Source organism: Anser cygnoides, chromosome 5, assembly GCF_040182565.1.
Source record: "Anser cygnoides isolate HZ-2024a breed goose chromosome 5, Taihu_goose_T2T_genome, whole genome shotgun sequence".
Taxonomy (NCBI): domain Eukaryota; kingdom Metazoa; phylum Chordata; class Aves; order Anseriformes; family Anatidae; genus Anser; species Anser cygnoides.
In genome coordinates this window covers 14,052,712-14,113,659 of record NC_089877.1, presented here as the reverse complement: position 1 = coordinate 14,113,659, position 60,948 = coordinate 14,052,712, and the positions used below count along the sequence as shown (strand labels likewise).

Sequence of the window (60,948 nt, the reverse complement as noted above, 5' to 3'; positions counted from 1 at the left end):
TAGGTGCTGTAGGCACATCTCCCGGTGAGAAATGTTTCCGTCTGTTCTAAACGACTCCTGTAATACCGGTGGGAAAGTGCGGCTGCGACAGAAGTGGCACGTTTCTAATCTGCGTCCTGCCGCTATCGCTATCTGGAGTCTAAAGAGAGGCTTTTCAGCTCTTCGGTAATACTCAGGCCAGGAGCAATTTCTGATGTAAACCCATATGACCAGGATGTTACTGAAGCTGGCTTCAGGCTCTCAATAGTCAGAGCTTTGCCAACATCTGGAGAATCTGGCTCCGAGTGCTTGGGGAGGGAAGGAATTTTTCTTCTGCAAGTGAGAGGAATGGATAAGCTTGCAACAGCACCTGCATTATCTGTTTCTCTGCGAGATGGAAAACAGCCACGCTCCAGCTGAACCGAGCTGGTGCTGCCGGCCAAGCGATGGGAAGGTGAGGGACACGGGAAGGGAAGGGAAGGGAAGGGAAGGGAAGGGAAGGGAAGGGAAGGGAAGGGAAGGGAAGGGACGTGCGCTGGGAGCCCTGGGGCTCAGCCAAGCCTTCCCCTCCGTGCAGGGGGAAGCAAAACCCAAAGGGCTTTGCCCCATAGCCCCGCGTGTCCCCGTGCTGGCTGCAGGGCTGCCGGCCATCTCTGTAGGGGCAGAGGCGGCGGGCCCGTGAGCTGCCACCTGTTGTTAATCTACCCCCGGCTAATCCATTCTGCACTGTGTCAGCAGTTCAAAAGGGCACTGTTAGTATTTTTTGCCAACTTCAATTAACGTGAGATTTTGGAGGCCCCTCTGATCACATTTCATCTGTCATGAGTCAGGAACAAAACAGACAGATTCCAGTTGAGAGCGGAGAAGAGAAGGAGTTTATTGCAAACCAAAACAACAACAACAGTGTTTGTATCTCCTCAGCCAGGGGGCCTTGGAAGTGGGGGCTTTCCCAGCAATTTCACTCCTTTAAAAAAAAAAAAAAAAAGGAAAAATAAAAATTGGTGCCCAGAAATTCCAGCCCCCACCCCCCAAAAAAAAGCTGCTGCAAGTGCAATAACTTACTTTGAAAAAACAGGGAAAGGACCAAGCTGCAAGACTGTTTCTTCTTTTTTTAATATTCCACTGTAATTAACTGGTAATACATGGCTGCATAGGCATTAACATCGCATGGCACAAACCTCACAATGGCAACAGTTTTAATGATTTTTTTTATTCTTTTTTCCTGAACTTTTTCAAACTTTTTTATTTTTTTAATATGTTCTACCCCAGGCCTTTAAGCTAAAGAAAAAAAAAGTTTGCGTTTATACAAGGTTACAATATTTTACAACAAAAAAAACAATAATATTGATTGAGGTTTGTTTTCTTTCTTTCTCCCAGTCTCTCTTTCAAACACTGCACACCTAAACCGATATATTATTACACATTGAAAACTGTCCTTCAAAATCAGTAGTACAAAAGTCCTAGCTCTACCTACCTACCTAGCTATGTGGGGGAGCGGGGCGTCGCGTTACCAGCAAGGAGCTAGCAGGGTGCGAGGCTGCGCCCTGCCTCCTCCCAGGACCCTTCCCCGAGCCCAAAAGGGCTGGGGATGACTTCCAGCTCGATTCGGCCCCCGTTCCCATTTGGGTTTAATTTCTAATTTGGTCTGTTTGCTTTTTGTTGTGTCAGTCAGAGCAGCAAAATAAACACGGGTCTCTGCATCTGCCTGATTATTTTTCAACCCCTTTTTTTTTTTTTTTCCAGGAAACTACCTTTTTGGCTTTGTTTGTTTGGAGAGTGTTTTACAACGCGCTGCCGAGCCTGGGTGCGCTCTGTGAAGCAGGGAAACCGGCCTCCCCTCCCCAAAACACCCCCGCCACTGGAGGAACCCCTCGCCTCCCCCCTCCCCGTGTGCAGGGGACACCATGCGTGCAGCAGCTCTGCCACGTCGCAAGTGCTGGTGGCCTTGCCATGATACCTGTGCCTTGGGCCAGATGTGCCCCAGTACAGATGAAAGCAGCACTGGGCCGTGCTGGTGGTGGGAAATGTCCCCGGGGGGACGGCCCGGCCCCTGCCTTGCCCCACTGCTCTTGGACTCATGGTGACAGCAGCCTTTGGAGCCGGGGCGCTGCGGTACCCAGCAGCCCGCCTGGGCAGCAGGAGGTGTTTGGAGAAGCAAAGGGCTTTGTGGGGATGGGCATGGGGGTAAGGGGGAGCTATGGTAAAATCACCACTGGCTTGCAGCAGCTATTGAAGCACTAACTGCTGCTCTGGGAGCTTGGCAGCTGGCAGCACCCGGCTGGGAACCCGCGCTGCTCTCCCCGCTTGTCTGCTCCTCGTCTCCAACCCCTGGGACGTCCCTTGCATTTCTAACCCCAGGCAGCCCCCTCGCAGGGAGCCTGCTGCATGGCTGGGGCCCCTCAGAAGAGTGCTTTGCTACCTCTGTAGGGCTGGAGAGGGTGCCCAGACAGGAGCCTGGCCTGGGCTGCAGGCGCTGCACCCACAGAGGATGCCACCACGGGGCGGCCAGGGGCTCGTGGGGTGCTTTGGTGGTGGCTGGGGACAAAGCTCGCAGCTTCGAAGGCATTTAAATCCAAGCCAGGGAATTGTGGCTCCATGTATGGACAGGAGTAAAAGACTAAATAAGAAATAAATAGAGAAGAAAGTCATAAATAGAGTCAAAAGGTATTAAAATAATAATAATAATAATTAAAAAAAGGCATCATCGTGATAGCTTGAGATTGCAAGAACAGCACTGACCCTGTGACCCTTAAGAAATGCAGTAGCCGCAGGCTGGCTAGGTTAAGATACATACATATATATATATAAAAGTATATATATATATATATTTATACAGCTTTTCTTGTTAATTTAACAGCTATATTTTTTAAAAAAACTTTTAAATTAATTAAAAAATGTGTGTAAATACAGATGCGCGCAGCTCAAAAACTGCTCTAATAGCTGCTGCCCGAGGCTTTTGCTGCTCGAGCCACCCGGACTGACCCGTGGACGAGGGGGGGCTGTGCTGGCACACGGGGCAGCAGCGCTCCCCGCTCCTGGTGCACCCCGGCAGGCTCAGGGCTGGGCACGCATGGCAGTGCTCGGGATAGATGGAGGACAGCGCATGCTTTGCTCGTGGGTTTTTAAGGTAAGAAAGCAGGGGTTCTGTTAAGGCCGGTAGCGCTGCCAGGAGGCTGCCCTCTCCAAGGAGACAGCGGAGGCAGCACTCCGTCCCGTGAGCTGCTACGGGTGAAATGCTGGCCCTGTGAAACTGAGGAGGAAGAAATACCCTTAGACTTCAGCAGAGAGTGCAGCTAAGCCCTGGGATAGCCATGGGTCTCCAGCAGGGCAGCCAGCAGTACCTGTGGGTCCTGCAGCATCCATGCCCACCCAGCCTGCTGCACCCTCCTCGGCTCCACTTCTCCTCTGGGGGCTGAACACTGTGGTGGAAAACACCTTTCCCTCCGCACCACAGGAAAGGGCTCTTTTCTAACACAAGGAGGTCTGGGGTGTCCATGGATGGAAGGAAAAAGTTGGTACACAATGCAATTTTTAGATTGTAATGGTGCCAGTGCATGCAGGAAAAAAGAGGTTTGGGCAGCGATCCCATGCGATCAGCATCGTTTTTAGCACCTGAAACACTTTTTAGCCCAATTACTTAGCTGAATGTTTAGGCTGGGACATAAGTCTTGTTTGCTTCGGATGGGAAAAGCCCAGGTCATATGCGTAGTCTGCTTAACTTCATGCTGGTTCCTGATGAGTACCAAGCCAGGCATCTCTTAGCATTTTTAGATAGAAAAGAAACAGTACTACCGGTCTTTTCGTATTCCAATAAATATATGTTACATTTGATCTAGCATTGATGTATCATTTATGTGGTGTACAACAACGCCTAGGCACTGTAGAAATATTTTTATACGGCATGCAGTTAACCTGAACCCTGATATTTGGTTGTAGCCTATTTGGAGCCCTTTCCAGGACCACTAAATGTCCCTGGACACGGAGCCACGGGATCCCCCAGTACAGAGCACAGGGAGGGAGGACAAGGTGACACACATTTGTACAGGAGCAAAACCCTACAGTTCCCTCACTGATTAAGCTCAGGCTCAGTGCATAGCCGTGCGGTGTGGGTGCTGGTGCCCGGGTGACATTCAGCGAGGCAAATTATTCCTGGCACTGCGAGACCGTTGGGCAGCTTGGGAACAATTTAGCCTTGCAAAGGAGACCTTACTTAACTGGTGGGAGCACTCGGGGAGAAAACCGAGGGCGGGCGAGTGGGAGGGATGTTGTCTGGGACAAACCGGGCGAGCTGCGGTGTCTCCCCGCGGGCTGGTGCTGGGGCCCTGGGTGTGGGGGCGATGGGAAGGGCGGTTGTCACACGAGGCTGGCCCCGGGACCAGGTGGACGAGGATTTCGATGCCCTCCCTGCCCTGTGCACTGCCGCTTGAGCTGTTCCTCAGTGGGGTCTCTGGGACCTGTTGTTGCTGTCAGAGGGCAGTGATTCCTGACCCAGTAAAAGCCAGGGGAAAGGTTTTTCTGCCCCACCGTGCACCACAATGGCCACGACAATCACGGAGCAAACCCCAGGTGCCCGTGGGGGTGTCACCTTCTGCAGGGCCGCCGGCGGTGGCAGGCAGCTGTCACCTCCTGGACACTTTTCTGGCTGGGTGGCCGGAGAGCCAGCAAGGCCCTGTGGTGTGGTGGCACTGTGCCTGCTGGCAGCAGGCATCCCCTTCATGTGCCTCCGTGGCTCCTTGCTTCTCCTCTGGCTGCGGGATGGGACGCGGAGGAAGCAGGATGGCAGGAGGCGGGGTGGTGTCACCTCCTTTCTAGCCCTTGGTGTTCTCCCAGCCCTGTTTGGCTGTGGGAAGTCATGGCTCCTGCGAGGAGGACAGGAGCAGCCTGAGAAGTGTCTCTTTGCTGGTGCCAGAGTCCCCGTCCTGTCCCCTGCCCGGGGCAGATGAGATCTGAGCCTCGCTGCTGGCAGATCAGGCGGGGAAGGGGTGCGTGTGTGGGGGGTGGGATGGGGCAAGCCGCTGGGGATGCCGGCGGGCTCTTGCTCTCCAGAAAGGCAGATCTGGTGACAGAGAAAGGAGCGGGGAGAAAAGACGCCCAGGTTCCTGGGGAGGTGGCGGTGGCAGGGGACACCCCCAGACCGGGTGGCGGCGGGAGCAGTGCCCGCCTTTCCCCGGCCTGACCCTGGAGAGCCGGGAGCTGCCCGTGTCCGTGCTGGGAACACGCCACTTACGTTAACACACGTCCTTTATACACCTAGGGTAGCTAAAAGTGCTGCGTTCACATCCCCGAGGAGGCAAGGGCGGGCTGGAGTCCCGGCGGGCGGCTCTGTCCGGCTGTCCCCGCTGGCTCTCGCGGTGTCCCGAGGCGCTGGGCCGCAGCCCTGTCATGTCGCCCAGGAGATCGCGGCGCTGTGCTCCTTCGCCTTCATCCGCAGGGCAGCGATGCTGGAGGTCTTGCGGTCCGGCTCGCTGTTCAGCTCGTAGCCGTTGAGGCCGGGGCCGATGCCGGCCGTGCCGAAGAGGCCTCCCACGTGCGTCTGGCCCACGTGGCCGCCGGCGCCGGAGACGCCGAGAAAGTCGGAGACGCCGCCGGCCGTGTGGGGATGAGCGTGGGGGGACATGCAGGAGGGCACCGGCTCGCAGGGGACCACGCAGGCGGGCACGGGGGAGGCGGCGCCGTTGTTGCCGATCCAGGAGGGGTTCTGGATCTGCGGGGAGGGGGGAAAGGAGCATCAGGGCCTGGGGAGGGAGCGCCCCGTCCCCCCCCCCCAGGTGAGCGAAGCGTGACTTGGAGCAGAGCAGTGACGGACGGACAGACCAGGGCGGGACACGCACTCACCTGGGCGTAGTTCTCGGCACGGGTGAGCAGGGGCAGCTCGTAGGCGGTGGAGAAGTGGGTCCGGACCTGCTGCATCTGGCCGAACCGCTCCCGCTTGCGCCATTTCGCTCGCCGGTTCTGGAACCACACCTGGGGGCGAGAGGGGGACACGGGGCTGTGAGCAGGGGGGCACCGGGAGCTTCGCCGGTAGGGCTGGGACCGGCCTGCAGTCCAGGCTGGGAGCACCCGGGCAAAATTTGGAGCCCAGCTTTGGACACTGGGGCCTGGCTGGGGCCACCGGCAGCTCCTGCGTCCAGCAGCCGGCTTTACCCCAGGAGAAGGCAGCTTCCCCGTGCCTGGCTGCTGCCAGCAGCGCTCACGGTGCCAGCCAGTCCCAGACAAGAAGTGCAAATTCATCTGGGTGCGCTGGTGCCAGGCTGGAACTGGTGGCGCTGGGGCTTGCCCCAGGCTCAGTCCTGGCTGTGACAATGCCATCGGCTGAGAACTTGTGTTTCCCACTGGACTCTCCGTCTTCCTTCTCTTAACTTTTTTTTTTTTTTTTTTTTAAAAAAAAAAAAGGTGCAGCATCCCTTCTTTTCTTGGCTCTGGGAAATGACAAGTGAACTTCTACAGTGTTTCTTGTGCCCTGCTTTGCACCTAATTTGCTTTGTAGGGTTTGTAGCTCTCTGCTTCACAGTGCTGCTCAGATGCCTTCGAGGCAGCAGAAAGACCAAAACGCTGTTTCTGCTCTTATTTTTACTGGCTTGACATCAGTGTGGATTATTGCACTGTTGTCAGCAGCATTGCTCCTGATTTGCATCAGCATAAGAGAGATCAGAGCCTGGCCCAGTGTCTTCAAAGCCTCTTGAAGCCTGTGAGTCAGGGAAACACATCAATCACGAGCTGCTTTGAAGGCACTGAGCGATGCGTGCGATCACCAGGGGCTGGGTTGTGCAGGTCACGCCAGTGCATGAAAGGAGCGGTCCGGGAGCTTCTGCTTCGAGTTTTGCACGGTGACCGGGGGGGGGGTGTGTGTGTGTGGGGGGGGGGTGCCTGCAAGCCACAGCTCAGCGTGGTGATGCCAGTGCTCAGCCAGGGCTTCACGGGCTGCTGCAGAAATGGGAGCCCCTTCGGGATGCTCCTGTCCTCGGAGGGCAGCGGGGCAAGCCAGGCAGTGAAGCCGGGCAAGCTAGAAACTTGTCCAGGAAGAAACCAGCCCAAGGATTTGTGCTACATGAGGCTTTCAAATGGGCGCGACTTCCATCCTAAGAGGATTTCCAGAGGGTGCAATGAAACCAGCAGAAGGATCCTAGTATCATCCCACGCCATGCATGCGGAGCGTCCTACTGGAGCGGGCCGGGTGCCCCAGGCATCCGTCTGCTTTTCTTCTCCCTCCTCTTGGCACGGCCACTCCAGCCCAGCTGCAGGCCAGTCCCAGGGCTGGCCGGGCTCACACCGCTTTGATCTGCAGATTCAAAGCCCGTGGTGGTGACCCGGCTCCTCGCGGGGCGGCAGAGGCCCCGCTGTGCTCAGAGGGGCGCGGAGCAGGTAGGGAGCTGCTGGGCACAGTGCCGGGGCACACATATGCCGGGCACATGCCGCCGTCCCCGCCTGGCGAGCCGCTCACCTGCACTGCCCTGCATCCCCCCCTCACCTGCGTGGCCCGAGCATTCCCCAGGCCCCTGCCTTTTTGCCTTGGGTGTTCTGGTGGCGACAGAGCAAAGTGGCCTAAACTGGCAGTCCCGAACTGCAGGCTCGTGGCAGAGCATCTTCGGTGGCTGTGGCGCTGGGAGGTGGCGCTTCGAGGGAAGCAGGGTGGGCAGGGCAGTGGGTGATGCACAGACATCCACTGAGACACGGCTACGTGTTCCTGGCTCCCTCGCTCTCGGAAGACACCTGCTTTTTAAAAGGACATCTAAAGGAGCAACAAGCATGCATTTTCTGTTACCTTCAGCCAAGGTGCCGCCTGTGCGGGACATGCCCACTGGGGCTGTGGCATTGTGTCCATGTGGGGGCTGCGGGCTGTGCCCCATTGTTAACGATTAGGGCGGGAGCGCAGGCGAATGGTGTGGACCTGACTCCTGCAGACAGGGCTTTGATAAGCACCGATGTACCAAATCAGCCCTATAAAAATCTACAGAACCGAGAACGTTTCATGTCTCCATAAACATGCGGCCATATGCTGGTGCCTAAATCCATATGCACGCGCCGCTGACGTGCCGCGGGGGGCGGCGGGGCTGGGGAGGGCGTGAAACAAATTGCACAGCTCCTGCCCCCCGCTCCCTCTGCTGTCCCCCACCGCCCCGCTGGCAGGGCGCAGGTGGGGGTGCTGAGGCCTCAGCACCCCTGGCCATCGCTGGGGACCACTCAGGGGCTGCACCGTCACTTTGGTCCTTCCCCAGGATGAAAGCAAGCTCCCCTCCCTCCTGGCTGCTCGCCCCCTTGCAGCGCCATCTCTCCCCATCCCTGCCTCCTCCTCCCTCCGCTCGGTCTGTCTGTCTGTCTGTCTCCAGGACCGTCCCCCTGCTGACGGCCAGGCTGTCTCCCCTCTTCCTGGAGATGACCACCAGCCCTTTGCAAGAACAGAGCCAGAATTCATCCTTGAGCGCTGAAACTGGACACCATTTTATCAGTGGCCTGGAATGGGAAATTGGAGCCTGGGATGAGAGAATTGAATAACTTGAGCTTGTTTTCATTTCATGTTTAATTTCCTGCAGGCTTAGCTCAGTCTTTCCGCTCCTTCCACCAGCCTCCCAGGGTTTTATGGGGGAAAAGGGATCAAGATATATTACTTCTTGCTTTGCTTTGCTTTTTTTCTTTTCTTTTCTTTTTTTTTTTTTTTCCAAGGCGGTGATTTCACTACAGCCAAGTTTGACATTTCCCTCTCACTTTCAAGCCCCCGCCGCATCACAGGGGCACCGCTGACAAGATTTCATTAAGAGCCCCAGCAATCATAAGGCCGTCTCTGAAGGGGGCTGGATGAGGCATTGTGTTCCCTGGCTGTGAAGCCCCCTGCCATGCCATGCCATCCCATCCCATTCCATCCCTCCCCTGCCCAGGGCTCTGAAGCTGATGCTGCTGGTGAGGGACAGTGCTGCCTGGACACAGAAGGAAGCCCGCAAGGCTTCCTCATGCCTTCCCCCTTCCTTTGCCAGCCTCAGTCTTCCTTGTCTCCCTGCCCTGGCTTAACCACCACCAAGGGAAGCTGTGGCAGCCCTGGCTGGGCTCGAGAAGCTCATGCAGTTGCTGGTGCCAAGCAGGAGCCCCTATTGGGTCTCTGCAGCCCAAAACATTGAAGAGGAGGAGAAAGGCACAGGATAAGCGCACTGTGCGGGAGCTACATGAAAGCAATGCCCACTGCACACCTCTGCAGGTTGGTTTCTGTGTCCTAGCAGCAGCATGCAGAGAAGGGGTCTGTCCTGGGGTCAGAGGGGGCAGGCAGGATGCCACCACCCCATTCACACATGGCATGGCCATGCTGTGCCTGCTGCTGGCACACACACTGCTCCGGGCATCGCCAGCTGCTATTTCACCACTTGTGATGGATAAACCCAGAGCTGCCACTTTCCTGCCTGGGCTCTGTGCCTGATCTTGCCCATAACTCCTGAGGGAGACCAGGCTGGCCAGGGAGGACAGCCTGCTCTGGCTCAGCTTGGTCCTTACATCAGGAGTTAAAGTCGGTATCCCGTGCTGCTGCCCCATGCCCACCAGCACTTGTGATGTGTCCCTGGGAAATGCAGAGCTGCACCCAGCAGCCGAAGTAAATAGCTGGCTGCATCCCCGTTACCTGCACTCGAGCCTCGGTGAGGTCTGTCCTCATGGCTAGCTGCTCCCTGGCATAGACGTCCGGGTAGTGGGTCTTCTGGAAGACCTTCTCCAGCTCCTCCAGCTGGTAGCTGGTGAAGGTGGTGCGGTTCCTCCGCTTTTTGCCCTTGTTGCTCTCTGAGTCCGCCTTGTCCATGGGGCTGGGGAGGTCCGTGCTGGCCCTGTCCTGGGAGACTTTCACCCCGGCCTCCTTCACGCTGAGGTAGCTGCTGTCCATGCCCGAAGGGTCGGCGCTCGGCTGCAAGTCGGCCTCTCCCAAGCCGCTCTCTTTACCTGTTTGGGGAGGGAGAGAGAGAGAAGGAGGTGGGTGTAAATCTTATGGTCAGTTGTTTGGTTCAACCAGGAGTTTCAACAACTCGACAGGCCTTTGAGAGAGACAGACAGGTGGTGATGGTGAGGAGGAACAGGGAAAACAGGAGCCTTTTTTTTTTTTTTTTAAATTTATTTCACATTGGTCTATTTTCAAATGTTCTAAGTCCAGGATCAGTCTTTCTGAGAAACAACCCCACCATCTAATGACTGCCCGACAGGGAGCTTTCCCTTGGGAGTCTTCTGTGCTGTCATCTCCAAGGTCATTCATGCTAACCCGGACATCTTTGCCAATATCTTTGGAAATCCCCATTTTTTCCAGCACTCATCCCCAGTTACGTCATTGCTCTCCCTAATTCATTATTTACATGTAGTTTTGCTATTCGTTAACAGCTCTGTCACAGCTTTACAAAGGAGTGGATCTGAGAGGAGGTCTGCGTGCCCGTGCCCTCGCCCCATCCTCAGTCTCACAGCTGAAAGGATGCGTCAAGGCAATTTGGCAGAAAGGGGAAGGATGAAATGTGGCCGTCACTCAGGCACAAGGGCAGGAAGACACAAAGTTAAATGTGGGAGGATAAGATATGAGGGATTTGAGAAAGAAATTGCCTAGTTAGTGCAGAAGAGTCCCGGCCAGGGCTCAGACTGGCACTGGAGATGAGGGAGCTATTTGCCACTACCACTCCACTGTGCCTTCAGTAGGACATATTGCGTTTTCTAACCCTGGTCTCTCAGAGTTTTGAGGAGCTCAAGTAAGCCTTATCTCATCTATCTCAATTCTCTGCATTGGTCCCTAGGAGGATTTGTCACAATTTATGCACCCTGGGCACTGGGACCTGGGTAAGTCACCTGCTACGGCAATGAAATTTATTATTTTCCACAGCAATCATAATAAGACAGCTCCAGAAAGTCTGCAGCAACAGCCTATGAGAATCAGCAGAAATGGAGTAATAAATAAAGTATTCCATGAAATTTTCCCTGTTCTCTTTTTCCTTTCTTTCCTTTCCTTTCCTTTCCCTTTCCTTTCTTTCCTTTCCTTTCCTTTCCTTTCCTTTCCTTTCCTTTCCTTTCCTTTCCTTTCCTTTCCTTTCCTTTCCTTTCCTTTCCTTTCCTTTCCTTTCCTTTCCTTTCCTTTCCTTTCCTTTCCTTTCCTTTCCTTTCCTTTCCTTTCCTTTCCTTTCCTTTCCTTTCCTTTCCTTTCCTTTCCTTTCCTTTCCTTTCCTTTCCTTTCCTTTCCTTTCCTTTCCTTTCCTTTCCTTTCCTTTCCTTTCCTTTCCTTTCCTTTCCTTTCCTTTCCTTTCCTTTCTCTCCTCTCCTCTCCTCTCCTCTCCTCTCCTCTCCTCTCCTCTCCTCTCTCTCCTCTCCTCTCCTCTCCTCTCCTCTCCTCTCTCCTCTCCTCTCCTCTCCTCTCCTCTCCTCTCCTCTCCTCTCCTCTCCTCTCCTCTTCTCTCCTCTCCTCTCCTCTCCTCTCCTCTCCTCTCCTCTCCTCTCCTCTCCTCTCCTCTCCTCTCCTCTCCTCTCCTCTCCTCTTCTCTTCTCTTCTCTTCTCTTCTCTCTCACTTCTCTTCTCTTCTTCTTCTTCTTCTTCTTCTTCTCTTCTTTTTCCTTTTTCTTTTTCTTTTTCTTTTTCTTTTTTTTCTTTTTTCTTTTTCTTCTTTCTTCTTCTTCTTCTTCTTCTTCTTCTTCTTCTTCTTCTTCTTCTTCTTCTCTTCTTCTTCTTCTTCTTCTTCTTCTTCTTCTTCTTCTTCTTCTTCTTCTTCTTCTTCTTTCTTCTTCTTCTTCTTCTTCTTCTTCTTCTTCTTCTTCTTTTTCTTCTTTCTTCTTCTTTTTCTTTTCTTTTTTTCTACCCAGCCTCCTACCACACCATGAGGTCTGTGTGTAGAAAGTCACAGGAGGAAAATCATCTCAAAACCAGGGAAAACAAAAACAAAAACACACGGGTACGCAGATGGCCCCTGGGATATCCTGCCCAAATCCCAACCAGAGTCAGCAGACAGCAAGGCAGCACCTTGTCCTCGAGGTGGTCATGGCAGGGCTGCAAAACACCCTCCACACATGTCTGTGAGCACAGGAAAGCTCTGGGCCTGCTCTGCTCTCCCGGCCTGCCCTGCAAGAGCCGCAATCATTTTTCTCCCTGCTGCAAGCAGCACATGGTGGGCTTCCCCATCAGGGCGTCCACTGCCCGCTCAGCCCTGAGGGTCTCAGCAGGGACGTGGTCAGGCTGTCCCTGAGTGTCCTGACCCGTTGTCCGAAGGCCTCCCAGCAGAAGATGGTGCCCACAGCAGCGCCAGGATGAAGGAGGAGGCCGCGAGCATGGATGGTGGCGTAGGGCAGGGGTGGCATGCATCCACCCTCGGCTGAGCGTCCCGAGGAGTAACTCTCATTCCCCAGGAACAGGATCCCTGACCTCAAAACAGTCGTGCTAAATGCTGAAGTGAAACAAATTGCATACATCTGCATATGGATATGCCCAGACTTCCTGTAACTGGAGATGGCCTCAAAGTTTCAATGCAAAGTTTGGGGTGTCTGTTTCTAATCAAACCTGGAGAGACCTTGAGTTACATATTGTGAAGATCTCCATGACAAGGAGGTAATGCGAGCATCGTTACACCCTTACGAGCCCGACAGGGCTGCTTGGTGCCTCCTTCGCTGCTCACGGCCGCTTCCTTCTCCCTCATGGCGGTGGAAGGAGGACATTTGCTGGCTGCTCACCTCAGCTGTCTGCCGGCACTGCTGAGCCCTTCCTGAGTCACCCCACAGCAGGTGCCGATGGGCAGGGACAACTCGGGGCAGTTGGGCACGTGGGTCCCCCAGCACTGGGCTGCTCTGCCATGGCTCCTTTTTGGATCCTTGCAAGAGGGGAAACGCCTTTCTGGTGCCACCACGTCTGTGCTGGGAACCACAGGGAGGACAGCGGTGAAACCCAGACCGTGCCGATCACTTGGGTGCTGTGGTGGCCAGGTGACCCCCGAGGTGGCTGGGCAGCACCCCGCTGTCCTGCAGGGACTGGGCTTTTAACCATGTCATCACCACGTTCGGACTCAACGTGTATCTGTTTTGTTACTAGAGGGTGCTGTCTTGGGAGGGTGAGGATGTAAACACTTCTCTGCCTACAGTCTTATCCGTGAAATTTAATTTAGAGTGAATTCAGCTTGGCGCATCCACACGGCAGGAGAGAGCGGGACGTTTCAAGCACGCAGAGCAGCGTCGGGCTCAGCTTGGCACGATGTCTCTTTCGCACAGCACATGCCGTGACTCCTGCAAGCCGAGGCCGATCCCGTGCTGGCAGCCCTGTGCCTTGCGAGGATTCACGAGAGCTGCGTGGCCAGCACGAGGCCCGCGGGCACAGGGCTGCTTCCCGCTGTGCTGCCTCGGCAGCCTCTTGTTCCGTGCCTAAATACCAGCGCTGAAGCTTTCCCTAGGTATGGCTTGGACAGTGTTTGCTGCAGTTCTTACCAAGGAGGACTTGTGCCACCAGTCCTGCCGGCACACCTCCAGGACCTGGCCAGCCGCGGTAACCCTACCCAGCCCTTGGATCGTGCTTGAACACATGCTGAAGCTATTACGCTTTTCCCCCGAGTTGTCTGTTGCAGCCTTCTGCCTCCTGTCTGTCATTGCAGCCTAGAAGGCAGCGCAGGGCTATCATTTGAAAAATACATAATAAAAAATCCACATTTTGGGTTACATAGGATAAAAAAGGAGCGGCTGGATTTTAGACATAAGGAGGAATGAATCTTTAGGTTTATTCCCCCTCAGGGACTGAGCACTCTTGTGGTCTGCAGATAGAAAGAAGAGTTAAAGCTGGAGAGAAGACCCAGGACTTTGTAGCTGACTCTGGCATTGCTGATTTTATTAGCAATGATCAGATAATTAATCAAACCTTCTTGCTTGGGCCCAGGCATAACACTGAGCATCATTCAGCTCTTCAGTGCAAGAGGTGTAAGGCTATGTAAGAAACCATTGTTCTGGCAGCTGCAGCCAGCCTTGCTGCTCAGTGGAAACTGCTTGGAGCATCTCCATTTTCCCCTCTGGATGAGGATGAACACAGATCCTTGTGACCAGCCTGCCTGCAGTTCCCTCGAGCTTGCCCGAAACAGAGGTGATCCCTGTATGCGAGTCCATTTATCTCCCTGCCCAGGAGCTCATTTGGTTGATCCTGCAGAACCTGACGGGAGGCTGGAACGTACTCTGGCAGCTCTCCTGCTGGTGGCACAGCACGCGCTGGCTCCCATTGTGTCGAGGAGACCAACGGGTGAACACACACATGTGCACGGCCAACATCCATCCCCCCTGACCTGACCAAAGCTGCTGGAGCTGCTGCTCTGCTGCCTCCTGAGGCTCCACGGCTCGTGTGCATCATGACATGCTGCAGGAGGATAAAACCCGCAGATCCAAAGAGCTGTGAAACGCCTGGCCACCTCGGGGACATCGTGACAGAGACAGCAAATTGCCACAGCAAAGCCTGCTTGTAGAACGAAGGGTGGGAGAGAAGGCCGTCTCTTACTGCGATGCTCCTGACCGCAGAGCAGGAGTAACGCTAAGAGCAGAAAGACTTCTAACTCACCTCCTACTCCTGAAAGGCAGTTTTGGGACAGTGTTAAAGGCACCACACAGCTCAGATGGGTCCGCAGCCTTCTGGTGGCCGTACAGCCAGCAAGTGTCTTCAGCCCCAGGCTCTGTCTGCACCCTGCGTGCCTCAGGGATGCTTCCTTGGGAGAAAAAACTGCCTCAGCCCTGGCTGTGCTTGGGTCCCCTTGGCTGGCTGCCTGCCTGCTGCTGTGTAAATCGCTACGAGGACTTGGGGACAGACAGCTCGGTAAACATCAGTCCTCGCACTGCTGAGGAGTTTACATCTCGCCAGTCCTTGGGAACGTTTGCATGTGTTTGTGTGTGTTATTTGTTTGTGGAAGTTGCTGTTCCTTTTGCCTTTTTTTTTTTTTTTTTTTTTTTTATTTCCCCCTACAAACATCTGTTTTTGAGGGCGTGCATTGCTTTATTCCCTGATTAGCTGAATTCACACACCCTGTGGCGACTTGGGGAGAGCTCAGCATCAACTATAAATGCACCGTGCACTGCTCGCTCCCCTTTCATGCTATTTAAAGGACACTAACAAAACTGGCTTTTATATAAACAAATCAATTCTGCAAGCTCTGAATAGAAGTTGTGGCGAGAGCAAAAAGGCACAGTTTATGCCTCAAATCCTTCTTCATGTGGCACGCTCATCTGAACACCAGGAAAGAGCTGACCAGCAAATTCTGAAGGCACAAAAAATGTTTCTGCCGTAACTGCAGCTCACCTCCTGGCTACCAGAATACAGCAGGGGAAAAGAACAAGAGCAGGAAAACGCACAGCTGTCACCTCCGCCGCGAGCAAAAGAAGCTGCTGGGTTGTGTGCCACGGCTCCTCACCACTGAAGGTGAGCGGAGATTATTGCTTATGCCAAGTATTGTAGAGCTGGAGGTCTCGCCTCTCCCTGATGGACCCGTGAATTTCGTAGTGACCTGGTGCTCTCCTCTCTGACACCTGAAGGTCCTCAGCAGCTGCAGTGGTAACGCAGTGCCCTGGGGATGTGCTCTGCCGTGCCAGGACCAGCCACAGGATGGCTTTTCAAGCGGCAGCGGAGGGAGGTGACAGTCATCCCTGTGTGGCTCGGTGGAAACCAGACCCCAGTAGGTCCCACAGAGGTAACTCCATGCTTAGGATGGAGATGGTTTTCATTGTGCCAGGCCATGTGCAAAGTCCTGCCTGAAGGTCTCACAGCCAAAGTGGGTCAGCTATTGCATTTCAAAGCGTATTTTTAAATTTTTAAAACTCTTATTGCTCACTGTGGGCACATCACGAACGTCTGGGAAATAATCTGTGCATTTGTTCTACATCCTACTTGCATCTCCAACCAAAAACTGTGCGTGTGTACAAAAGCCACCTAGCCACTCTGAAGCAACGTATCACCAGTGCCTGCCTGCCCAGGAAGGTGGATGAGGCAGGCAAGAATCAGTAGGTGGACGGGAAGGACTTTCAGCTTGTTTTTGGCTCTGAATTTGATACCTTTTGAACAAGTGGTCTCCTCCTTCCAACGCAATCCTGTATCATCTCAGTCACAGCCTCACACATACACCTGCCAGTAGCTATTTATTGGGAATGCCCCATCCCTCTTCCTGCTTTATTTCAGTTGTAGGAGCATCCAGGGTTGTGCTTCCTTCAGAAAACCTGGATGCAGCAAGGTTGCTCCTCCCCTGCTTGGAAGTAACTCGGGCAGAGTTACATGAGGACAGTGCTTAGGGCAGACAAGACAAGGTTGTTTCCCTGCGTGTTGCCTTCCCTGTTACCGGCAGGGTAAGCGAGGCACCGCCAGCTGATCTGTGTGGTGGCAGGCACCAGGGAGCCGCCTGGTTCGGGGAGGGATGGGGACGGCTGCTGAGGGAGGCTGGGGAGGCACAGCCTCCCGAGGGAGCAGAGCCTGCCTCTTGGGTCTGGCTATGGCACGGTTTAAGGTGATTCGCCCCATCGGATGTGCCTGTGCCTGCCGGGACAGCGCTCACGCCATCGGCCACTCCGTCAGTCTGTGCCTCTGTGTCCTTCTGTCTCCCTGCTTCGTGAAAGTGACCCCGCAGCGGTGGCAGCCATGCACTGCTGAAGCTCAGCTGCCTCCCAGAGGTGGCCTCCAGTCGCCTGTTTGGTGCTGCTGTGACCGACACCAAGCAGCAGAGCACAGGGGCAGGAGGGAGGAGATGAGCTCCTCTCTGTCACGAGCTGAGCAAGAGCTGAGCTGCCTCTGCACCAGGGAGCCCCGGTTCAGGACGGACTCCAGGGGTTTTCAGGCACCCTCTGGAGAGGCTGCTCTTCCTCGTGCTCCCCTTTTGTGCCCCCGAGCACCCCGCTGGGGATGAGCTGAGGCCCCTGAGCCTGGGCAAGATGCTGGGACAGGACAGCCGTGGCTCCCCCTGAGCAAGGTGTGTCACAGGGGGACTCGGGTGTTGCTGCTTTCGCTTGGAAATTGGGAAGCAGGAGTGATGGGAAAGCTGAAATCAAAACAGAAAACACCCAGTGCTGGCTGAACCTCACCAAACCGCAGAAAGGGTTGAGCTTAGACCTTGGGCCAAAGTGTGGGCCAGGTTCTTTAGCAAAACAGTTCTGCTGTTCTTCAGCTTTATACAGCTGATTAGTAAAGAAAGGCGCAGACGAGGGAAGAAAAACATTCAGCCTTTACCAAGTGTGCCTGTTCTTGGAAGCACGGCCACGACTTATTTCCATTCTGACTGCACATCGCAAAACTCGGGGCCAGCCAGGTCTGGGAATTGCTAAAGTTGCTACGAGCACTAGGCTTTAGTAAGCACTCCAGGAAGAAATTAGGATTGTGGCTACCAAACCCACCGGTTCAGAGTCAGCGGGGCTGGGAGACGGGCGGGCATCTGCTCTGCTGGCAGAGAGGAACCGGGCAGCAAAATCACAACCTGAAGTGAAAAGCAGCGTAACCAGAATGGGAACTTGCTGACCGAGGATGAAGACAAAATAACAGCAAAGCTGGCAGCAGCAGGCTGGTCGCCTCCAGAGTGCTCCTCACCTGTTGCCAAACACCTCCTGTCTGGGGGCTCAGGGGATGGGGACAGTGCTGCAGGCACCCCCTGCAGGCTGGGGGTGGCCCCGCTAAAAAAGGAAATAAAGGAAAACCCAACGATGTCTGACCTGCCTGGAAACTCCTATTGCTCCTTACACAGTCTAAACAAATATTTAGTTAAATTACTCAGAAAGTCCCAGTCTTTTTATATGCATCCCAAAAGAGTGTCATAAAACATCTACGAAAAGGACTCCATTAACCTCTGCTGCCCGGCGCTAGAGGAACATATTTCAGCTCCGGTTGAAGTGAAGTTTAATAAACTCTTGGCCTCTGCAGGATCCCTCCAGCCGCTCCTCCCCTGCCCCAGCCTGGCGCCGGGCTCTCTGTGCCACATTGGCATTCACCACCGAGAGCTTCTGCCATGGCCGAGGCACATCGGCGGTGCTCCAACAGTGCAGTTTTGGGTTTTGGGGTAGAGGAGAGAAGGGGAAGGATGGTTGAAACTCTCCCCTGTTTCTCCTCTGCTTGCTTCACAGTTCAAGTGCAATGCTTTCTCATCCATATATATATATACACATATGTGTGTGCAGCTCTATAATCTCTTTGTAATGAAGCTTTGCCAGCTGATCAAGGAGTAGAAACAACACTGCATGACTTGGCCAATGGCTCCCAGGAGACTCTTGTGCAAAAGCCCAAGCACTTGGCTCGCAAACGAAAGGGATGAAAATGATTTACAGAAGCAGCAAGGCAAAGGTTTATTGATAATGAGGCACTCAGAGGAAATGGGATGAATGTGCCTGAGATTCCTTTGGTAAATGAATAATGAAATAGTATTTGCAGCCGGCAACTGACATTTTTCATTTTCAGTTGAGAATAGCAAGACGCAGGGCAAATGACAGTTATTAAGGAAAAAAATCCATTAGGTAATGCTGAACAAGGAAAGCCTCAACAAAAGTGTGCTCTCACTTGTGAAAGGGGAGCCGCCAATTGCTCAAAGGGTAAACTGCTCATGTCAAGGCATTCGGAGCACTGCGTGCCCCAGGCCCTGAGAGGGGGGATTTCATTTCACTTGGGGACTACTTCATGTCTTTAATTGTCACCAGGAAAAAGAAAAAAAAAGAAAGAAATAGGTTTGCATGAGCCAAGAGAATTGTTGGGCAGGGGACAGCTTTTGTCTGGGGCTGGTAAAAGCAAGCAAATCAGAGCAGAAGCTCTGCTCCACCCAGTGAACAGCTCTGTGTTTTCTCCTCATTGTGCAGCATGCGGTGGCAATTCTTATCTACTGCACGGCACCCACACCCTGCCCAGCAGTGCCACAGAACCACAGAAAGGCCGAATTTGCAGTGTATTTAGGTGTGAAAATCAAAGCTACCACTACCGAGCGAGTGAAAGCCACGGCTCCTTCAAGCTTGTTCTTGGACTGTTTTTCAGAGGAAAGGCAGGAAGCACATTTCCTACCCAAAACCCAGCTCCACTACGAGTTTGACACTCACTACACAGCGCTGCGCACCAGAACTTTTGAAAAAAGACATTGTAGGATTTTTCTGGCAGAGAGAAAACAAAAATGTGCTTAGTTTTAGCTACGTTCTTGGAAACAGCTTAATTGGTTCAGATGAACTTAAAAACAAAAACAACAACAAAACAACAACTACTCTACTGCTATTATAAAAACAGCCACAGGCAAACAACAGCTATGGGAGTTTTTTAGCCCAAATTGTGAAGTTTTGATTAAGTTAGAAACAACTGGAGGCAGGATTTTGGTAGGAAGTGTCAGACAGTAGACACAAACAAGAGTGACTCTGGTAACACACTTCTGAATGGAGAACAAAAAGTCATGAATCTCAAAAACAGTGAAACTCCTGGAGCACCGCTAATTCTCAGCAGAAGCGGGTGATTACGTGAAAGACGATGACCATGAAAATCAGCCTAAATTAAAAACTGTACTCACATCAGCGGTGCTCGTGCCCACTTTTGTGTTTGTTTCCAGTTAACATTCCAGGGTAGGATCATACTGACATGAGTGACTGCAAATGTCAAGTAAACATTAGCAAATATTTACAGAAATTGTTTTTAGGAACTCGTGAAAAGGAGAACTTGCCCCAGAAACCTATTTCTGCCAGCGATGCTCACACAGTCAGGGACAGGAAGGACTCCATGTGTCCACCACGTACCTACCTTCAGCTCAGCAGGGCAGATCACCTTTTGGCTTCCTGACCCTTGAACACATCGACATGCACGTGCAAAGAGTTGACCAAAGATCACTCACAAGCACCATCCCGAGCGCAGCCCTACCTACTGGGTGGACTGGGATTGTCTCAGTTTGCAGCATCTGAGGACTCGTGGCATTGGCCATGGGGAACAGGACCAACTGGCCTCTGCTTCCCAGAGCGTCCTCGGCTCTCCGGCTGGGCGAGGAGCTGACGTCTGCAAGGAGAGCTGCTGGGGCTGCAGCGGGTTGCTTTCTCCTTCCCTCTCATCTCAAACCCAGCTTCCCACGCAATGTCTTCTCGGGTATCTGACCGGACATTTTCACCGTAATTTTGCAGCATTCATAAGCGGCAAGCATGCTTGTGCAGGAATGTGTGATTGCTGCAGCTCCTGATTTTGTTCATAAGCCTCGCAGGAGAAGATACACGGTCAGACACAAATAGTGGTTCTCCAAACTACAAAATTCCTGCAGTGACTACACTTACAAGGCTGCAGATTGCAACAAGCTAGGGCTTTAGAGCCAAGGCTTTAGTGGAAATGGTAGAAACCCTCTATCCCAAAGAAGGGTTCAGCGAGCCCCTTTGCTGGGCCTGCCAGTACCCAGGGGCTTTTCTGGGTCTGGAGACATGTGGGCAGTGCCAGCTCACGTCCTCTCTTTTCCAAAGTGGAGATGCAGCTTTCTGAATCGGCTTACGTCAAACCCCATGGGCACTTCCTACAACAGATGAAGCTGCGTCTTATAAACAGGGATCGTACAAGTGCTGTGAAGTACTATTCGCTCAGACTGCGGGACACACCGAAATAAATAACCCTCCCCTGTAATAACTCCCATGTAAAATAACTACCAGCTGAGAGAGACGATGTGCATGAGTGTAATTTGTCAAGAACACGATCTGAGCTAAACTGAAAAGAAAACCTTGGTGCTCCATCATCCCTCATCAGTAAAGGGGCTAGGATGTTCGGGTACTATGGCAGGAAGCTCTACAGATGATCACCAGCTGGAGACATTGGGGAGCCAGCGTCTTTTCTACTTATTTAATGGCTCTTGCTCCCAGGAGACAGCTGTGCCAGCAGAACAGCGGCTGTGGAGCAGGGCTGATGCCCAGGGAAGGGGTGGCCTGGCACAGATGCACGGAGATGAAGAGCATCAGAGCAATCAGTTTAACTATTTATGTACTTGTGCCACATTTTCCCGATGAGCCATTTTCATAGGGTCATTTTCAGATGCCGTGAGATGCTGTTGTGGGCCTTTAGCTGCAGCTTCCTTTCCTCTGGAGCCCCTGAGAGGGAGATCTCAGCAAAGCTTTTGGTCATAGCGAAATCTGTGAGTTGAACTCGGCCGTTCCCTGTATTCCCCAAGCAGGGAAATGATTCCTGTCAGACAACATTCATGGTTGAGTTCTCACTGTCAGGGCCCCTCCGGTCCCTCATCCTGGGCCAGGAGCCCGCTCGCCTCTCACGCATTGGTGTGTGTGCGTGGTCACTGCGACGCACTGTGCCTTATCTGCCTTGGGCTCCTCGTCCTTCCATCTCCACAGGATGTGGGATCAGCCAGGTTTCCACATGTGACCCTACCTCAGAGAACACGCATTTTGCCCCAGGCTGCACTCGCAGTTGTTTTTCTCGAGAAAAGCCTGACCCATTTCTGTGTGGAGACTTACAGAGTCCCGATAGACCAGACTGGTGCGTAACAAATGGCCTGAGTTCAGGAACTGCTCTCAGGAACATGCTATGGCTCCTGCCTGATGCCTCAAGAGGAGAGCTGGAGTCAGACTGTGCTTTCCCCTCGTACGTTTCTGAAAGTTGCTAAAATCAACAGAATAGACCAAGGGCTGGGTTAGCCCCGGTCCTTTTGTCATTCTCCTGTGAAGTATCTGGGGGTGGTTCAGCAACCCACTCCCAAGACGCAAGATGCACTGAGGTCTCTCAGGTGCTGACGTGGGGCCAGGAGGTACCGAAAGCTTTCGGAGCAGCACCAGGAGACCAGATGGTATAAAAACGGACATCTACACCAGCACGAGACACTTGCAGATGGCTCAGCACCTCCTCCCAGCACCAGCCAAGCTTTCCCTGCTCTGCCAGCTGGAGAATGCTGGGCAGCTCCTATTGCATTTATTACCATCTGAGAAACCTGCCGAAATACTTTGGCCTCAAAGCCTTTGCCATGCTGCATGTTCCTTGTGTCTAAGCCCCCAAATATGGTGAAAAATTCATGCCTTAGAAGCTCAGTTGCTATCATAGCCTCTTGGTTCCTTTTTGGGTAAGATTCAGGTCATTTTTTAAAGAAATCCATAGCTACCAACAAATATTGTCTGGCACAGTCCATCTAAGGCAAAGGCCCAACAACATCAACAGCAATGAATGGCAGTAAGGTCCCCAGGAGACAGTGCTCAGTAGGGTTTCTCCCCATCTTTAGGGACCCACTTTTGAAATGTAGCCCATGCAAGAAATGCATCACATTTCCTGTAGTAATTTTCCATTCTCCTTCTGCATTTTCCTCAAAACCAGTTCTCTCTTGCCCTGACTAAGAAAGAACGCAACCTCAAGATGCCCAATGGTTTTGACATCATAGAAAAACCTCAGAACCTCATATTTTTTAGTATTTCTGGTATAAAGAACTCCCATGAACACTCATCACCCATTGTTTTATTTCCCCATCTCCTATACAATATTTTGTCTTTAAATTCCACGCTTTGCCACCATGACCAGAGAGCTTTTCCCCTGCTACTCTGAAGGGAATCTACACTCCAAAGCAGACATTTGCCAAATGAGTCATCTTTCCATCATGCCCTGTTTTGAGACCAGGAGACTTTCTGAGGGATGCTTTTAGCTACTTGAACCCTGCTCTTGTACATATGCATCTACTGGCTGAGGCAGAAGCATTTTCATTTCTGCAGACTGTGAAAGAAAGGAGAAAATAAGGATGCTGCACGTTTGCATGCAATGCCAGGACCACCAGCTTACCTCCTCACTAAACAGCTGGGTGAAAGTATTTAGGGACTGAATGGCTACAGGATCACATATATACCATATATACATCACTAGCAAGTTTTGCAGCATCAAGTCAGCCTGTGGTCAAGTTCCCTTTGGTTTCGTGTCAGCACCGTGCCTGTTCCCAGCTGTGTGCAGCAGAAACTGCCTCAGCTCTGAGGCCACCCAGCCACCCTCCTCCGGCAGCTTTCCCCTCTCACAAGGAGCACCTTGCAAGCCCCTGGCAGCAGGGTTGGTGCCACGAGGGCTGTGAAGGCTGGGAGACCAGCTGGCTGCTCTCTTTCCTCACACTGGGGACTTCCCCAGGAAGGTTCACCACGTGCAGGGATGTTCTCAGCTGTAACGGAGGGACGGCCACACAACTCCTGCTCTGTTCGCCTCTTGAGTGTACACAGGCGGTGGGAGACCCATGCGATAGTTTGCTATGGACTTGTCCTAACATGAAAGCCATTTTCACCTCCAAATATCCACGGTGGAAACCAAAATGAACCTAGTGCAGCACATCCCAGATATTATCTATTAATGGCAAGGCACAAGCATCCTTTGATTAGCATAATTTCCCATATTACACAGCACAGCCTTTCTTCTAACCAGGACAAGAAACGAGGTCCAAGAGCTGGCTGCAAGCTCAAAGAGACAGCTCAGGGGCCTGCCCACGGAGGGAAGCACTGCAAACATTGCCCAAACCTTCTTCTTTCACATGAGCCACATCTGTAAAGGTTGAAAGGCCCTGGTGCTCACTGACCAGGCACCAGCCTCAGCAATCTGCACACAAAGCATTGCTGAGATCGCTCCTGATCCCAGAGGCTCAGTCTCCTTCTGGCATTTCTCCTCCATGAGGCCGTTTTCCCCAGTGGCTGCCTTCCCTCTCACCCTGCTCTGGTTTGGGTTCCCCTGTTGTCTACGTCTACTTTCAATTAATGACTGCAAAACCTTGACGAGCACCTGCGATGCCTGTACATTGCACGGACATGCAGTGACCTCTCTCTTGCTACCGCACCTTGGATCCCTCCCTCTGAAGTGACCGCTGCCAAATGGAGGCGAGTGGGATGTTCAACCAAGAGCACCACTTTTTGCCAGCAAGGTCAAGGAAACGAGGATTTTCCCCAGAATCAGCCACACAAGTACCCTTCCCAAAAGCAAGTTATCTAAAGGCTACGGAGAGGAGAGGATTGCTCTGAACACCAACTTAATGTCTCGCCCTGGGCACCACAAAGCCTTGCTGCAGCCCTGACTTAAAACCAGCACCGCCCTGCTCACCATGTGCAGCTCCAAACAGCCTGGCTTCCTGAGCTGAGTTTGGGCCTTTCAGCAGGTCTGTACGAGGCTCTGTCCTGACTAGCCGTATATTTATGGCAAACTTGTCTGTGGATATCTCCCCTCCCCACCAGAGCCACTCTTAGCCCAGCCGCGGTACTCGCGTTTGATGTTGTAGCCAATCCCCCATTGCTCTCTACCCTGCAAAAGCTCCTTTTTCTAACAGCTTGAAGTGGTATGAGCTGCGTGAAAATACTGTTCTCTCTAGCACAGAACTCTGTAAGACATAAAGCAACCAGCTTCCCTCTCTTCCAGTAGCAGCTTTCTGACTCCCGCTGAAGGGCTGAAACGCAGTATTTAAGCTCCGCCATAAATCCCACAGCTTCATGGAGTGTTTCTGGCCTCCTCTTACTCCGCAATCTGCCTAAACGTCTAGCAATTGGTCCATCGGCTATTTATCTTGGAAGTCCTTGCTGGCATCTGGAGACGTGAGGAACACAAAATGTCTGCAGGTCCTCTGCCAATTTAGGTGGGTCTCTTCTTCCTCTTGCCTCCTAGCATTTGGCTGTGTCCTGTCTAGCTCAGACTGATATCTGGCTCCAATCTGCTTACGAAGGTTCAGACCAAATCTTGATAAGCCAGGTTATGTCTATAACAGAGTGCTTCTCAGCTCTCAGGTATGGGTCCTTGCCACAGCTGTGCTCCTGACTGCCCCAGGCTGAGGTCTGGGCATGCACCATCCCAGGGGAGGCTGGAGCAGAACCACGCGGTGCTCTGGAAGGTCTCGTGGCCTCCTGACCCAGACATCAGCACCACAGCCTGGGCCACGGCACATCCCCCTGCCCCAGGGTTTCGCCTCAGCCTCTCCTCGTGGACAAGAGCCACAGAGCTGCACTCCACCTGGCTCCTCTTCCCTGTGGGAATGGACGTGTGTTGGCCTCCCTGGGGGTCCTTTCTCAAGCATCATTGCTGGGGCTGGAAAAAAATGATGCTTGCCTGTGTTACAGAGCACACGTGCTGCAAACAGACAGTCCTATGTGTGACCAAGTCCTACATGACTGCCCCGACAGCCTTGGACCAACTCCACACCCAGCAGGCTGGTACCCCGGTGATCCTTTGGTTTGCTTTTGGAGATGGTTTTCTATTCTTTCAGAAACCCTTGTTGTGGCTCAGGCATCCTATTAAGTTTCAGGCTGAACAACACCTTCCTGTTTCCCCTGATTTGTGTCAACATCTTCTGTCCTGAGGTTCCCAGCACCTCACAGACCCCTCAGATCCCTCTGGACACCATCCTTGCAGAGAGCCATTTCCAGGTTGTTTCTGACTACTTCTGGGGAAAGTCCTGGTATTGCCCTTCACTTACTGAAGCGTACAACTTTGCTTTGTTTGGTTTTCATTCTTGGGTGAATTCCTTTCACTTTCTAGTGCTTCTGAGGAGCTTAGCTGTCTGTAAGCACCGTTGTTATCTGATCCTTCTCGCACCAAAAGAATACGCAGTTCCCTGCTTCCCTCTTTGGAAACTGAACCCTACCCTTGACACCAGCATGAATGCTCCTGACCAAAGCAGACATTTATCTGAGGTCCCAAGGAGGCATTTTCCACTGCAGGGAGGAACTGGTGAGGTACTTCTTTAACGCAGTGGTGTTTGCACACAAAGCCCTATCTATCTCCCTGAACACAATAGCAATCGACAGCAAGACATTTCTAGACTTGATATTACAAGTTTCTTTTATTTTCCCCGGGCAGATGCCTGCCCAAATTGTTTGTTCTGTCTCTTCCTCAGGTTCCTCATTTCCCATTGAATAGCTCCTCTGACTGGCCTTGACTTGCTATTGACTTCCCCTATTTGTTTCTGCAGTGGTTTTGGTTACGATTCCTCTGCCCCACATGCACACATATATCTCACCACCAAACCCGTGTGGAAGATTTGCACTGAGCTTCTTGTTAAATGCTTGTGCCTTCTTATCTCAGGGCCTGTGCAGCCCTGCCAGTGGCTCGTGCCTCACGTGGTGGCTCCTATCGCTTCGTCTGTCTCTCCCTCCCTCAGCCACTTCCTTGCTTTTCAGACTTCTACTGAAAAAGGCAGTTGCTATCTTTAAACAAGCACTAAGATTTCATGCTACCTCAGCATACAGTACGCTTATCAGTGACTGAAACAGGTTACCTTTCAGGCTGCATCACCTGCTAGAGAACTCACTTGCCTCACAGCTAATGAATAATAAAGAATATGCTTAGAAACAGTACTGATTCAACCAGCTGTTTCCAGCAAGCAGATGAACTGCAACAGGGTAAAGCCTCAAATCACACCTTCTCAAAACAAACAAACAAACAAACACATAAATAACTATCAGATTCTGTAGACATTTAACTGCTGAGTGAGGTGATGCAATGGTCTTTGATCAGTGCGGATAAGGGTAGAGCATAGCTCGTGACATATCAGCTTGTCATGGCTAAATCCTGCCGGGACCTGAGGACTGCAGCTACGACATGTTGAATCACGGCTATTCCCGGTGGAGAGATGAAGAATGCAATGCTGGCGGATTCGTATCATCCATAAAATCGGTTACAGACCACCTTCCATAACAGTGCTAAGCCTGCCACTGCTCATCACTCCCCTGAGTTTTCTCAGGTCCTGCTCCCCTGCCTCCTCTCTTCCGTCTCTGGTCCTTTCTCCCTCCATCCTCCTCTACTCCCCACTGAGACTTCTCTCTTCGATAGAAAAATGTCCCTAGAAGTATTGTGCTGATTCAAACTTGTGGCTGCTTATGTGACAGTCAAAATATGAGGATTGTGTGTGAGCATGAATAAAAACACAGCCGAGCAGAATCAGCAGCGTGTATAATAACATTGATTCATCCAAACTTACGCAGAAAATAAAGTGGAGGTCATTTATTTAATGTACGTAAGTAGCCTTCCTCCTTTACTTAAGAACTTTCATTTACAAGTTAGGGCAGCTGAGAGACATGTAACTGTTGGAAATTACTCTAACGCTTTATTCATGTGAAACGTTCCCATCCATCTCTTAGTAAATGATTCTCACATCACAGGGGTCCTGTATTAGCTGGGTTACTGCTCGGGCTTCTCCTAATCCAGAACTATTTCTTTTTTCTTTCTGAAAATGTATCGATACGAATATATAGGACCTCTGCTTTCCAAACTGGTTAATGGTTAAGACAGGATTTTTTTTTTTTCCCAAATGTGTAGGAGGAATACCTTAGAAACACATGACTTTTGGGGCAGCGATTTCTCAGCCTTTTCTGAAAAGCAACGACGAGACCAACCCATCTCTTGTTTTGACCGGCACGGGTTGCCCAAGGTGATGGAGCTGCTTTTGAAAGGTGAGCCCATTAATGTGGGCTGGCACGTTAAGCCTATGTTCTGCACCGAGATGTGAGCATACGAGGACGCACCGATTTCTACAGCTTCTTGCCCCGAACGAGGGCCTGGCCGTATGGAATCGGTGCCTCAGCCCCCTCCAAACCCGAGCTGGGGCCCTCTGCTCGGGGACCTTTCCCACCGACCCCACCAGCGGCTGCTGGGGGCCTCCTGCTGCCGCAGGCCCGGGGACGATCGCACTGGTGCCGCTGCGTGGCGACAGCTTGCCCTTGCACAAGCCGCTGGAGGCTCCGAGTCTCAGTTTTTCCAGCTGCGAAATGGGACGAAAAGCCTCTTGCTGCCACGGGGCGCATCGCGCCTCGTACCCGAGAATTGCTACAGCTGCCCCAACGCCCTGAACAGGCTCCAGGGCGAAAAGCGGCTAAAGAGCAGGAACTGGTGCCACCGAAGGGACGGGGACGTGGCTGGAGATGTCCTTCAGCGGCAGACCTTGGCTCCGAGCCTCCCAGACACCACCTCCCTCTTACAAGGGAAACTCATCATGACTTTGGATGCAGGGCTTGGAAAGGGAATAAATCTTCAAGATCTGAGGGATTGAAGTCTGCACATTAGCTCCCCTTAAACCCTGAGTGCATTTAACATGGGAGGTTGGAAACCACAGCCAAAGAAATCTCTTTTGATTCACAACTTGTTTTGAGCAGTCACCCATAAAGCAGCCAGTGAATCACTCCCGCCGGTTAGTCATGCAACCACACTGGATGTACACTCAAAGGGAGCACAAAATAAACAGCCTGCAGCTCCAGATAACACACACACAGCTCATTTGCGCTATCTGGCATCAGCATATATTGTTAATAGCACTCCTACATCAAACCCTTAGGAAAAGGCGCACTCAGTAAGCATCTCCAAATCTCTCTCCCCATCGGTATTTTCCCCGTCTGCTTCGCGCCGCGTTGCTTTCAAAACAATTCGGACTAGTAAAAGTTTAAGAATTTTTTTTTCCCTCTTGTCCCTGCACCCTTCTCGTTGCCGGTAACGTCCTGCCGGAGCCGCGGCGTGCGATGCAGGGCTCCGGCGGAGTTAATCCCAGCCGGCAGCGGGCAAGTGGCAAATAAACAGCTCTAGTGCGAAAAGAGATCGTCGGCGAGGAGCGAGCGGCGCAAGCACAGGGGGAGGGAGGCTCCCGGTCCTTTGACACATGAGTGTTATAAACAGCTCGGGTCGGGAATCCTATAAAAGTCTCCAGCCAGCTCTACCGTCCGAGCCAAGGGAAGGGCAGGACATCTTTGGGAAGAGCCGCGAGCGAGTCCTCCTGCGCAGGCAGGGCAGCGAGCGGGAGCCCTACCTTGGCGTCCTGCTCCCGAGGAAATCCCGCAGCTCTCCGCGGAGGAGATCCCGCACCTCCGAGCGCCGGGGCGAACAGAGCCCGAGCCAAACTCCTGGCGAGAGCTCCCTCCCCTCCCTGGGAGGGTGCCGGCGCCCTTGAATGGCAGATCTGGTGGCCCTATTGAGGGAAGGAGCGGCCGACTGCCGGCGCGGCGTCAGCGGTGCGGGGCACGGGCTGCCGAGGCGGCCCCGCTCCCCTCCAGCTCGCCCCCAGCCCTCGCCCCTTAACCCCCGGGGGGGTCGGGTCGGGTCCCGTCCCGTGCCGTGCCGTGCCTTGCCGTGCCCCCTTCCCCGGAGGCTCGCCTTTATACCTGCCCGCTGCTCCCCGCGGGGATGGGGGCAGCACCTCCCCACCCCTTCCCCGGCCCCCCCGGGCCGACGGCACCCGCTCTTTCCCCTCCCGCCTCCCTTCGTCGGCGGGGAAGGAGCCCGGCAGGGAGCCGGCAGCCCACGGCGGAGCTGCGGGATCCCCCCACCCCAAAATCCCTCCGAGCCGCCCCGTCCCCCCCGCACCGGGGCGGGTGGATGCCCGGTGGGGAGGGTCGCAGCACTGCCGGAGCCCGGGGCGGGGGCTCGGCATCGGCCCTGCCTGGGACCGAGCCCTCCACCCGCCCCCCGGCGCAGGACGAGCTCCGAAAACCCCAAAGGGCTCCGAAAACCGGCGGGGGCCCTGCGAGCCCCAGCCCCGGCAGCCAGCGGTGTCCCCCGGGAGGCGGGGGGGCCGCCAGCAGGCTCGTCCTGCCGCGCCTGCAGTTTACATTACATTAGGGGGAGGAGGAGGAGGAAGAGAAATGCGTTAAAAGTGTCATTAAAAAAAAAAAAAAAAAAGAAAAAAAAAAGAAAAAAAAATCCAGCAGCGAACCTCCGATTCCTACGGCCGTCGCTTTCCGCGCTTGTGCTAATAGCGCGCTTCAGCCTGCGCTGTTTGTTTGCTCTCTGAGTAAAAGACACGGTCGTTATTTGCATAACACGGCTCTTAGAGAATTCCCTCCGCAAGAAAAAGCCCCTTTCCTTTCTCCTGTCTCCCTCGAGCAAACATCCCCAGCGCATTCGCCATCACCCCCAAGCTCTCCCCCTTTCCTAAGCCAAGAGATATAACCTGTTCCGAGGGGGGGTATTTAAGATTTCGGCTTTAATTGCGGGACGGGCCGTGGCCCGCTGGTTCGAGGCAGGACGAAGGGAGCCGAGCTGGCAGCGGGACCCCTCGGGAGCCCCCCGGGGGGCTGCGGGGAGCCAGCCCCCGAGCCGGGGCCGCCGCAGCCGGGCCGGGAGCGCCTCGGCGAGTGCCGCTGGTTTCCGCCGGGTATTTACGAGCGCAGCTCTCCCCTGCCTGTATTTACCCGTACGGTGCAATGGAAGGGGTCTAGGAATAGAAGCCGGGAGCAATAGATGGCAGGCATGGGCTTTTTATAACTCGCAACGACTTGTTTATTGAAGAGTTAAAATTAAAAACCAAAAACCCCTCCGGCCGGCTGCGGAGACCCGCACGGGCAAGGCGCCCCCAGCAAAAAGGGGCGCAGCAAGGAAGCGGGCTGCAGGGGCACAGCCCTGCGGGAGAGGCTTCGCCGTGCTCGCCCTCGTGTGTCTCTCTTTTTTTTTATTATTATTATTTTATTTTTTGGTGCGTAGGATTTAAATCGCAGGGTAAAACCGGGCGCAGCATCCCACCGCCCCGCGTCCTGGAGGGAGCCGGGGCAGCCGCCGGCCTCCCGAGCGAAACCGCCCCTCGTTTGTCCCGGTGGCGGGGGTCGGGGCTGCGGGGGTCGGGGCTGCGGGGGTCGGGGCTGCGGGGGTCGGGGCTGCGGGGGTCGGGGCTGCCGCTGCCCCCGGCTCAGCCGCCGCCCGGCCCCGGCTGCGAGGAGGCGGAGAGGCGCCTGCGGGTGTCCCCGCCGCAGCCACCCTGCGAAAGCCCAATGTGGCTGTTATTAGCGAGACTCCCTCTTTAATCGTTAGCCCTGATTATTATTATTGCTATTAATTATCCTCGCGGATCCATGTGGCTCTTATTAGAGCCCCAGCGGCCCTAGCCACATCACACGGGGCTCGCAACGTGCTCGGGCTCCGGGCCGGGCCATCGGCTGCCGACGCGGGGCTCCCACTCGAGGTCCAGCCCGGAGCCCCTCTTGGAAATAACCCGGGGGGGGACCCCGGCGGCGTTACGGCCGGGGATAAATTCGGGTGGCTCTACCCGGGGCTGTAATGTGTCATCGCGGGCTAAGCCGGGTTTTTCAACCTACGAAGACAAGAGAGCCGGTTAGCAGAGCGGGGACGGCACCGGGGCCTCCCCCCGCATCGCCCCGCAGCCCCCCAAGGCTCCGCGGGTGCGGGGGTCCTCGGCTGCGCGCAGGGGGAGCGATGGGTGGATGGGGATGGGGAGGGGGAAGGTCCCCCTGCCTGCTTCTGAGTCTAAAAGGGGGGAAAGGGAAGGTGCGAGGGAGAAAGAGAAAGTAAAGAGGGCAGTACGAGGAGCGGGGGGATACCCTAAAAGACGGCGAGAGACCGGGACGCGAGCGGTGAGATGGCCGGGCCTCTCCCGGCCCGTGTCCCTGGCCCTGTCCCTGCCCGGGGTCACGGCGGCCCCGGCAGCGCACTGAGCTCGGGCCGGAGCAGCCCCGATTTCCCCGCATCGTGGGGGAAAGGAAGAGACTTTGTTTCCGCTTTCCCTTCCAAAAAGTAAATAAATAATACACACACATATATATAATTGTTTTATCTTTTCGGTTTTTTTTTCCTTTTTTTTTTTTCCTTTCTCCTTCTTTTCTCCTTTTCTTTTTTTCCCCGAATCGCCCGGGTTTAGCAGAAGCCTCCCCACGCGCCTTGCTTTTTAACCGCCCGCCGGGGAAGGAGAGGAGAAGCGGCCCCGGCCGGCGCACACGGGAGCGTCTTAATTACCGCTAATGACCCGCCGAGAGGATGCGAGCGGGTTATCTGCAGCGGCCCGGCAGAAATCAATTAGGGGAGTGGCAATTAGGGGAGAAAGTGAGAGGCAGGGAAGCGAAGAGCCGGGGGACATTTCCCAGCACGGCTCCCGCTGGCACCGCGTCCCCTGGGCGAGCGTTTTGCGCGGAGCCGCGGCCCGCTCGTCCTTTCCCTTTCCGTCTCTCTCCCCTGTCGCTGCGGGTGCCCCCGGACCGCCGGCGCTCCCCGGGGCTGGGGATGCATCGGCTCGGCTCGGCAACGACGCTAAAATCACGGCGGAGCGGGACGAGGAGGGGGGGGGATCCGCCGCTTCCCCCGGGACCTGCGGGCTCCGGAGCGCGGCGCAGCCCCTGGAGCCGGGGGGGACCCCGGAGGAGGGAATTTGGGGGGCTGGGGGTGCCGGGCAGCCGCCGCCGGGGCCCTTTGCAGCACCGAGAGCCTCTCTGCGGGCTGGTCCCGGTGCTTGCCCCGCCGCCCGCCCGCCACTCACCGTAGCAGGGGACCTGCAGAGCTCCGTTGTGGCCGCTGCTCTCCTGCAGCTTGAGGTTGCTCTCCGGGGGGGTCTTGCAGGGGCCTCGCTGCATGTAGAGGTGCTGCTGCTGCTGCTGCTGCGGAGGGTATTTGTTAAAGGAGGCCGGAGCCCCGGCGGAGCTGGGAGCCTGCACGCTGCCATCCAGGGACTGACATTCCTGCTGGCTGTAGCGGCTCCGGCACTTAGCGCTGCTGTCACCAAAGCCTTGTCCTTTGCTGGCCAGGAAAGTAGGGCTGAACTTGTCACTTGCTTGAAATGCCCTAAAAGGCGAGGAGCCTTCTGTGCCCTGGGAGGCTGCGTTGTAGTAGGAATCCATGGCAGCCGGATCACAATAAGAAACACAAGTATCAGCATTCATTCCTAAAATTAAAAGGCCCGAGTGTCCTTAATGCGCTTGGAGGGGCACCAGGAACCTCTTTTTCCCTCTCCCTCTCGCATACACACACACACCCACAGCTGGGCCGGGGAGCTCTAAGAGGATTCAGATGTTCTTGAAAGCTGACCAGATCTCCAAGCCCCCTTAAGATCTCGCACAGTAAAAGGGGGCTTTTTCTTTCCCTCCCTCTCTCACACACACACTCACTTGCTCTCCGTCTCTCCCTCCAAACTATCTACAGCCTAAGGAGAGGCTTCTCAGGGCTTTCCCCCCCACACATAGAAAAAAAAAAAAAGAAAAAAAAAAGGAGAGAGAGAAAGACCTCTCCCCCAATTAATATGTAGATGATGACAGTGGAGGGGAGGGGGCCCGGGAAGGGGTGTGCGTGTATGTCTATGGGGGTGTGTGGAAGCAGACGGGGGTGGAGGTCATATCTTTTGCGTTAAAAAAAAAAAAAATAAAAATAAAAAACGATTAAAAACCAGAAAATCGGACACACGAGGTGCGCGCAGCGCGGGGATGAGCGCGGGGACGCGCGGGGAGCGGGGCCGTGCCCGTGCCCCCCCCGGGCCGCCCCCCGGGCCTCGGCCCGCAGCTGCGGGGACCCCCGGCTCCTTGCCCCCTCCTCAGTTCCCCAGGTGTAAACGGGGGGATCAAAGGCCGGGGGGCGGCAGGGAGGGATTTTAGCAGGGGCGCCGAGCACACGAAATCGGCCCCGGCTCCTGGGAGCGGCAGAGGTGAACTTGCAGAGGGACGGAGGCTGCGAGGAGCCCTTTTTGGTTTGAAGGGTCAATTGCGACCCAAAAGGGGCTTAAAAATAAATCAATACTCACCTTCCGTCGCCCCCCCCCCCCGTCCCGCCATTCAACCTGATTCCCCTCCTCCCCCGTTTAACTCCTGCTACCCCTTCCACTCACTCCTACCCTGCCTTCCTCCCATCCCCACATCTGGTTCCTATTGCTCGCTTACCTTGAAGTTCTCAGTAATAAAGATATTACGCAAACTACAACCGCAGTTCTTCGGTCAAACAACAAAAATTAAAAAAAAAAAAAAAGAACAAAAAAAAAAAAAAAAAAGAAAGAAAGAAAGAAAGAAAAAGAAAGGAAAAGAAAGGAAGAGAGGCAAGACGAGGGAAGAAGGCCCTTAACCCCTTGGGGAGCGCGGGCCGCGGCGGGGCCGGCTGCGGGCTGGGAGCGCTGGGCTCCCCCCGGCCGGGCCGTGTGTCCTCCCTTCTCCCCCCGGCTTCCTCCCCCCGGCGCGGAGCGGGGGGGAGCCTGGGGGCTTTCCTCTATTTGTATGGCTTTGGGGGCGCGGGGGGGAGCGGGATGCGGCCGGGGGGAGCGGGATGCGGCGGGGAGGGGGCGCGGAGCTTGGGGGGGGGGGGTCGTGGCCGCCCCCCCCCCCTTCCTCCCCGGGGGTTCGCAGCGGCCGGGGGCGCAGAAGGAGCCGCCGCGGCTTCGTCGGCTCGGCGCAGCGCGGATCTGCCTTAGCGCACTTCCCCGGCAAGAGCTGGGGCTCCCCCCGCGCCCCCCCGGTGCAGAAGGATTCCTAGCGTGGTCCCCGCTAAACCGGCCGGCGGTGGATCCATTTCCTAGGTTTCAAACCATTTGCAAGCCTCCCTCCGAGCAGTGCGGCACGCTGGGCTCCTTCAGGTTTCTGGTCCAAGAAAGCTTTCAGCGGATTTTCCTTCCTTACTCTCTTTATTACCTGCCTAATTCTTTCCTCGGTTTTTTTTTTTTTTTTTTTTTTTCGGTTTCTCCCTCTACCCCCCGGCTCCCCCCACCGCAGCCCCCTCTCGCTCACCCTCTCTCCCTCTCCACGACTTAATAAAAAGCAAACCGACTCAAGGCAGGCGAGCCTTTTCCTAAAATCCCCTCCTGGGCGGCCGCCGGGGAGCCCTCAACCAGCTCGCAGCCGGGGGAGCGGCCGGGGCTCTCCCCGGTACCCCGGTGCCCGGAGCCGCAGGGGCGCATCCCGGGCAAGTATTTGCCCCAGGGCCGGGGCCGCAGCCCCTCTCTTCCCCCCCAAAATCCGTGCCCACGACCGAAACGAGGCGAGGCTGCGGCGTTGCGCTCGGCCTCCCCGGCTTTCCGCTCGGCAAAACGACGCGAAAATAACGGCAACGAAACCAGACCGCGAGGCAGAGATTCCCCGACCGGGCAGGATTTTTTTTTTTCCCTTTTTCTTTTTTTTTTTTTTTCTTATTTTTTTTTTTTCCGGCGGCACCGCGGCTCGCCGAGGCGCTCCGGCTTGGCCGAGCCGGAGGAGGGCTGCGGGGTCTGCCGCGGCCCCTCCTTGCATTAAAAACTGCAACGAAAAGTCGATTAGTTCCCAACCGGGGCTAATCCGCGGCCCCGCGGAAAGGACCGCGATAAACCCCTCTCTCTAATGGCCAATTTGGGGCACTGGAAGCGAGAGGTTAAGTCGGGAATCGTTACCGAGGGAAAGGGTGCTCGCAAATACCTGGCCGTATGGCGGGGGGAGGGGGGGGGGCAATAACCGGGGAACCGCTTTCCCCGATGTTTTTCCTTTGCCGGGTTTGGGTTTCCCCTGAAGTCCTCTCGGCAGATTTGAGGGGGGCTCCCCCAGCCCCCGTTAGCCGGAGTGAACAGGAAAGCAAACGGGGAGCCTGCGCTCCCAGCTCCCCGCTCCCCGTCGGACGGGGCTGGGCGCTGCCGGGGGGTCCGGCCGCGGGGGTCCCGGTCCCGGGGAGCCCCCCCGGAGGGCAGGGAGGGCTCCCGGAGCCGGGGCCGGGCAGCATCCCCGCCCGCGGGAGCGAGCGTCGGCGGAGAGGGGGCAAAAAGGGACACGAAGCGCTCGAAACCCGATCTCACAATTTATTTATTTTTTCCTCCGTGTGACCCCAAATCTTCCCCGTCTCTACAACAAATGCGGCCGAAAGGTCTGCACTCTGCAGAAAGTGGCCGAGAAGTACGTGTTTGTAGGTGCTAAATCTGTACCCAGACCGTTTCCAGGTACAACCGCTGCCGGTTTGGGAAGGTGTCACCCCGAGGGTCCCTTGCTGCGCTGGGGAGCCCAGGGGAGAGCCGGCCCCGGGCTTAGGGCAGCAAATCGCTGCTGGGGGGGTCACCCGTGCCCTCAGGGTGTCCTCCCCCGGCGACACCCCGGGAGAAGCGGACAGCCCGTCGGGCTGGCAGCCGAGGGGCCGCTTGCTTTCCGCCGGGCATCGCTCCTGGGCGAGGGGCGGGCGGCGGCGGGTGGCTCCGGAGCCTCCTGAAGGAGCGGGTGGGGGGCAGAGAAGATACCCCGCTGTGGGCTCGTCCCAGCGGGGAGGGGGGCCGCAGGGAGTGGGGCATCTTTCACACCGCTCCCTCCCGGCTCTCGGGCAGAGCCTCGCTCCTGGAAGCTGTCCCCGGTTTGTTTTCTCACCGGCTTGGTTTGCGCGGTCACTCGTGGGCTCCTTTTGTACCGGGCCGAGGTCTGAAGGCGACCTATTTATAACAGCACTGCTGGGGGGGATTGGGGGGGGGGGGGAGAAGGGAAAAAAAGTATTTGTGTTAATCTCGTCCAAGATATTTATTTATTTTTTTCCTCCCCGGCAGGACCACGGCTGCATCTTTATTTCGGGAGCGGAGTTTGCCCAGCAACAGCCCCGCTGGTACCTTCTGGCTCCTGCCGCACCCCCGGGGCCGGGGCTTTGCTCTCCTGCCCTCCGCCTCTTACCTCGAAGCTATGTGTGTGCTCACACACATGCATATATATACATATATGCAATATATATACATACATACATATGCACACATGCATATATATACATATATGCAATACTGGTCATTATTAAAGCACGTTCCTCGTGTCACGAAGCAGCTCAGAGAGAAACGGAGCTGACCCACTCCTCTCCTTCCCAGGGGGAGCAAAGGAGGAGGCTCTGAGTCGGGCCAAGCTGGCCCCTGCCCCTCGTGTGCTGGCAGACCTCATCTCCTCCCTTCTCCGAAGGCCCTCTCTGCCTCCCAGCGCCATAAAGCTTGGTTATTTGTTTATTGGACTTTTTTTTTCCCACTTCTACTTAATTTTTTTTTTTTCTTTTCCAGGACGCGTCGCGCTCGCTGCAAGCCGCCGGGGGCGTTCCTCCACCCGCGGGCCGCCGCGGCCGCCGCGCGTCCCCTCCTGTCGCCTCCGTCGTCCCCAGAAAAACACGGGACCGAAAATCGGGGAGTTTGGCACCAGATTCCCGGGGGCCCCCCCCGATGACGCCATCGGGCGGCAGCCAATAGGAAAGCCGAGCGGGGGCGGCCCCCGGAGCCCCCCGCTCTGCGCCCCGCCGGGCTGCGGGCAGGGGGCTCCGGGCAGCCGGGGAGGGGGGGGCTCGGGGCCGTCGCCTCCCCGGGCCCCTTCCCCGGGCTCGGGGGGCCGCTGGGGGCCGGGGGGAAGCCCCCCGGGGCGCGCCTGTCCCGGTCCCGAGCACCGGCGGGGTGCGCCGGGCTGGGGGCGTCCTCTTCGCCCCGCGCACGGAACAAAGGGGCCGGGGAGGAGGGGGGGGGGCTCCGGGCCGAAGGCATCCTGCGGCTTTTGGTGCACCTGTCAGCGGCTCCCCCCGACCTTCCCAGCCGGGCAGAGCCGCGACAGCCCGCGGCGAGGCGGGGGGACGCGCTGGGGCAGGCGGGGGGTGGGCAGCGGGGAGATCCCAGGGGGTCCCCCTCACCGCCAGGCCGTCGGGTTTCGTTTGTTGCTCTCCTTGCTTGCCCCTCTAACGGATATTTCCCTCCCGGGTCGTTTGAAATAAAATAAAATAAAATAAAAAAAAAAAATCGCCTTCCTTGCTGTAGTCGCCGAGCATCTCCCGCAAACCACCCCGCAAGCAAACAGGAGCAGAGCCCCCCAGACGCAGCAACTGTGCACAAACTTATCTTCCGTGCCGTTTGAGCGGGTTTTTTTTTGTTTTGTTTTTAATTATTAATTATTTTTTTTTTATCCCCCGTCAAAAAAAGGTCAGGCGAGGCGTCGCAAAGTCCCGTCCGAAACCGTCTGAGAAGAGAGCGGAGCGGCGCCAGGACGCGCAGGAGAAGGAGGGCTTGCGAATAACGCGCTCGGCTCCTTCGCACGGCTTCTCCCGGGACGTTTCGCAGCTCGGCTGCCGCCCCCTCCCCGGCCCCCCCCTCTCCCCCCCCCCCCGGTCCCCCCGATCCCCCTCGGTCCCCCCGGCCCCGCAGCTGCGGGCTGCCCGGCCGCCGGAGCGCCCCGCCGGGCTCCGCCGGGCACTGCCACCCCGCTGCGGCGGCACCTCCGAGCAGATGTCGTTCCTAGCAGGGGCTTAATGCTGCTCTTTGAGGCTCCTGGACCATAGCCGTGACCTCTTCTTTTCTGTTACTCGGTTGCTTGCTTGCTTTTTTTTTTTTTTTTTTTTTTTAAGCCTTCCAGGAACGCTGCTTTTCTTTTGTTATTATTATTATTTTTTTAGGGTGTCCTGTAAAAAAAAAATCCCATCGGTGCTGATTGTGTCAGAGCCATGCTGAATTAAGGGGTATCCAGATTCAAGGATTCCCAGGTCCCTCCGCAGGATGGTCCAGCATTTCTTTTTCTTACAGAAAGCACTCGAGCAAGTTTGCAGGCAGCAGAGCAGGCAGGGGGGTTGCCTGGATGTGCCTGTCCTGAGGATGCCACTTACAGTAAAGCCACACACCCAGGGAAGCACCCTTGTTCTGAGGCAGGGAAAATGAAGCTCAGACACGTGATTGCCCCAACTCAGACAAAGTCACCAGCTTTACTGACTGCTGGTAGCTGGAAAAGAGCTCGAGAGGCCTGCAGGTCTCTGTCCCTCTTCCCAGTGGGCAGCTCAGCAGCAGCAGCCATCCTTCCAGGTGAGCCGTAAGTGCCCCATCCACCCACAGACATCGGACACGGGCGGCTGGGATTTCCCCAGGTCCTGAGCTGCTCCTTCCCTTGGAGCCAGAAGAAGCTGGAGCAGCTCAGACAGAAACCAGGCCACAATGATTCAGACCAGAGAGCCCAAAACCCTGGTGATGTGCGCCCAGTCTCCAGACTGCGTGGCCCAAAATTTCAGTCAGCCACGCTGAATGGCCTTTGCCTATCTGAGGCCACCCTCAGCTCTTAGGCATCATCCACCTTAGGCATCACCCTCCTATGAGACCTCCTCATCAGGACACAACTGCAGCCAGGGCAGGAGAGAAGGGCACCAAGAAAGCCCAGGGAGAGCAAAACTCCGAGTGGCATCACTAGGAGACCCAGTGTCAAGGCAGGACTCAGCGTGAGTTGTCTTTGGTGGCTCAAAGACCAGCAGGGTGGAAAAGAGGGAGCACAACAGAGAGCAACAACAGCAACGCCAATGAAAGAAGAGAGAGCCCGTGGCTGTGCCGGTGGTGGGACGGGGCGGGGGGACAGTCAGACAGACCTTCCCCGTGTCAGCAGTGACAGTCCGCTCAGCTGAGCCCCAGGGCCACCTGTGTCCTCCCTGCTGCTCAGATTTATAGAGTGTAACATTTTAATAAAAAACACACACACCTCTCCACTTTGGTGCATTAAGAGATTTCTAGCAAAACACAGTAATGTTGCTATAAATTTCCCTCCCAGCACCCTCACAAGTAATAACTCAAGCCCCAGCATTTTGTATTTAATGTTTATTTTGATGGCTGCATTCCAGAAAGAAAAGGGAAAAAGAGGCAAAGCCTACTCAACCACTCTCCCCATTGCTATTAGCCTGATGTTTTCAATAAAATTTAGTGCAAACTGGGAAACAAACACTTGGAAAAAGAAAGGAGGAAAACAAGCACACTTGGGCAAAATTCTCCTAGCCATCTGCCAAAGCCTGGGTTCCGATCCTGGCTTAAATTACAGATGTCCTGCCGTGGGTGCTCATTATGTCCTCTTCCCTTGGCACGTTTGAACAGCACCCCAGGGAGCCGTACCTGCGTTAAGCAAGGCTCAGTGGTGGGATGCTCTGAAGGACAGAGAACTGTGGAGACTGAGCTTGAAAAAGCGAAGCCTGGAAGTTAAAGGCTGAGTCTCTGCCAAATAATGCAGGGCCAGAATACCGGGGGTGCTGCCAGTCAGGTTTGAAGTACGTGGCAGAGCTACCTAAAGCTTTCAGAGCACCTGCTGACCTGTGAAGCCACCAGTCCTTCAGTGTCACCAGCACTACACCCACACTTTCCACTGAGGAAGGAAGAAACCACGTGGATGGATGGTGCCATGTCCAGAGGAGACACAGCATTGCCTAGCGGGAGCACACGCTCCAAGAGATGACTCTCAGCTCTGGTGAGAGCAGCCTAAACCCTCATACAACAGTGAATAGTTACACAGATGTGATTTAAACTCCTGATTGCTTACCCAGAAGTAGCAATCCTTGAAAGTGACTTGACTCAGATGTGGTTAAAAAAATGTGCTGAGGGCAGCAGCACTACGCAGCCAGGTTGCCAGCTGGAGAGAGATGTGCCCCGTCTGCCCAGTGAGCGCCCGTGTGCGAAGGGTGCACGGGCTGAGCTTGGAGAACTGCACATTCAGAGCACGCGAAGCTCCTCTCTGTACAGCAGGCCAGAAGAAGCCGACGGGTCTAAAGAGTAACCAGGTTCAAACGTTGCAGAAGCTTTTGGGTTTCCCTTTCTGCAAGGCACACCTCACCTTGCAGCCCTTGTCCCACAGCCCGGGCGTACACCGGTAGGGCTGTGTCTCTAACACTAGTCCAGTTAGACTAGAGCTGGGTTTTCCAGTTTTTCTCCTCTCCCCAGATCACTGCAGACCCCACACAGGTTCAGGGACTGACCACTTTGTTCTTGTGACGTTTCACTGAACCTTCACTGCCAGCACACCCTCACTTAGGCCAAACACCACTGGTCCCTGACGGCTCACCTGGCTCCATCAGTGCTCTCTCATGGGATATCTATGGTCTCTGAATACCTAAATATGGCCTTCACCTCTCCCTTTTCAGCAGGGAAATTGGAAACATCTGCTGCTCTGGGCCAGGAGCACTGAATCATCACTACCCAATCATGCCATGATGGCACAGGTGTGATTTCATCCCCTGCTTGTAGGCAAGCCGACCTTACTCTTAAATTCACATCCAATACTGGGCTAAAACTACCAAGGTATGGAGAAAATCGCTCTGTAGATTCAACCTCTGCTATGTTGCTTAGCTCAAGACATCAGGTCCATTGGGCAAGTGGTATCTCATAAATTAGATGTTATGGTCGTGACTTTCATAAGTGGAGGAATCTATCAGCTCATATTAATTCTTGTATTCTGACATAAATTACAGAAGATATCCACAGCACACAGTGAAACTAGTGATAGTTTTACACCTAGACCCTGGTCCTTCACTTTTTCACTCTTCTCTTCAAGAGAAGTTTAGTTAGTAGTCTAACTCTGTAGGGAAAGGCTGTTAAATATGCTGGCAAAACAGTGTTAATCAAACGTGTCTTTACTGTGAGCTGGAGAACATCTGCCCAGTGAATAGTATTTGGGACTTTTTGACTCATTTTTAAAAAGTGCACCGGTCTGTGATCCCATGGGTTTGAAATGTGAACCTGCTGTATCTAGAGGGGTTAAGTCACATCTTTTTGTCTGGCATGTATTTTCCCATCTTCCTTCCCAGCTGAATTTCCAACAGTGGGCTTAGTGCATTGAATACCCAAGCTGGATTTTTTAGCTAATATAAGTTGGCATGGCCCCATCATGGTGGTTTAGACAAGGTATTTGACTCCACAGTATTTGCCTCAATTCAGAAAAGGAGAAATCTGATGACACTTAAAATGGGCAGTGCTGTTCAGAAGGAGGGATGCACGGGCTTAGGTTGGCCACGTTCCAACACTGAGAATCAACAAAACTTGCAGCCAGCCTGCACAAGAGGAGCCAGTCCAGAGATATGTCCACCTGATTTCTTTTTTTCTTTTTGTATACAACACGTGGCACTGCAAAATGTTGGAAGAGGTATAGTGGTTCCTCTTCAAGGCCTCAAGCAACGTGAAGGAAATACATTCTCTAAAAACCTTAAATTGACCCAGTGGACTGACAGTCAGTTCCAAGAAACTCAGCATTTTATTCTGTATTATTATTTTTTTTTTTTTACTAGGTTAATATTCTTTTTATAAGGAGAATGGGAATAACAGTTCACTTTGGATGACCGGCATGATTTACTTCAACTGCATCAGCACTCCTCCAGCTCATGTTCAAGGCAGCTCTTGGGTGATATTTCCATGAGGGCAATGGAGTTGTGTGATGCCATTTAAACAAAACAGAAAGCTGAAATATGATTTTTTTTTATATTTCTTGAGGGACGAGATTTATTTTAAAAACCTTCAGTCGCCTTAAATCCATAAACGTATTTTACCTCGGGACAAACAGTGAGGATGAGATCACTGAGCTGCACAGATGAACAGAGACCTCACAGATATCCCAGAAACCAGGGTATCCAACTCCCCAGGATCACCACTTTGGGGTTACCTGGGGTGCAGCCCTGGCAGGCTGAGGCAGTGCCTAAGAAACCTGCTGCCAGGAGCAGCAGGGACTGTTTGGTAGCGTCCTCTCGGATGCTCAGCCCTGACATCCACTGCACATCTGGACACAACAGCTTCTGAGCCTGCCAGGCACTGCTTGTTTTGTTAGCAGAAGCTGGCCTGAGCTTGCTAAGCTGATCCTTTTAAACTGTCCTCCTTGGAGATCCCTAAACAATCACAGCAGCAAAAGAAAAAAAAAGGTATGTTTTTGACTGGGGCTGCAAGATAGTGTCCCTGCACCCTGAGTTGCAGATATGTCCATATTTATTTGGATTTATTTGGAAACTATTTTTTTCCACTGGAAAACAAAAATCTCCAGCAAAGCTAAATTCAGCACCATTGCTATTTGGATCCACTGAGGATACACCTCTTGTGTCTTGCACCATAAGCAGTGCCGACTCCTTACAGAACCACAGGTCAATTCGAGGTCTTTGTGGTGATTTTTAACATTCTGGAGAGATTCTTCTAATTAAGAGAGCAAAACGCCACATTCAGCTGGGGTGTCTCTCTACAGCAGTGGCTGTTCATGGTATTAAATTAGTGCAGTGCAAACAGGTATCTGAGCTGAAGGGTGCAAGAATATGCAACAGTTCCGATAAATGTTCAGAAAACTCGTTTTTCTAGCCCATATTTCTAGTAAAAGAACACATGCACATACATGCTACCAATACTGGCACATAGACCTTGAATATGCTTTTCTACCTGCTAAAAGGATATATGCATATATATATATTTGGAGCTGTCCAGGAAACATACTTCCAGGTCTGTGAGGAAAGATGAGTTTTGGGAATTGCCTCCTTCACTTATTCATGTGAAACTCCAGTATTTCATACGTTTGGGAGGGTGTTTCCAACAGGAAATATTCTCCCTGCCCTCCTAAGCCCACATTATATTGGCTCATACAATACAGACAGCAACTTGTCCTAATTTTTGTGTGCATGGGCCCAGTCTGGCCTGCACTGAAGTCAATAAAATTTTGCTGTTCAGCTCATTGGCAGCATGGTTAGACTTTCTGTTTATATTACTTTTTTTATCTGTGATTTAGTTTTTCTGCCAAGGTCTATAACCATTGATGTCAAGTGGTGATAGGGAAGGCAAGAGGAGAGGGAGACACAATCTTTTTTTTTTTTTTTAAACTTGAAATATTATATATTGAACATTTAAGCATGTTACTAGTTGTGTACAAAACGTACAGTTCTTTATATGAATGCCTACCTTCCCAGATTAGAATAACTCAGTGAAGCCACTCTGTACTTCACCCTTGTACAAGAGCTCTTAAATGTATTTGTACATCTTGAGCCCTTCAGGTAATATTCAAATGCCTGAAGAGCCAAGAGCAGGAATATGCCCATCAGCTGTTCTTAGAAAACTGGGTAAGGAATAGTCTAAAGTCAGTTAACTTTCTTTTCTCTCTCTCCCTCTCTCTCTCAGTCTGTGCCTCATATAGGCCATAAACCAATATCCTCTATTCTCCAGAAGCAGCAGGAGCAGTGGCTAGTAGCATAAACATGCAGATATAAAAATTTGAGCTTATTCAACCATAACTGACCTAAAAGAAAATGAAGCGAAAACAAAAAACTTAGTTACGCAGCTAAGAAACAAATAATGCCTTTCCCTAACAAATAAGGGCACCTTTCTTTCTCTCTGATTAGAAATCATCAGGAGATTCAGGTTTCAAGTGGGGTTAAAAGCTTTATGACTTGTTTAGCCAACGCATGTGAACCCAAAGGCTATTTTTGTCTGGGAGTGTATCCTTGGCACACAGAGCGCTGTAAACAGGCAGCTACACTGTCCCCTCTGTGCTGCTGCCCAGATGGTACGTGAGCATCCTTTCTGTGCCGTTCTGGAGGGGGCGGCCAGAAGGGCAGCTCGGCAGCGCATGTGAGTGGCACGGGCGAAGACCACCATGGCCAAGGGCTCCAGAAGGCACTTTGAAGACACTGTGGCCTGGTGGGGGCAACCGAGCTCCCCCTGTGCTGTGCTCTGCTGCAGGGGAAGGAAGGCAAGCTGCCTAAGGGTGGCCTCTGGCTCTCAGTCCAAGTGGGAAAAGTTCACGGCTGGTGCTGGGCTGGAGCACAGACACATCTCACCTCCCCAGACCATTGACAGACAGATGCTCTTACTGAAAAATCGAGGGACAAACCCAATTTTCTCTAACAAAGTAAGAGACTTGCAGGCACAGGAATTTCTTGTGGGTTTGGATCGTTGATGCAGAATATTATGGGGAAAGTATCCTTGCTATGTCCCTTCTCCAGCATGTACGGTTACACAGAGCTGCTCCCAGTTGCCCAGACTGTGCTCTCAGTTACACAGAGGTAAATCTAGGGTAAATCCACAAGACTCCAAGAATAAACAATACGAAGCCTGGGACTGAAAGAGAAGATTCAGGGAGCTATAGACTGGGTAGTCTGATATCAGTCATGGATTAATCACTGCCACAGCTATGGCGAATGGCATGGACAGAAGTCTATTGCTGGTACATGGCTTCACAGGAATTGCCTTGTAAGAGGAACTGCTTGTCTTTTCCAAACACAAATACAGGCCTACTTGACAAATGTAAATTACATCCAACCTAGCTACTAGTATTCCTTTACGGTGTCTCTTTTAACACTCCTGGGCTAAAATCTCATACTATGTGGAATTAAAATGTATTTTTTAAAGCAGAAATAGTTTTGTTCATGTATTTTAAGGCAAAAATAACACCAGTAGCAACACTGCATATTTCTGAGGATGGATGTTGCACAACACTCAGTAAGACCACTGCCCAAACATCACCCCCAGCTCTGCTTTCCTCTGGCTGCAGAATTGCCGAAGGAATTTGCAGGTAATTTTGGCAAGGCAAGTGGTCAGCAAGGAAATCTTCGAGCAGGAGGCTGTACACGACTCAGTCATCGTCTGGGGGAGAAAAGTTGTGGATCACCAGCTGCAGATACTTGCAAACAGAAATGTCTGTGCCCATGGGGCTTCTCCACCCTGCAAGCAAAAACGCATCGTAAGGTGCAGCGGTTGGTAGCTGGAGCTAAACAAACCCATCCCTGGAGCAAGGTGTCCTTTCGTAGCTGCTGAAGGCAGCGCTGCCTCTCAAGGGGGAAGAGGGCTGTCCTGTCACTTGGAGACTCTAAGCCCAGCTGGGGCGGCTTTCTGAAGCACAGGCTCTAGCCCAGCTCTGGGGAAGTCCTGCTGCCTGTGTAATGCAGGAAGCCGGCAGGAGGATCGCAGCCGTCCCCGCTGGTCTCGGAGCCTGTGAATAAAGGAGTGGAGGCGCTTTGCTTTCGCAGTGGCATGTGGTGATACGAAAGCTCCTTGGTCATTTAAGCATTTTGGGGTCTTTATTTTATAGGCAGGGATAATGTCTAAATACACATTATTTTTTTAACACCACCACCCCCTCTTGTGCTTTGTAGAGTCCCAAGCTACAGTTGCAGAGCTGTGGTCAGGATAAAAGCCGGCAGACCAGCCATAAATCAGCCAGAACCGAGTTCCTTAACCTTTCATATTAACCTCTTGCATTGACTTGAGTTAGGTGCTACGCTCTGCTGTTATAAATCATCCTGCAGTGAATTTATGAGCTTCAGCACAATAAAGGGTTTTTTCTTTATCCCCCCCCCAACCCCTTTCTCTTAGTGCATTTTAGAAATTACGCAGGAAAGGCCTAATGACTGGGATCTGTGAATATTGCTAACTCTCTTTCCCTACCAAAGGGATCTGGCAGGAAGATGTGGGGGTTGGGAGTAGGGGGAGAGACTCTTTATTTTACTTACTGGTGACACGATCAGGAAAGCCTGTTCTAAAAACTCCAAGAAACCATTAGCCGCTCCTTGGAATAGAAAAAGAAAAAAAAAAAAAGAAAAAAAAAAGGAAAAAAAAAAAAAGAAGCTAGTAATGAAACCCATTTGGGGGTTAAGACAGCAATCTATTCCCTCGGATGCAGTCATCACCCCACTGATCTCCCCAAATTCTTTGGCGTGTAAGGACAGTGGGTTTCACCCCACAGCCCCCGGGCCTGCATGCGGCGCTGGCTGCGTGTCAGAGCTCTCCAGAGGTCTGGGAGTATTTTGAGGTACTTACACAGCGGTGAGGTATGCGACTCACACCTGTGTCCTGGCACCTTTCGGTCTGTCTGCATGCAGCATTTCCATCGTGCTGGTGGCTGCAGCCTCTGACCCGAGCACTGAGAAGTTCAGTGTCACTACTGTTGAGCAAGCTCCTACCTCTAGCTCCGACAAGGCAATTAGTGCTGATGAGCGTCGCATCTCAGGCATGTCCAAGACCTGCTTGGCCTTGCCAAACGGGGCTCCGTGACCCCCTGGCCGAAGGCAGCTGCTCTCCCGTGCACGCCTGTTGCCACAGGGCCTACAGCATGGCCGGGAGGCCTGGGGGCGCAGCCTGCCCGTCCCCACACCACCACCATGGGCCCTCCCGGCGGTACCTCAGTGACATCTGACACAGCTGCCAAAGACAAAATGGCCACTTCACTTAAACACAACCGCCAAGCTCCAGAAAGCCTTTTCTTTCTTTCTCTCTCTCTCTATATATATATATACACACACACACATATATATATGCGATTTCACTCAGCCATTTGTATTTATTAGCGCAGCTGGTGCTCCCAAATATCGGGGCCAGGGACCAGCCAGGCTCTCCCCCTCCGCAGGCGGCGCGGGGTGGCGGCGGGGTGGCTCCTGGTGGCCGCGCTCCCTGGGGCTTTGTTCCCCCTGCCTGGCAGCAGTGCAGCTGTTCCCCGTCTAACCCAGCCAGCCTTAGGGAGCGAAGCAAACCCTCCGCAGCAAAAATTAAACAGAGCAGGTTTTCTGGGGTGAGGATCTGCATAGTTTTTTTTTTTTTTTTTTATGGTATGTAAAAAAACTTAAGAGGCTTTGGCTGAAAGTTTTTCTGGTGTTTTCTCTCTCTCCTGCCCTCGACCCGTCTCCCAGGGTCTGTCCATGAACTTGCTGCTGTCTATCGCAGGCGCTGAGGGAGCGCTCGTAGCATGTGCCCTCTCGCTCCTTGTGGGACACGCGGCACGGCCACGGCCAGCTGTGTCCCAGCCCCTTGCCCCGCGTGGGGCTCCACGCGCCTCTGTGGGCTCCATCAAATCCAGCGGGTAGGGATAGACTGGTGAGAGTGGATAAACATCCCCACTGCCCCGCTGTACGGAGGTGGGTTATATCATCTGCCTTCGAGTGGTAAGGAGCATCCACCATCCCGCATCTCCTCCTGCCCATCTCGCCCCCTTTTTCCTCACAGTTTTCTCGCAACTCTCAGACTCCTCTCAGAGAAGATCCGCGAGGACGGGGCTGTGCGGGGTAGCGATACTCCAGTGCCTCCCCAGCACCCGCAGCTCAGCGGGGCTGCAGCCTCGCAGGGGTCTCATCTGGCTTCACATTCACTCGGCGCAGAAGAGCGACCGTCCCCGAGGACACCAAGCCCACAGGGGCACCCCCTGTTCCCTCCCCGGCAATGCGGAAAATGGCTGTCGCGTCCGAGGGAAGCAGGCAGCAGACAAAAGGCCTGGCTGCGCCGGCCAGACAATGTGAGGGGATATTTCCAGTTACGAGTTTGTTTACCTTATAGAAAAGTTAATTGGCTCCTTTTGATCTTCCAGTGAAAACCACAAAGGAAATTTTGTTAAAGCAGGAGTAAACTCTAGCCTGCAAGTCACTTTCCCAACTCTAGATATTCATTAAAACAATTGTTTGATTCTTAACTTAAAGAAAACATTAATTTCTCCCCCCCTCGCTTATTATTAAGAGCCCTCTATGTCCCTAGGCTAAAGTGCTCTCTCCACAAATAATCTTTCTGCCAGCTGCCAGCTTGGTGCAGTTTCTAACCTGTCTTTAGAATACATGTATATATATATATGTGCGTGTGTGTATGGCAAGAACTGTGTTTATTGTTCTGTTGTTTTAGAAACCTGACAAATAGGTCATTCAAAATTAATAGAAATCCCGTCAGTCTGAGGAAAAATCAGGATAAGTTTAGAGAATGCTACTTAATTTTTAAAATTATGAGTTTTCACAGTGTGCTGAAATTAAAACAACTTTTAATTCCAAGTTTGATACAATTAAGGTGAAGATGTCATAAGAAAATATTTATTTTTTCTTTTTTTTTTTTTTTTTAAAGTTGATTTAATTAGCAGAGCTATATTAGGAAAGTAAGTAATGCAATCTATTTATGGACAGATATATCTCCGTATAATAATAGATAATAAAAACAAAGAGAATCACGAGGCAAAGATAGATGATTCTTTTTCTCAAGCCTCTTCTAGTAATTTCTCGGGGGCAGTAGACAGCAGATCTTTGCTGCTGGTATTATTTTTGTTTCAAACAAAAGTATTCCCTCCTCCTCCTTTTTATGAAATTTCTGTCTATTTTTATGAAGAGAGTAGAGGACAAAAAAAAAAAAAAGCCACCCAGCAGCACCCCCACCACATACATGCATTTCGAACGATATTGCAGAGCAGCAAAATGTAGTGATTTAGGATTTAGTGAAAATATGGCTTGTGACAAACAATGGCACAACGCAAACAAACAAATAAGATCTGACCTCATGCTCAGAGGAATTAAAAAAAAATTAAAACAGATAAAAATCTGAAGGGACGATCTCAGAGAAAGTTTGTGCGCTGAACACACAAACCCCGACTGTGAACCAGAACGGCTCCAAGGCAGGGAGTTAATGGGGAAGGTCCCTGAACCATTTTCTTGTTCTCATTGCAAAACTGAGCTATAGCTGGTGCCCAGTGATCTTTTTCTGCATGTATATACGTGGGACAGACCAACACGCATTCGGTTCTCTTTGTCTATATACACACTTTCATACAAACATAAACTCTTGCTAGAGCATAAATACTCAGAAGACAAAAAAATAAATTAACATGCAGCAAAGAGATTACTCGGTGATTATCAGAGCAGAATAAAGCAGAGTCATTTTGCAATGAGAATGAACACTGCGCGTAATTACAACATCATGGCTGAGACATTTAATTTTAATTTTAAAAGGCTACATAATTATTGACCAAAATGTGACAAGTAAGCGCAGCACTAATACATAACATATTAAACAGAGATTTATAGTTTTCTTGTTATGTTTTTCAGTGGTAATTTTTGAATCAACAAATGGGACATATCAGACATTCAAAAATAAATTACAATATTTCTCTTCCTTGTTTTAGTCTACATTTGTAAGAAATTCAGTGCAGCCAAAATCTAGCTTTAAATTATTAAGACAACTAAAACAGATCTAACTTTGATATTTTTTGTAGCAGAAACAGACTCTTTAGAAAACATCCTGGAAGATGTTACAGTTCTTATAAAAATTTTTATACTGTGCTTGGCATTTCCAGTTGCCTTACATTAGTGTCTTTTTCCAACCGTGAATATTTCTCTTTTTCAGTCAGCATAAAGATACTCACAAACTATTATGTTGTGTAAAATAAAGACAATGCGATGTTTTTGACTGGCAAAATGGAAAGGTATTTTTTTTTTTTAAGCAAAGAAATCATAATAAGAATGCATAAATGCGAATGCTGTCTAATAAGAAACAAAGCTTACTTGACTGTTGTTCTGTTTAAAATGAAAGGCAAATAAAACCAGTTGGAGCTCTCCAGTTTTATCCTTTCCAGAATACTATTCTAAACAGCATAATTTTTCACATTTTCCCCACCAGAGACAAATCTGTAGAATTACTGAGAAATAACCTTTTTTTTTTTTTTTTTTTTTTTTTTGGTAACAGCAGAAGAAACAAGCAAACTATTTTTTTCTGCAGGTTGGTGACTAAAATGATATAATTCTTACAAGGGTGGAGAGGAGAAAGGGAATGAGAGAGTGTTGAAAAGCGCAATCAGGCAGCAAAACGCAAGTGCCTCGCTGCCAAATCCAGCTCGGTGTTAAAGCAAATAAGTTACTCAGCAAAGAAAGAAAAGTTCGGACCCTACCTTTGTACCTTTGTCAGCTGGAAAGTAATGGGAACGCGTTCCAAAAGTAGGTATGACCTGCACTGCCTACCCGGTACGCCTTACCTTAAAATCTATACATTTCTAACCAAAACAGCTTGGAGCAATTCACATAAAACAGACCCAAATGTTACCCATTCCATGTAAAAGATCAGGTTTCTGTCTCAGCTCAGCCTGTGATATCAGGCTGGTGTTTTTTTTAAAATATGTATTCTTATGTTTCCAATCCTCCGACACACTTTTTTCATCTCAGTAAAGTTCTCTTTTTCGGCAAGGGTGTGCGGGAAGGATTTCAAACTTGTCAGGGCTCTCTCTTTTCAGTACAATTAAGCTTTCACTTGATCATTTTGAAGGCCGGAATGATTTGCTGTGGTCACTGGCTCTTTATTATTAATATTGTTGCAGATACATAAAGTTTACTGCAAGCTGTAAATATGTCAGGTTTTGCCGTGGGGTTTGCTAATAAAGAACTCTTAGAGGGGGATTATTGATGGGAAAGATAATCTTTTCAATAAGGGTTCCTGCTTTTTTTCCCAGGGCAGTCGCAGTGCGGGGCACTCCGCACCCAGGGAAGCGCCGGATCTCCGCGCTCATCGCTGCAGGGAATATCGGGCATGGCGCTTCTGCTCCTGCCTTCCTCCCGACCAAGTGCGACTCTGTCTTTCAGCACGATTTTAAATGCCCTATTAGTTTTATTAATATCCTCGGTGCTATAGTTGTTGCTGTTTTTGTTGTTGTTGTTAACAGTTTGCGACCATAAGGAATTGATTGATCATCAAGTGACACTTCCAAGTTATTTCTGTAGGTGTCACCTTGGGTTAGCGCAGCTGTATTGAACATAGTGAATACTTTCATTTCTTTCAAATTCTGGCCACATAATTTGGCTAATTAGTTCTTTAAAAAAATAGGTTTTTTTTTTTTTTTTTTTTTTTAAGAGGCAAATATATTTGAACTTCTGCCAGCATTTTTCAGCATTTTTCTTTCTTCTGAAAAATCTTGTTATTGAATATGTATATATTTGGTCGAGTCACAATAAGTGTCCGATCAGTCATTCTTAATTCACTTTGGTATTCACTGTAATAACAATAAACAATTTTGGGCTCATCTGGTGTTAATGTGGCTGTCGTACAGTTGCCCAGAAAAATTCTATGCACATTTACTATTAATTAAATGCATCACTATGAATTGTGTGAAGAGAAGAGAAGAGAAGAGAAGAGAAGAGAAGAGAAGAGAAGAGAAGAGAAGAGAAGAGAAGAGAAGAGAAGAGAAGAGAAGAGAAGAGAAGAGAAGAGAAGAGAAGAGAAGAGAAGAGAAGAGAAGAGAAGAGAAGAGAAGAGAAGAGAAGAGAAGAGAAGAGAAGAGAGCACACACGTGGAGCCTTGTCTAGTCAGGAGTGCTTTTCTAGGAGACTTACACAGTATTGGGAAGGAGGGGAAATTAATAGTGAAATGTCTGTATCGCTTCAGCAGTTGCATCAAATCCAAAGCTTAAATTTTACTGTCATCCAGATAAAATGTAGGCAGCACAAGTACCTCTAGCTTCTGCAAGCGTATGTTTGAAGAACTTTTCTATAAACATACAAAATAATGCCTTCTTTAGGAGAGCAAAGGCTTTGGGGTCCCAAATGGGTGCATGCAGGACCCTGTGCTGGTGGTGTCCCCAGCCCAGTGAGCAGGGAGGGAGCCCTGGGTCTCCGTGGTGGGGCAGGAGGGGACAGGGTGGCTCAGAAGCACTTGGTGCACCTGCGACCTGGGGTGCCTCTTGCTGCCTCTCTGCCCTGGCAGTCTGTGCCCTTCTCCTTCATGGGGTGCTTGTGGTGTTGGCGAGTGCCCAGGGGTACGTGGAGAGGGTGCGGAGGCAGGAGGTGTGCTGGGCACGCTGAGCGGGATGAACCATGCAGGAAGGGACAGCACGGCTGAGCTTGCCCTGATGGAGAGGGGATGGGGGACTGGGAACGCAGGGCGGGAGGGAGCTCTGCAGGCAAAAAAACCCCAAACCTCAGCTGTCATCGGGATAAAATAATGAACGGCTGAAACCTAGGCTGGGTAAAACAACCGTGTTCAGGAAAGCCTGTAAACTCGTGCTTGCTTTTAAGCCGTGCTGGTGTCAAATCAGTGCTGTCCAGAGGAGCGGCAGATTTAAGCATGTACTTAAGAGTTTCCTGGCTTCGTGGCCCAGGACTGAGGAGGCTGGCCGGGTGGCTGCAAGCTGCGGGCAGGGGTTTTCTGCACATGGTCACAGCCACAGCGGAGCAGAGCTGAGCCTGCTCAGAGTCAGCTCTTAGTTTTGATGTATAATTGCTAGCAATTCCCATCGAGGTCCAGGAAAGCTGAACAGGGGCCTTGTTTACTTTACCCTTCTTATTTTTTCCCCTGAAGGCAAGCAGCCAGGGTTAGGTTTCAGCCTGGTGGCTGCTTGGGCCAATGACGCAAAGGAACAAGGACTCGTTTGCTCCATTCTGCTGAGCCTGTGATAGTCTCTGGGTACTACAACTTACTCGTAATGTTAATGAAGTCCCTTAACATAAACACTGCTTTTCTAACACACTCCTCGGGGACATGGAAAAATCCCTTGGCTTCAGCTCAGGAAAAGGCTGGGGCAAACAGAGACACATAGTGGGTATAATCCATCAGAGAAAAAAGAAAAAAAAAAAAAGAAAAAGCTTATTTCCAACTGGTGTAGGTAGTTGTTTAAACATGATCTTTGTCTTGCCCCCTCTCCTCCTTGCTGCCAGTGTCAACCCTTGCAGGCAGCAATGCATGCTGAAACTGATGCAACAGGTTGGTTTCTTCTCACCGCCTGCCTTCTTCTGGTGGTGGCCTTGGCTGCCGAAGCAGCACAGCGCTGGGATGCCTACTGCTTTGACAGACAGAAATTGTCTGCTGTTGTCTCAGGCAAAAGAGCACATATTGTTTTTAGTGGACTGAACCTGAACTGCTTCTTCGAATGGTAAGTTGCACAAGAAAGGGAGTTCTGAAAGGACCAGACTGACTAGTGGGTTGCTTCAGATGAAAGAACTGGATGGAAAAAAAATTAAAAATATCAAACCAGGATTTTTTTAACCTGTTTTTGCAATTATATGTTTCAGTTTAGAAGTGTAAAACTGGAACATAGTTAAACAAAAAGACCCAAGATAAAAAATGAAAGTGGGTGAAAAACAAATTAAATAGCTCCCAGTCACTTTGACTTTGAGGAAGCCTTTGGAGCTGGGACATAACAAAAGATGGTCAGCTTTTCCATTGTTCCCTCAAAATCTAAAAAATAAAAATAAAAAATAACTTGACACCAAGTGATCAGTTCTAGCTTAGCCCAAATTTCAGTTTGGCATCTGAACTAAAAATCCCGTTACTTGAGCAGTGCTAGTGCTGAGCTAAATGGGTTGGCCAGACCTAGTCAGACCTAGGATTTACTCCTCCAAACAAAACTCTTCCTGACATTTGGTGTGTCAGACTTATTTCTCATGCTCATGAATAACAGCCTTTCCCTGGTCCAGCTATTGGCATCCATCAAAGCAGAAAACACCACTTCGTCTGCACATCAGCTATGGCTGAGGCTTGTGTTCCACAGGACACCTCCGGAGGTGGTGCTTCTCTCCATTGACCAGACAGGGAGTGTGCAGGGGGCACACAGAATCACAAAATCACCGAACGGCTGAGGCTGGCGGGGACCTCTGGTTCATCTGGTCCAGCCCCTGCTCAAGCAGGGCCACCCGGAGCAGGGTGCCCAGGGCCGTGACTACGGTCTGTAAAGGCTGCAGTCTGTGGTGTCCTGTGAGTTTGGCTATCGCTTTCAACCTGAACAGACTGCCTCTATCGAGAGCATCTCTAATGCGGCAGTGATAGAGTGCTGCTTTCTTCATGACTGTGACAAGTTTCACGTCTCTTGGGAAGACAAGTTGTGAAATTTATCCTTTCACCAGAATCTGCATGAAATTGGTGCATTTTCCCCCTGAGAAAGCCCCTGAAACTGATAGTCATCGACCAAAGAGGCCATGAAATTCTCAAGTTTGCTGCAGTGTGTTGGTCTTCCCCTTCAGTGCCAGTGATCAGACAGCGCAAACGGTGCCTCTCTGTGTGGTTTGCAGCCTGGCACCAAGGAAAATAGACATATTCTGATCAGCCTGAGCTGTGTGCTTCTAGTACATTTGGCAAGAGAATTACAAATTACTTATTTTTGAAACAATAGGACCGGGCAGATAGTTGTTGAAGAAAGTTAGTGGAGAAAGATGCACTGTACTGCTGCAAAACTCGATGGACCTACAATCAATCACCTTCCATTCAGTTCCCTCCACTGGAGAAAGAATGAAAAGAAATTTCAAAAAATAAGAAGATGGCAATTCAGAAAGAGAAGATAGAGGTTAAAGGACCAAAGAATAGTTTTGATGTTTTTTCTCTTCTCCCATTAGGAGAGATGAGAGACTGAGGACAAAGAGGGAAAGGTTTAACTGGAATTCAGGTACAGTTTTGATTTCTGTGCCTTTTTTCCTTATGAACATTTCTTAATAAATTCAGGGAGAATTACTTATCCTTCTTGCACCCTGCAGAGATCTGATCTTGAATTCCTCCTGTGGTGAAAGCCCTCAAGCTGACACTGAGAGCTTTCTGGAGGCTATGATAAGCATCAGAGTGAAGCGGGGTACCAGTCTGTTTTTTTCCGTGGGCTCTGAGGTGCTTCTATTTGTTTGCCTGGTTTGTGACTGTAGGAATCCTTGTGCTAGATCTAATGAACTAGCTGGATGAACAGACTGGGTGGTGGCCAATGCCCACTGCTTCATAAGAAACTGGGAAAAAAGTAATTTATGGACAATTTTTGGGCTAACTTTCTAAAGAGAGTTTTTTTTTTTTTTTTTTTTTTAACTCCAGACCTCAGGCAACTGGAATTTGGCCTGTCTTGAAGCATGCTGTCCCTTATTGTTAATTACCTTAGTGCCATCTGGATATTCTTATTATGAATTTAAATCTCCTCTTTCGAAGGGTGTAGATAATATTAGGCATTGGAATGGGTGGCAAGATCCCGCCAAAGTGTCCAAATTATACTTATCTGCAGAGAACACTTTATAAGAGGTAAAAAACAGGAGCCATTATAACTTCAAATAACAGCTGATTAATCTATCTACAGCATACTTGGATTTCAAGCCTTGTGCAGTTCCAAGTGGAGGACATTGCTTAATGTTGGTATTTCACAAATTCCCTCACTTTGAGCTGAAGAAGCCACCTCTTCACCCCTTGGTGGAAGAACACAGATGTATTTTTTAAAGCCTCAGTTGACTAGAGAAAGCCAGATCATGGCACGAAGGATCACGAGCCAAACACACTGGAACATTTTGCTCTCAGAACAACACATCGGTTTCCATGGTCATATTTGCTGCCCTGCAGTGGTGGCTGCAACGCATTCTCCCACGTGGGGAGGCTAGCACTTGAAAATCAGCAACCTTGTTTTTCCTTGCCACTCTGACCATGGATGTCTCTGACCTGCAGCAAAACTTCTTGCTTCAGTCATGGGCTCTGTATCCACAGAGCTGGTCACCAGTCCAGCTCTGCAGCTGCTAGTCTAATGCAACTGCTTTCCCGCACGTACCTAGGAAATACATGGTTATGCTACAGTGTCGAGGTATGCAGTGAATGCATAAGGATGTACACAGATAGGTAGCCTTGAAGAGCAGCACACAAGCCAGCTGAGTATGAGTAAGGTAGTGCTGAAACTCCCAAATCTGGCAAAGGAAGGCTCTTTGCATCAGCACCCAACCAACACACCCCTGACACGGGATGACCTTCCCCTCAGTAGGTCTTTGGAGGAGATGCCAGGGAAAAAGGCAGAAGCTGCTGGTATTTGAGACAGTCATGCTTTTTTCCACACTTGGGCCTCACTCCCACGCTGATGTCTCTACAGACCTTAGCCGAGCATCTTTGGGCAAACCTTCTATCATCTGCTGGATTTTCAGCTGTTTGAGCTTCCTTATGATGTGGGTGATTGTTTTTCAGATAAGACACATAGTGTAGGATGGGTATATTATTACTGTGTCATTTTACCTCTGATCATTTCATTAAAAAGCTTTTACAGCTCCATCACAAGCTTTTAGGTCATGGGTTAAAACAGGAGGATAATACGTCCTGGCTTGTGGAACATAATTTGTTTACAGGGTAAGGGGAAAGGCAGGTGCACAATGGGGAGGCAGCAGCCAGATGAAGGAGAACATCTGGAAGCTGTGCAACTTTGGCTTGGAGACTGCGCACAGAAATAACTTTGTTGGTCTTGTAAGAGCTTTAATGTGTTTTGAGGTGCTTTGTTACCGTTTTGCTCTTAAAAGAAAGAGTATTGCTCTACGTCTCATTGTGGGGGCAGTAGCAGCATGAACTTCAGTCTTGACTACCTTCACTAATCAATTTCTATCCTGGATGGAGGAAGGGTTTGCTCATTTGAAATTGCACCTGTGCTTTCCTGAGGGATGAGATGAGACTTAGGTACAGCACTGGTCTCTTGCTGACTTTTTACCTGTTTCGTGTGACATTGGCCATGTTGCTCGAGACATTCACATCTCAGACAGCCTGTCTCCCAGATGAACAGGACAGTTTTGTGACCCATCTTCCAGCAGAGCTGTGGTTCTTGAGATGACGTGGGAGAAGGCACAATAGGAATGAAAGAAGTGGAAAACAAGACAGTACTGTGCTATTGTATGTAAGTCTTTTGACGCGAAATTCAGCTTTCAGCACCAATATAATCCTGCCACCTGATCTTTTCATGTTTTATTCTTTTCTTTTAATATCTATATAATATTTATATTTATATTTTATATTTTAAAATTATAATTTAAAACCTAACCAGCCTCTCAACCCCGTTCTTTAAATCTTGGATGTGGATGAATCACTTGCCTCTTTACTTGGGCCGTGCTTTAAATGTTCTGTTTCATAGTAGGCAATTGGCCATAAAAGATGAACTGTTACAAGACAGACAGCCGTGGGCTCTGTTTCAGGCAGTCTTCAAGCTACTTAGAGCTGTTTAACACACCGTAGCATGAACTATGAATCGACATGTTTGTTCTGCCACTTAACCACCGGCTCCCCCAAGAGCTTTCAGCCCCTCCTAACCCAATAGCTCAGAAAACCAGACAACGGTCAATGCTCCTATGTTCAACAGAAATGATTCCTGACACAGGGGATTATTTTCTCTTTTTACAAGATACCTATCTCCTTTTTTTTTTTTTTTTTTTTTTTTCCTGCACTCTGCTAGCCTCCATCTACAGAATCTAAAAGCTGTAACATAATTTCTCCCAAATGCCATAGGAAGACACACAGTCTCAGTGTGTCTGGTCTTCTCCCCCTTCCTCCAAGTTCCTTGGACCTTCTGAAAATGAGATAAATGACCAAAACATAGTGGTTAACTCCAGAGGGAACAGTTTACTTAAAAACACTGCCCACTTTGTGTCTAAGTAGTTTGTGCTTTTTATATTTTTATTCTGGTAAATTTGAAGTTTCACTAAAAAATTTCACAGGCAGATGCCTTCTCAGTAACCTGCCCTTGCAGCTACTGTGATATTGCTTCCTTCCTTCCTTCCTTCCTTCCTTCCTTCCTTCCTTCCTTCCTTCCTTCCTTCCTTCCTTCCTTCCTTCCTTCCTTCCTTCCTTCCTTCCTTCCTTCCTTCCTTCCTTCCTTCCTTCCTTCCTTCCTTCCTTTTCCATCCGACCGGTCCCTCCTTCCCTCCTTCACCTCCTGCCTTCGCGGTGCACAACCTTTTTTCTCCCTCTGCAGCCAAGAAGAGGGGCAGAAAAGGCAGCTTACGGCATAGTTTAACTATGTTGATTTTTTCTGTTAACTAGTACAACATGTTCAAAGCTTTGACTTTGTATAAGCAGAGGAAAAGAGATGTTAGGAAAAAAACAATTGTGAAAGATAAAGGAGTCACTTGAAAGTGATCCAGCCATGGTGTGTCATTGCCGTAACCAAGCAAAGGAGACTCTTTCCGGGTCTGGAGAAAGTTAGCAAAGTGTAACACTGCATTGCAGGAAGCAGATGCAGAGCCACATATGTTGATATCTGCTCCTAACAGAGTGTTGACCTGAGTGGCAATATTCATATGTGAATCAGAATCATCACTAAGACGTGGTGTTTTAAGAGACATCAGTTTGATTTAAGAGTGCCTCTGATGAAAGAAATCACATTTAAACTTCAGCTGCGAACTCAAAAGCTCTGTTAAACATATCTGGGGTTATGTTTCAGTGAGCATCCATGAATTTGACAGAAGTTCATCAAAAGGCACCCAGAGGTTCACAAGCCTTTTTGTCGGAGCTGGCTGCATGAAACCTGGAGAACTGGAAAATTTTAAACAACTTAATCTTTGAATACTGTGGCTCAGCCAAATCCCTTCACCGAGTGAAATGGTGAAGGCTGGAAGTTGCGCAGCTTGGTTACATACACAATAAAGATGCCATCTCTGCCCCGGGGATCTTATGGTCTAGGCTGACAGTCAGGGCCCCTCAGCTGCCTGCATTTCAGAGTACTTACTCATGGATAACTATGAATGACAACATTAATTTACCACCCAGGGGTTGTGAAGACAGATCCGATAGTGCTGCAGGAGGGTGGGCCCCTATGTTACAGAAGGCATAATGTCAAATAAGGGAAAGAAGCTAATCTCATCAACACCTAACACAGAGTCTTCGTTTACCAGAAGTCCAGAGAGGTGAGGGGCTCATTAGGGAACAATAAATACTAGTGAGCCTATTATGTAGTATTGATCAGCCTGACAATTTTGGATGGTGTTCATGAAATGCTAAGGGCAGCTAAAAAAGCTGCAAGGGAAGAAAGCACAACGATAAGAGGGAATTCTGTGCATCCCCAGGTTGATGGGACAAATGTTTTATGAGAGTGTCACAGGGACATTACTTTGTCAGACCCCATGAATGTCTGTACCTTGGCACAGCAGAACCCTTATGTTTAGCTGTGGGCACTTCTCACAGCAGACCCAGTTCTTATGCTGCATAAAGTGGAGACACTAGCTCAAACGGAGCTCCAGGAAAAGAGGAGTTAGAAGTGAGGAGCATTGATGCAGAGGAGCTGGCATTCACACCAGTCTGAGAAGAACTCAAATGGGAGTGCTGATGTGAAGGGTATCCCAATGCTTGCATCAGCCCCTGAAAGTCGCAAATGTGATGCTGGCCTTTAGGGAAGGTTTTGGGCAGATTTTTGTAGTCAATAATTGCAATTAATATGTCTAAGTATAGTAAAATGAGCCACATGGCTCATGTCAAAGGAAAGCAAGTCTCCCAAATCTAAGAGTTCTTTAAAGAGTCATTAAGCACATGGAGGAAGGTAATCTAACAGCCGTAAACCACTTGAGTTTCCAAAAGAGCATTTGCAAAGGCTTACTAATGAAAATAAACTCTCTTGCAGCAACAGGGAAAGAAACAGAGAAAAAGAATAGGCTCGAATAGTCAGCTTTCACAATAGAGGGAGGCTACCCGCAGGGTCCTCTGAGAATCCTTCTGGGACTGTTTGTGTTCAGAAATGATCTTCCAGAAGAAGGCATGAACAGTGAGGTGATAAAACGCAGACGATACAGCACTGATCTGGGTAGTCAAACTAAATGGAAAGGGTTGCAAAATAACTACAAATGACTAGCTACAAAATAGGAAATCAAACGTTGCAAAAGTAATGTATACAGAAAAAAACAGTCTTGACAAGACAGACCTGACAGGCTTTAACTGGATTATGTCCACAGAAGGAAGTCAGACACCATGGCTACCTGAAAACAAGAGCAGCAATCAGGAAACAAAGTGACCATTGTATGGATCACACTGTAGGGCATTTCCAGCCCACCGCTTTGAGGGAAAGCTGTTGGACAGCTGGGCTGGAGAGAGGGCATGGAGTGGGAGGAGATGCTGTGCGAAACAGGCAGATTTGGGGCTCTCAGCCATGCTGGATCTGATACAGCTGAGCATGCAAAGCAGGGATATAGAAATAGTTACTGTTGATCATGTCGCCCCTTATGGAGTGAATATTACTGTCCACATCCTACATACATCAGGAGAACTATGGAAAAAGAAGTGACTTGACCGAGACCTTGGAGGGAGGCGGGGATGCAGTGGAGCGGAAATGCTGCAGTCTACACCTCCCACTTACGGAGCCAGAGCACTGTGTTTCTTTAGCTTCGTGGCTCTTCAACTCATCTTCTTCAAGGCCAGAAAATGTGGCAATTGCTTGGCAGGAGAATCAATTCAGCTGCAAGATGTCAACCATGAAGGAGCCTTGGTATCACCCATGGTTTCCAGTCCTGCAGACGGCTGTGCCAGTCTGAGGGACCTGGAGCTACAGATGTATTTTCTGCTGTGCGTGCACAAGTCCTGGGAGCTGTGCCCAGGCTCCATGGCTGCAGACAAGAGGGAGAAGAACTTGGTCCATTTAATATATGTAAATAAAACCCACTGATTTCCATTGTTGTAACACCTGCCTATGTCAGATTAGAGATGTCACCTTCTGGGACTTTCTCTCTGAGCTATAGTCCTAGCCACACCTCGTGCTAGCAAGGTACGGGAGAGTTGTGCACAGGGTGGACACCAGGCTTAGGCAAGGCTGGAAGCTGCCCACAGCAGTACATTGACTGCCATTTACTTTGCCTGTACCACAGCTTTGGAGAGCCAAAAATGCAGTTGCTTTCACTTATCAAAGGAGCTGCACTGCGTGTTTATTGTAGGAGTGGTGATGATCCCAGCACCAGCAATTTGTGCCAGCCCCCTCACTTCTCCTTCCTGTGGCAGCAAAGCAGCCAGACAGTCCTGCCCTCCAAGGCATATCTACTCCAGCTCCACTCTCTACCAACAGAGAAGCCAGGTTTAGCTTCAGGGCAGGAACATCCACTTTGCTCTACACTGCCAAGAAGCCTTGAGCTGCTCCGTTACAGCTGAGAGGACCATCACTGCAACTTGGATGTGCTGCAGCACTGTGGGGCTCAGTGTGGGCTACCCACTAACACGCACCCAGCCTTCCTTCGCACCCCAGGAAAGATCCAGATGGTTGCAGCTACACTTGTACACAAGTGGCAGCCTCAGCAGC

At 51.4% G+C, this 60,948-nt stretch overlaps 1 protein-coding gene across 2 annotated transcripts; it reads right to left on the bottom strand.

The window, feature by feature from the left end:
• Positions 1-836: 836 nt before the first annotated feature.
• ALX4 (ALX homeobox 4) lies at positions 837-33,565 on the bottom strand. 2 transcript variants are annotated; one of them, XM_066997186.1, is made up of 5 exons: positions 33,454-33,565; positions 32,067-32,468; positions 9,581-9,891; positions 5,815-5,943; positions 837-5,683 (listed from the first exon to the last, which is right to left on the bottom strand). In XM_066997186.1, the coding sequence occupies exons 2-5, from the start codon at positions 32,464-32,466 to the stop codon at positions 5,360-5,362; spliced, it is 1,164 nt and encodes a 387-aa protein (XP_066853287.1). In that variant the 5' UTR covers positions 32,467-32,468; positions 33,454-33,565; the 3' UTR covers positions 837-5,359. The 2 variants fall into 2 exon arrangements, with proteins under 2 accessions (XP_066853287.1, XP_047935970.1); XM_048080013.2 differs by lacking the exons at positions 32,067-32,468; positions 33,454-33,565 and adding an exon at positions 28,617-29,432.
• Positions 33,566-60,948: the final 27,383 nt, after the last annotated feature.

Coding starts and splice junctions, on each gene's coding strand:
- ALX4 (XM_066997186.1), bottom strand. CDS start 32,466: ATGAATGCTGATACTTGTGTTTCTTATTGTGATCCGGCTGCCATGGAT. Junction 5,944..9,580: donor TCACCGAGGCTCGAGTGCAG/GTAACGGGGATG, acceptor TCTCGCCCCCAG/GTGTGGTTCCAGAACCGGCG. Junction 5,684..5,814: donor GTGCCGAGAACTACGCCCAG/GTGAGTGCGTGT, acceptor CCCTCCCCGCAG/ATCCAGAACCCCTCCTGGAT.